The 68,118-nt window shown below is 40.0% G+C and overlaps 6 protein-coding genes across 7 annotated transcripts; 4 read left to right on the top strand and 2 right to left on the bottom strand.

Annotated features, from left to right (window-relative positions):
• Nucleotides 1-10,354: 10,354 nt before the first annotated feature.
• On the top strand, nt 10,355-22,492 carry LOC105449486. Its single transcript, XM_011688741.1, has 5 exons — nt 10,355-10,630; nt 14,037-15,509; nt 15,612-15,710; nt 15,854-16,618; nt 19,499-22,492. Exons 1-5 carry the CDS (start codon nt 10,355-10,357, stop codon nt 19,814-19,816), a joined length of 2,931 nt encoding a protein of 976 aa, XP_011687043.1. The 3' UTR covers nt 19,817-22,492.
• An 85-nt stretch (nt 22,493-22,577) lies between these two features.
• Nucleotides 22,578-29,985, top strand: LOC105449193 (proton-coupled amino acid transporter 1-like). The gene is made up of 8 exons (XM_011688199.1): nt 22,578-24,535; nt 24,612-24,719; nt 25,707-25,857; nt 26,149-26,355; nt 26,940-27,382; nt 28,921-29,099; nt 29,196-29,377; nt 29,706-29,985. Exons 1-8 carry the CDS (start codon nt 24,483-24,485, stop codon nt 29,775-29,777), a joined length of 1,395 nt encoding a protein of 464 aa, XP_011686501.1. The 5' UTR covers nt 22,578-24,482; the 3' UTR covers nt 29,778-29,985.
• A 586-nt stretch (nt 29,986-30,571) lies between these two features.
• On the top strand, nt 30,572-44,063 carry LOC105449191 (proton-coupled amino acid transporter 4). 2 transcript variants are annotated; one of them, XM_011688198.1, is made up of 9 exons: nt 30,572-30,965; nt 31,389-32,614; nt 37,199-37,261; nt 38,451-38,540; nt 39,077-39,434; nt 40,756-41,037; nt 41,279-41,457; nt 41,553-41,722; nt 43,590-44,063. In XM_011688198.1, the coding sequence occupies exons 3-9, from the start codon at nt 37,206-37,208 to the stop codon at nt 43,832-43,834; spliced, it is 1,380 nt and encodes a 459-aa protein (XP_011686500.1). In that variant the 5' UTR covers nt 30,572-30,965; nt 31,389-32,614; nt 37,199-37,205; the 3' UTR covers nt 43,835-44,063. The 2 variants fall into 2 exon arrangements, with proteins under 2 accessions (XP_011686500.1, XP_011686499.1); XM_011688197.1 differs by having other exon boundaries at nt 30,572-32,614.
• An 85-nt stretch (nt 44,064-44,148) lies between these two features.
• LOC105449190 lies at nt 44,149-45,927 on the bottom strand. Its single transcript, XM_011688196.1, has 2 exons — nt 45,886-45,927; nt 44,149-44,563 (listed from the first exon to the last, which is right to left on the bottom strand). The coding sequence occupies exons 1-2, from the start codon at nt 45,905-45,907 to the stop codon at nt 44,283-44,285; spliced, it is 303 nt and encodes a 100-aa protein (XP_011686498.1). The 5' UTR covers nt 45,908-45,927; the 3' UTR covers nt 44,149-44,282.
• A 150-nt stretch (nt 45,928-46,077) lies between these two features.
• On the top strand, nt 46,078-56,510 carry LOC105449189 (adult enhancer factor 1). Its single transcript, XM_011688195.1, has 6 exons — nt 46,078-46,871; nt 47,757-47,912; nt 53,581-53,822; nt 54,603-54,889; nt 55,012-55,285; nt 55,371-56,510. Exons 1-6 carry the CDS (start codon nt 46,731-46,733, stop codon nt 55,621-55,623), a joined length of 1,353 nt encoding a protein of 450 aa, XP_011686497.1. The 5' UTR covers nt 46,078-46,730; the 3' UTR covers nt 55,624-56,510.
• Nucleotides 56,511-61,041: 4,531 nt separating this feature from the next.
• On the bottom strand, nt 61,042-62,588 carry LOC105449188 (early nodulin-75-like). The gene is made up of 3 exons (XM_011688194.1): nt 62,529-62,588; nt 61,990-62,247; nt 61,042-61,640 (listed from the first exon to the last, which is right to left on the bottom strand). Exons 1-3 carry the CDS (start codon nt 62,541-62,543, stop codon nt 61,167-61,169), a joined length of 747 nt encoding a protein of 248 aa, XP_011686496.1. The 5' UTR covers nt 62,544-62,588; the 3' UTR covers nt 61,042-61,166.
• Nucleotides 62,589-68,118: the final 5,530 nt, after the last annotated feature.

The following is a 68,118-nucleotide window of genomic DNA, read 5'->3' as shown; positions in this document are numbered from 1 at the left end:
AAAATGGGGGGCTGATTAAAAAAATGGTTTTTTTGAATTAATTGACGCATTTTCCGCATTAGAGGTCTAATATTCTAGCACAATGTAGCACAAACCTAGCACAATTCAGCACAATTGTCGAAATTATTTAATTCTAAAAGTGGGGGGCTAACTTCGTGGAGACATACTTGCGTGTTAGACGGAGGAGCGGTTCCGTTCATCTCCATAACAACATGTACGTCTGTGCGTTCGGTATGACATTAAGCCTCGCGCGTGTACGAGCGTGAATGAAACATGCTCGAGTCGGGTGCAACATGCACGCTATAATCGTCCATTATACGATGGCATCGTGAAAGCGAAATTGTGGGAGTTGGAAAAAATTGCTCCTGCTCCACTTTTCCCGCTAATTGTCAAACTAACTCGAATGGTATAAGACTTTACTTGCACAAAACTCGCGAAAATCTCCATTGTCGCTTGTATACTGAAACATTGTTTCAAAGTTTACACGAAGAAGTCATATGTATAATGTATCTGTTCTCGTAATCGCGTGGTAACAATTTCTAAATTTAACGGTTTTTTTCTTACTGGAATTGCGACGTTACATATATGTATATGGCTTGTATCGAAAATGAAACGTTTGTGTGTATATATATACTTTTGATTTTTTTATACGAAGCATATGTACATATATATATATAACGTCACAATTTCAATAAAGAAAAAACCATGAAATAGATATAAAGATAAAATTGGTCGGGGACTCCTTAATAAGATGACAGCAAGCCATTCTATTTCGAGCGGTCAGCACTTAAATTATTTTAGCACGTGCCCGTTTACACGAGCTATCCGATATTTTAAGAATTATCTCACTGGTCATCGAGAATTATCGGACCGAAATAACCGTAGCATTATACAGGCATCTGAGATCTCTCGCCTGGAAGAAATTACTTCGTAATCGCTCCAAGAACGATATAACGTTAAACGTTGCTTCGATGTGACGTAAGGCAATATTAGATCGTTCATATAGTTGTAACACTACAAATCGTACAGTATCATAATCCTCCCTGACGTTTTGTCGTGCAATCGGCATTATGGAAATGTCGAAATTAAGAGCAATAAACGCTCGCGTTAATTTTGCATTCCTCGCCGCGATGATGACCAGTTCGCATTCGCAATTGAAGGAAATTGAAATGTATATATATAATATAGTATAAAGTTTTTTCTAGCTCTTGAGTGAAAGATCGGTGAGAGATGATAAACGAGCACGGGAAACGATGTTAAATTATACTGGAAACGAGCAGTTAAAAGATCCAGAGCAGAGAAATAATTTCATAGATGCATACTTTTTCTTGTTGCGCCATTAAAAACCTCTCTTGACTGTTCTCGAGGATGCGTACTCTACATACTCGCAGAATAATATTAGCGGCGAATTTTATAAGAGACGATCCACTTAAACGGGAGTGATTAAATTCATCCGGCATTATGGGATCTACAATTAGGTATTATCGCGATCCGCTATTACGTGCGCCGCTATAATTCGTTCGGATCCTTAAGCACGGGCGCAGAAACTGCACCGCGCTAACGATCTGTGATTTGCAACAACGTTTCTCGAGTGCGGGATCACGAGGGCGAGCGTCGCGGAATTATTGAATCGTGCACGGGGATTTAATTTATTTGAGCTCGGACGGGCCGCCGCGCCGCGGCGCGGGTTGCCCGAGTTATATGCGAGCCAGCTGTTGTGCCCCATAGGTACCCCCGCCGGTATAGGTATAGAGGCAGGCCAGATACAATTATTTTAAGAACGGCACACAATGTCCGCGGGCGACGCGCGCAGCGCTATGCACGAGAAGCCACTTTCACTGCGCAAACAATGAGAAATGATGATTGCTCCAATATGACCGCGGCGAGCGAACTACCGAAGCGTTACGTTTAATACATTTTTGCCGAGCGGCTCGCAGCTCGCTTGTTTTTCGCGGCGGATAGTAGTGCACATTTTACGTAGTAAACGATGCTCGTTTCATGTTAACCTTTCACTGCGTCTTTTGCTTTTTGCATATAGAAAGTGTCCCAAATATATATTTTTATTCTTATTTAGCGCGTTCTAAAATGTGTTCTTTTGAATCAATTTACCCGGAACTCGTTTCGATAAAATTTAAAATCGCTTTATAAATTTTTTTTATTAATTTAGTCTTTAAACATAGTCTTTAAACATAGACTTGATCATAAAACTGATAAATGCAAGCGGAAATAATCGGCAGCATACGGTAGTTCTTAATTCCGCTTAATTTCATTTAACGCTAATTATTTTATCAGTCATTTTTTTAGAAGTCATTGTTTATTTTAGAAGTCAGAAATCGTAATTAGAAATATTAAGTTAGAGAATACTTATAATTTTTTAGTATTGACCATTAGTTCTACTCTCTAAATCTTCTGGAGTGACTTTTCACTCTTTTGGAGTGAATCTCACTCCAAAAGAGTGAAAATACTGCCACTCAAGTATTTTCAGAAAATTTAGAGAGTAATGGGATATTACATTCGCACAGAAATTTGTAAGAGAAAGTATTGTAATTTAATCATATGCTGCGTTTTCAATTGAATTTAAATTTGGCGTATATCTTACATTCTTATGAGATCTACGTATAATTTATTCAGCATGTATTATACAATATACATATAACATTTATATACTTTTGCTACATACTTTTAATATATTTATTAAATTACTGTATAGATTTCGAAATACCCCTGCGATTGAGATTTACTCAAAAGACAGATAATACTTGAAGTTTAATTTTATGTAAGGGGGTTGAATTGGGCATGAGGCCAGTACGGGCACAGACAAGATGACAGTTGGCCGGCGTATGCCCTTATATCGATGTAACGATCGATAAATTCCATAACAGGACGTCGTGCGGTATTATGTAAATCCTCGGGGGACCGAATGGATGAGCCAATCGGGTCACCGATCGATCAATCGATCAAGTTTCCACTGCGATTCGCTTACGTTTGATCGATCGCGAACGTCACCGTTTAATCTTTTGCAATTTCAAATAGAAATTCAAAAAATCGGCCAAGAATTACATTTCCATTGTTTATACCATTCGATCGCAAAAGAGTTATTTCGATCGCTGACTTTTTCATCGAGTTTCTCTTTTGACATTTGCGTGTAAATTTTATTTAAATGACATTCCTGAGAGTAATGAACTTTTTGAAAGTGATTATAAATATATTTTATGTAATATAATAATAATAATTAATAGAAATTGTTTAAGCTATCAAAGAACATGTGCATCTTACCAAAATTTTTTTATAACGGTGAATGATGCTTCAATTTCTCATCAAATTTTAATGGTAAACGTGATTCGACTCCTCATTTGGTTTGTGAATGGTTATGACTGCTTGCATTGTAAAATTTCCGCCTAGCAACAGCCTTGCGCATAATCTTCTGATTTCATTTATTGACATTCGGCGCGAATTATTCAGGAAGTAATTTAAGATGCATTGAATGGGCGACGTTAAATAGAGTTGAAAATACGGACCGAGATTGATTGTCGCGAGCGTACGGAATCAATGGAGTGCGTAAACGTGTAATGGAAAATCGGCTGGAATGGAAAGTCGCGTCGTCGGCAGTCCTACTTCTCGCGGCATCGATATTGACCTTGCGGCGTGGTCGTCGGATCTCGCGATTCATACCTTCTTGTCGAATTTATCCAATTCGAGGAGGAAACATCGACCACTCACATGCAGGAGGAGAGCCGGGATCCTCAGCGTCGCACCCACACGTCTCGCACCCCGGGATATCCGCGGTACGAACCGGTCGTTTATCAGATTGCCTCGCGGATCTCCATTCGCGGATTTTCTAGCGTGATGTTTCACGCTTACTCGGTCGACGAGAACGAAAGTCGAATCGTACGTTTCGACCGTCGCGAGAACGCGATATTTCGTGCGATCTTCGCTATTCAGGACGGGGGTTTTTTCCCTGCACGACTCGCGTTTCGTGATTTCGTCGAGTTTGTTTTTGTGATTAATCATTTATATCTTTCCTCGCGAAATAACGACGGATATAATTCAGTGCCAGTGAGATGTACAGTATAGGATGCCGCTTATTGGGAACTTGATTAAGCACTCGCAGACGCGAGTGGCACGGGTCAAGGTCTGCTACAGAAGGATCATCGTCCTTCTGTGCGACGAGAGAATTCCGTTTAATGTCGAAGGTCGAGCGTTTTCGAGATGTAACCTAGTAGAGGTAGCATTGATCTACTTTGTCGACAGTGACGTTCCGCCGATCTATTTAACTATCGGAATTCATCGTATCCCCTTACATGTATAGATATATGCACGCTTAGGCACGCCGATTGCTCATTGATCAATAAACGTTTTATCGCTAATTAGTCACGCAATTTCAAATATTCCTCGGTAAGAATGAGTGTCATTGAGAGGGAGAGATAATCGCGCCTGCCTAAGTAATTACATTCCTGCATACGCTTATACGACACGTACGCGTGGGTTGTTGGAGCAGTCGCGCGTGTTTGTTAGAATTAATTGGGTGTGTTAGAGCCTATCTGTTATATTAATTTGCATTTTACGTGTATTAATTTTTTCAAATCTTCTCACGTTATTTTATATAAACAAACGATTTTATGTATGTTTCTATTATTGCGTTGCATCATGCGTTCACACGTCGACCCAGTTCTCCTGGCGGGTGGTGAACTGTCTATCTCGAAATCGAATCTGCCGCGAATCCCGTAAATTTTGCGCCGAAGAAGCGAGGCGTGCCGAAGAAAAGCAATTTACTCGGCGGCAGGTTGATTCTTTTGTGGGAATAAATTGCGTGGGAAAGTTCGTAGAAATTTTCACGGGTCGGGCCTATAGAAACTGCTTCCTAGTTACCAACGTCTCGCGTGTCACAAACCTCATTACTCATCGGCGTCTCTCCCTTGACCCGCATGCGCGTTCGCCACCGCTGCCGTCGTCGTCGCCGCCGCCGCCGCCGCCTTCGACGCACGCATCGATGAATTTTCAGCAATTAAGCACCCGATTCGACGGCACGCGATTCGTGTCAATGAGATCAAACGTTAGGAGAAAGGCCTCGCCTAACCGCGAGTGCTCGCTATCGGTTGAACTCCCTAGTCGAAGATTTCACGCAAGTTCTGTTGCGCGCGGCCTCGTTCAGAAATTACAGTAATTCACCTGGCAAGCTTGACATCGTGCCATTGCGATAGAATTAATCAGCGACATGTACACGTAGATGTACCGGGCAATCCATGACATCCGCGGAGTGAAACCGGAGTGAGGCTGGAAAATTAGCAGTTTGAGATTGCAGAGAGATTGCTCGTGTATACCTTAAGTATACTTTTTCTCATCCCGCGCGTATATACTCGTAAACGTAACGTCTCACCGGGCATTTTTACTAACGAGTTACTATACGTTCTTTCCGAGAACGCTCTCTCGGAAAAAGTGCATCTAGTATACTAATGTTACAAAATCACTTTCGACTCGGATTTTTAAACGCTCTCCCGAGGTACTTTCGAGGATTTCTAAGGGGTTTCTGCTAAGACAATTACTCGCCGCGTGCGTATAAGAACTGCAGGCGGCCTCGAATCCTTGAGGCTCGAATACTGGCCTTCCTGCGGCTTCATCACCCGTGCCGGCGCCCACATATCGTCGCTAACAGATATAGTCCCCCTGGCGAGTTCGTTACCAAGCGTGCCGTGAACTTGAAGCGCAACGAGTGTTCCCTCACGCGAGTTCTATAACGTGTCGATTCGCGCGAGATATTCGCGGAGCAACGAATAAACACCGAACGTCGTCGTGGAGGAGAGATAGGCAAGGGGGATCTCGGCGTAAAACGCAACTCGATCCCCTCGCCGATGTTCACCTTCACTCCTGGTTTAGCGCGCCATTGTGTGGCAACCGCACAATCGCCACCCACCTCTGTTTCTACCGAAATTAAGTAGATGCCCGTGCACGTACCTCGCCGTGTTAAACAGCGTCCTTGAGACACGACACCGCGGTGACTACCATACTTGATGTACTCCGCGCCAGTACCTTTTCCAAGTTTTTATCCTTTGACAGTTGCCGTCGCGTCGTCTACGACAACGGTCTCATTTATATGCGTTGGGATGCAAGCGAGATGGGGTAATGGCGCGGTTTAACGGATAAAAAAGTGTTCACGGACTTCCACCAGGGAGGCCCGGTCTCGATCTCGTAAGAAATTCTTCGCGAAAACCTTGAGTTTTGATATAAAATATGTTCTAGATTTGTTTCTAAATATATTAACCCGATGGACACTTTATCTTTTGGTAATCTTTTGTCTCCAGTTTGATCTAATAATCATTTTATACATTAAAAAATTTGGACTACAGAATAAATTTTTATTTCTGAAAATTAATCTTTGTTTCCGTCTCTTTCTAAATAAATAAAAGATTCGTCGCTATGTAATTGTCTGCTCAAATAATAACTTTACGTAATAATAAATTTACGTAGACGCGAGATAAGAGCACCATTGAATTTACAAGGTAATTTTCCAGAACGTAATGTAACCTCGGTTTATTTTCGGCGTAGTTATCTTGACTTGAATCGTGTTAGTGCCTTCCATGGTGTTGCTTGTGTAACTTTCGACTCTGTTATACTTTGGTTTCAATTACGGCAGATTAATTAGGCGCGAGTGAAAATCGTGTAGATTACGCGGGCGGTAATCTAGAGTTTCGTGATTAAACAACCGGCTCCGAATATAAGCGCGTGTTTCGGTTTCGGTAAAAATATTTAATGTTACGCTCCTCGTTTGGTGCGGTTCGCCGACACGTGGGAGTTATGCGGGCTTTTAACCGTTACAGTGCACAACACCCACGCTGATATCGGTTTAAAAAGATTCGATCGCTAATTGAGTAACAAATTAGAGAACATTTTGTATTGATCTTATACAAACTCTACTTTATTCGCGAGTTTGCGCTTGCACTATGCTTGCAATAAAATTAATAATATTCCAGGGGGAAAAGATGGATGTAAGTAAACAGCTGATCATCATTCAATTTTCTATATGAAGAAAAATAGGAAGAATTTCTTTTCTTTGTTTTTTTCTTGAAAATAAAATTTTAATGTCGACACAGTGTATAAAAAGTCATAGATCTATATCTTTGTATACTTATTATTAGTGTAGCAAAAAAAAATAAGTTTATAAAAATGATAATAAATAATAGTTATAATAAATTTATGAAAATTGTTACTGTTGTCCTTATATTGAAGAAAGAGAGACTTCGTTCCTATATTTTTCATTTTCTTAATCTGTAGAGCGAGAGCGTAAAACAAAGCTCATTATTAATCGTCTGCTCGTCGAGTAAAATTCAATTTGACACGTCAGGTTATTTATATCGCGATACAAATGTAGCAAGGCGCGTACGCTTAGGTGCGCGCTGCGACCTCGGGGCACGTCGGCGCAATCAACACGTGGGGCGTCTAAGAAAAAGAGAGAAAGAGAGAGAGAGGGGAAGAGAGAGATTCACGGGCCCTTTACATCAAGATCTTCACTTAGCGTAGTCGAAGGCGAGCGAATGTACATATACATGCGGAGCAAACGACGCGCGCCAACACGTGGAGGCGGACGGGATTTTCTCTCCCCCCCTCCTTTCTCTCTCTCTCTCTCTCTCTCTCTCTCTCTCTCTCAACGCCTGCATCACGCTTTACTCCCTTCCGTTCTGTGCTCTTCCTCGTAAAGTCGCGGACGCGGATAGACACGAATAGAGGAGGAAAAAAAGTAGCAGCGCGAACGCGTAGGCATCAGCTCGCTCCTTATAGGAGTGACACGCGCGTGCAACGACCGAGCCATTATTATACGGATGATTACCGCGTGCGGGGGCCCCACGTTGCACGTGGACGTGCCCGCTTGGATCCGCCCGTGGTGCTTATCCTGTAGGCTGGAAAGAAAGAAAAGCCGCGATATAAGCATCAGCTCCTCATGAGTCACGAGCTCACGAACAAGGATTTCCATTCCTTCTCGTTCAATTTCTCGATGCTTGATTATGATAGATGGCTCATACGGACAGCAATCTTCTAACAATTGAGCGGATTTTATAATAGAATTAATTTTAACTTAGAAATATTTTTGTGAAGATCTTTGCATCTTTAAACAAATTTTTTATATAAAATAAGTAAGCATATAGACAGAACGAATTGCTATTCACTGTCGAATGCAATGATTATAATTAATAAAGATGCATTGTCATCAATTGAATATCTGCATACAAATTTTAGATCGAGGTTTAGAATCTTAATTAATCATAGTTAATATTCAGAATTATGAATCAAGAATACATTTAACGTCACAGAATTCGCAATGTATCGGGGAAAATCATCGGGGCTGTAAATAAATTCGCAATTAGCGTCGATTCGACGCAGTGTCGATGTGCAGGCCCTTGCCCTTATCGGAAGCAATGTTTTTTCAGGGTGAAGTGGAGGCCTTGAGATTAGCATCGACGCGTCATAAATCACGCGAGCCCCTCGGGCGTGCAGGCGAACCTCCCTGCGCTTCTCCCTTTTTCTCTCTCTTTCGTTTCCGTAGCGCTGATTTGTAAAAGTTTGGCCCATCGACGTGGATTTACGCGTCGAATAAATTATCCGCGCTAATGATAATATTGCCTTGCTCGTCTTAAACAATCTCATAAACAACCTCACCCCTTTAGCCATTACCGCTTAACTCATGGCCGTGAATAACGATACGCAAATTAATTTCGCCACCGTATATCCTATCAAGAGATGCGAGCTTCTTGTGATATTTAATTGCAAGTAACATCATAAAATAGGCGACAAGTCAATTTTCGGTAATTCGACTTTTCTTAGCATTCCATTTTGAGAATTTTGATATATTTAATATAGAATTTTAGTTCTTCTAAAATAAGATTCTTATTACTTTCTATTTAAATTTAACGCTGATTTATACACACTTGTCTTTGTTATAGATTTTCTTACTTTTTTTATCTATAAGGTTTTTCTATTAAATAATTAAATGCTTCGGAAAATTAGATTTAGACTCCGTTATACTGACGTTATAACGGAGCTCTTTTCTTACGTGAGATGACATGCATTAGTTTCTTGACGAAAAGCGTGAACGGAATAAATTGTCTGATGACGATAATGCTTTATCGAGAGATCGTAAGGGGCCGATCATCGGGTGGAACATGCTTGTCATCTACGAGTCGCTCTCGTAAATCATTGCAAATCGATCCGATATCTCAATCGGTGCGGCTTCTTACAGGAGTGAGGGTGCTCGTCGGGGAAGTCGCCGTTGCTCATTTAAAAGTTTGTTTATTGCATTGTGCCACGACCTCGCATAAAGATCCGCTGTCGTGACGTTCTTGTCCCGAAGTCGCTTCTAACGATAAGCGTTTAAAAGGAGCGGCACGTTTAACGGGGGGAACAATGGCGAAAACGTGTGTGGGTGAATGTCGCGGAAAATGCGGAGGCCGTGCCCGAACAGCCTTCGAAAGTCGAAGGAGAGAATTGATTTGCCGAAACAGTCATTGACTGTTATATATATATATATATATATATGTCAGTATCCGTTATATATATATATATATATATATATATATATATATATATCTAAACCATTTTCGAAGGCGTTATGTAAAAAGGCGTCTTTTTGCAAAGAGGCTGATTATACAAAAAGGCTCCTATATATATATATATATATATACATATATATTTACTTAAAAAAAATTTACTCATATATATATATATACATACATATATTACTTTGAAGTAAATAATTTACTTCAAAGTAAAATTAAAAATTTGCAAGAAATGAAGACAAATTGAAGAAATCTTACGAAAAAGGGAAGAAAAATCTTCATTTCTTGCAAATTTTAATTTTACTTTGAAGTAAATTTGTTTAAAGTAAATGCTTTAAAACTAAAATTGTAAAGTCTATTTACGGTGTATGAAAGATTAAAGATATAAATATTAAAGTTTTGTTATATATTTTGCGATTCAGTTTCCTATTCAGAAACTGATTTAGAAGGAATTCGCTCTGAGCATTTTATACATTAATTGCAAGTGGTTCTGCAAGTTGTTCTCTGTAGAGTGTATCACAATTAAGATGTCAGTTGGTTTATTATTTATAAGTTATTGCAAAAATTATAGGCTCTATATGTTTGAGATTGTTGAAGTGATTTATAGACTGTATCACACCTTCTTGTGCGACAAGAGGTACTCGAAGGTAATTCATGTTGAGTCCTTGACTCGTCGAATAAAGCGATCGAACTTGTTTAAATACGGTTGATATATCGTGATTCGAATACGAATGGCCAACCGAATCACTAAGTTCCCCCAACGAACGAATATATTTGTCAGATATCTAATTGCAAGAGTGCTGTAAAATATGAATATTTATCTGCACGACTTCGAAGGACCTTTCGATTCCTCGAACGAGCGCACAAAGGTGAGTTCGCTTAAAGATGTCGGTGGCAAACGATCCCTGTTCCGGAGGTACGATACCGTCTGTCGAGCTCGGCGTGAATCATCCGTTCATGGACAAAGGTGGGATCCGTTTCCTCGCAGCCGGGGACGCCGCATTATGCCGCCAGTAACACGTTGCAACATCACACTGCTTAAAGCGCTAAGCGGAGGTGACCATACAGATAATCCGATTGTGCAAGTAATGAATAGAAGAAAAATTCCTCGTGCATTAACGGAGTCTGTAATTAGTACTGAAAGTTTTTTTTTTTAATATCGATTCTATATACAAGCACAGAATTGCAAATGAGAAAGTACAATTCTTAGCCATGTTAAATTAAGATAAGAGTGACGAGCTGCTCGCGCGTAGCTTTCACTGATCGTTCTCCAATTTAACCTCCCCAAATCCGTATACGCGATGATATATACACAGATCATCCCATTATATTTTCTTTAGCTTGTAAATCATCCGATTTGTTGAAAATTGAGTATCATGTCCTCCGCTCTTCGTCTCGCTCGACGTTTGTCGCTCGACGGAGAAATACCTCGAGAAAGACTTTGACACAAAAGCCCCGTTTTCTCTCGCACTTTCCTGCCGTCTTGCCGCTTGACTAATCAAACGCGTCACGCATCGTACGCTGCGTTGAGATGTGACGGTAGCGCGTATCGCGCATAGCCGCGCGGCGTCGGCGTCCTCGGTATCGTACATGCGAATTATACGAAGATAAAATAAAATAACGGGGCGTGAAACGTATATCCGCTACATGGGAGGTTTCCACTTTCTTTCCCAGCAGTGGACACCGTTGCGCGAGACAGCGTATGTTTGTACTTTGGCAATATATATCCCATAAGATAACAATTTAATAATTTCAACCGTGAATTTGGAAAAATTATTTTTGACTTCTCAACTATTTAACTCTTAGTTTTAGTTTTAGTAATTACGTAATCTAAATAATAACCAGTTAATTGTTTAATTTATATGTATATAATAACCATATAATAATTGTGTCTGTATATATAGACTTCGGATTTTTTACTTGAAACATTTAAAGTACTATCTGATGGACTCGACATCATAGATGTTGTGATGACTGTTCGTCATTATTTCAACATGTTCTCTAATTCTAAAGATTTAAGATGCCTTAATATTATCGCATTATTTATTACATATCGTTAGACGCCAGAATATATTACTACGGTTTATATAGTCATAATTGACACCGATTAATAATGATAACCTACTTAGAAATCTCTTATCCTTGGACGGATATAGTAATTATGTAGATATGCAAGCACGCCTAGCGAGATACATCATCTGATTTTCTCCAGATTAGAAGAAAAGTAACAGTGACACTTAGCTTTTCCCGGATGATATCATTATGGACTAATTGTCTCTGCGGACGCATATCCGCATTTCAGTACTCACTTTCGTATCTCGCTTTCGACTGCACAAGACGCGCACGTAGGTGTCCGTTTTACGAGGGAAAATGCGTGTTTCAATTTTTCGTCAATTCTGGCTGGGGATCGAATTATTTTGCTTATTAAAAAACATTGGATTCGCGCGCGTCGCGATATCCAACGCAGTCACCGGCCGTTAACGTGTAACGTAACGGCCGCATTCTTCTTCATCGGGTGTGCAACCGGTGAAAGTTGCGTATCGCGATAATTAGGAAGAAAATTACGCCGCGTTAGACACGACGGCCTGAATCGGAATTATCCGGCGAGGAGAATCGGGCCTTTATGATCGCCGCGTCGATGCGATCACCGGCTGATCGTTTTGCGATCTGCGTCGGTTGTGCCCGATCGTACGAATTTCTCATTATCGCCAGCGCGCGGTACGTGCCAGTGAAAGTAGGAACCACATTGTATGACGTTGCACGCCTCGTTAACATAATCAGTAATTATCGCTCCCAGAAATATCCTGGTATGCACTTTCGGCGCAAACGCGGTGTCCGTCCGGAAGCAGCTGCTCCTTCGTATCGCGAGAGAAACAAACGGATATTAGGCTCCAATAACCCGATTCTCATTGCCGGAAGTGCATCAGGAAAACGATAATCGCGGCATGTGGAAGGCTCTAAAAGCTAAGTGCCGTTTTATAATACAACAGACGTATCTGATTACCCGCGTTATGTGTTCGCTTATGCGAACGCAGGGATCTTTGTAATGTATGCGAAATTATCCGAATCTTTACGCTTCAAGAATTCGCAGTAATCTGGTAATCTCGGCCGTAAAGTGTTTCTCCGAAGGATAATTAAGGTTTGTTGCGCACGACAATAAAACTGCAGGCTATTCAAAACGTAGATTTGATCATTCGCAAATGCAAAGTCGTGGCTCTTCACGCGTAACATCCCAATAACTCCAATAAGAGGAGCAAAATTAAAACCAACTGTATGTATGTAATCCTTTTTCAGTTTAAACTAAATTAGTCGCGAATGAGCAAAAATTAATTCGTCCGTTTGTCGACTATAATCTCACGAATCAAAGAATTTTTATTATTTGGAGAACTTTTGGAAACATCAAAAATACAGTTTGCTGATTATAATCGCGCACAGATTTGAATGTCTAAAGAATTATTTATTTGATAGGCTACCGCAATGTATTATATGGAGTTCAATTCAATGTAGGACCATAAAGGGTTAAGTATATATTGAACTTATCGAGTACCAATAACTTACTCCATATTACGTAATACAGCACAAAATGCTGTGCAGAACTCCTAATATTGATTTCGATTGATTCTTCAATTAATTTCAAGAGATTCTCTGATTACCTTGGCATCAATCTAACGCAATATATTAAATAAATGACGTCCGTTTTGCTGAGAAGTACATCGTGAAAGCTTTTGCGGTATCTATTTGCCACGAGCGTGAGATATTGGATACGTCCCTCGAATAATGGAAGGACGCTCTCGGTCTCTCGCGGGAACGAGATAGAAATTACACTTTCCAATGTGATAAATTACGCCGATTATCGACGTAATTTCTGCTGTCACGGTTCGTTCCCGGGCGGGTGTGTCCGAAAGGAACGATGCGACGGCGCGGCGGCGAGACGGTGCATCAGAGAAGATGTACCTTGGCGAATTACTAGCACGTCCGGATAACAGTTAGTCTCACTTAGGATTAGCGAGTATGTTATTTTCGCGCAGGAAAGCGGTTTCACCGTCACGCATAGGGCTTCATTTCGAGACTTGTAGTACTAGAAAACGATCAGATGATGAGAAAGTGTCGTTTCAGCGTCGATTTCAACGATGAAAAGAAAGTTTGGCAATTGAATTATTTGCGATAGTGAACTCATAAATAAATTAGAAATTTTAATAGCTTTTATTAACACATTTTCTATTTATCATTTAATAGGTATTACGAGAGTCAGTTTTGTAAAATTAACGCCATATCTATTAGGAATTATTTTTAAATTTAGAAGAAGAAAGTACTCGTATAATTTTTTTGTCGTGAAAAACGAATAAAAAAATGATAATTTATTCTTTTTGTATGATGCACATAGCATTATTATATCCGCGAATTGTAAATTGTATAAAGTAGGTTTTCTGTAATTGTGCATTCCTCTATTTTAGACACATTACGAGACAGATTTCTTTTTGATTGTTGCAGCAGTGCGGCAGCAATAGCAGCGGCGGCGGTTCGACGGAGGGTGTCGTGGTGAACGTCGTCGGTGCCAGTAACGGCGTCGGCAGCGGCAGCAGCGGCGGCGGCGTCGGTGGCATGGACTGCATGCCCTTGCGCCCCGGTCCGTTCCACTACCTCATCAGCGAGCAAGCCAAGTCCCTGGTGGCCCTGCAGGAACTGCAGAATGAGGTCGGCGCCCTGCTCGAGTTCCGGGACCTCGTCATCGAGACGTTCCCAAACCTCCGGCACAAGATGGCCGCGACGGCGTCCGCGGGTGCGTCCGTGATGTCGTCCACCTGTACCCAGAGCTCGCACATCCCGCTGCCGCTGTCGAGCCCGTCCTCGCGGAGGATCAGCGAATGGGAGCCTGGCAAGATAAGGCGGCGCGTGACGCGCGAAAGTAGCGGCGGCGGCGGCAGCGGTGGTAGCGGCAGCGGGGGTGGTGGTGAATCCTCGTCCTCGTCGCTGCCTAGAAGCCGCAGCAACTCCCACAGCGGCGGCACCAAGAACAACTGCAGCGCGACGGTCCAGGACTCCGGTTTCAGCACGGAGACCTCGTCGAAGGACAGCGCCTCGACGGCGATCGCGCCGCGAGCGAGCAGTCCCCGGCCGAACGCGTTGGACGAAGCGGAGGACGAGCTCTGGAACCTGCTGGACGTGATCCACCGCAAGGGGATCCGGCTGCGGGAGGAGGTCGAGTGCCTTCAGGGTCGTCTAGAAAGCGTGGCGACGGACGAGCTGGTGTCGACGGATGTGCTCGAGGCTGTGAGGAATATCACCGGTCTCGGCGATGCCGACCGGACGATCGGCTGCAACGTCATTGACGACGGGAGTGTCGATCGACAGCAGCAGGACAGCAGGGACCCGCAAGTGATAGCTCTTAGGCGGGAGAAGGAACAGCTGTTAGACAAAGTGGCTGAGCTCGAGGCGGAGACGATATCGAGTCGTGTCCGGGCTCAAGAACTGCAGACGGAATTGGCCGCCCTGTCGGCGCTAAAGACTGGTCTGGAGGATCGGTTGCGGGCTGGACTGACCGAGAACGCCGCGGACATTTTGGCACCGGGTGTTCAAAGACTGCAACCTATCGCACCAGTGATTTCCTCGCCGAAGAACGCCAATGTTACTAGTATCAAGAGCAAGAGTTCGGCGTTTGCGACGGTCGCCGGTAGTCCCGGAAGCAAGGCTCACAAGAGCCGCTTTCGCACGAGGACCATCGACAAGAATGTATTGCTGGACGTCGTCGGGCGCAATGACGAGATGCGCAATGTCGACATCGACGTTGAGGCGAACGTGAATGAAAGGCGAGCCAGGTTGGGTGCGCTCGATTCCATCCTGGTCTCGCCCACCAGGGTGACTCACGTGAAAGACGTAGACTCAAGAAAGATTGCGGCCATTCTTCGCGAGCACTCGCCCCTTGAGCTTCAGCGGCACCTAATTACCACTACCGTCCATAATCAGGTAAAATTAGTTTCTATTCTAATGCATCCTTTATTTTAAAAAGTGAAAGGAATAAACTTGTGGTCATTATCTGTTAATCCCTCGACAATTTATCGTTCGCAGGTCCTACAAAAAAGGCTAGATGAAGTGAAAAAGAGCACAGAAACTCTCTCGGAGCGACTGGATAAAGCGCGCGAGGAGAATGACGATTTGCGTTTCCAGGTGAGTGGCGATCAAAAGTCGCTGGGTAGCAACTTTAATTAAAAGAATTTTTAAAAAAGTGTGTCATATTGCATTACATTTTTCTATAAAGAAATCACACCAATCGTTTATAATATCAAAATGACATGATATCTCTCTTTTAGTTGGAGGAACGAAATATCGAACTGGAAGGCACGCGGGCACGAGTGCGCGTGTTGGAGCGTCTTCAACAACGACCGCCAACGGAAACCGAGCCCGAGGCGGATCTGGAGCAGCCCAGATGCGAGCAAAGCGGCCTCGAGCCTGGCAGCAGCACGGAGTCCGCGCGGGACCATCATCAGCCGGTAGAGATCAAACCGTCGCCACGGCGGCGTCCTAGTCGTATACCTTTACCCGGCAACGCAAGCGGCAAGGCGACATCGACGACGCCTACAACGAGCGTGACTGCTGCAACGACGCCTGCGCGACCGTCCAGTCACGGCAGGAACGACAGCAGGGAATCGCTCAAGTCGCTAACAAGACCGCCGCGTGATTCTAGTCGCGACAGCCATGGCGGCGGCAAGTCGTTGTCGAAACCGCGCGACTCCAGCCGAGATTCGCTAGGCAATAGGAGTCTGTCCAGGGGCGGCGGTAACGGAAGCAGCAACAGTAGCGCCGGCGGCGGCGGCGGCGGCGGCAAGGAAACAAATCGGGAGTCGTCCTTGAACAACCGCTCCCTGCCGCGTAACAATTCCAGCCGAGACTCCTTAAATAAATCCTCCTCGCTGTCCCGCGCCCGTGACTCGTTGGAGTCTAACAACAATGTCGGCACGTCCTCGCCCAACACGGGAACGATTAACGCTCCCCCTCGAAGACCGCCCGCTCCCGCACGCCGTTCCCACAGCCTGGCGCGCGCAGCGACGTCCGTCGATGCGTCCGAGAACGGCAAGGTACGACCCGTAAAGCAATTCTTTTGGAGCAGCTGGCTGAAGTCACCGTTGTCCAACGGCCCGGTATAGTAGAGAGCTCTCGGCAAGCCTTCTCTTCCTCAGGACGACGGGCTGTAGTCGCGCTCTCTCTCTATCTTAGGGACAATCACCGCTCAACATCATTCCCTCTTCGGAGTCCACTCTCTTAACCCTTTGTAACGAAAATTAGAAAACCGCTACTTTCCTTTTTACTTCCCGTATAAGTATCTCGCCTCGACCCGCACTGACTTTGGTCACGTTGAAATTAAGATCGGCTAGACGGACTAAACGGCGTCGTTCTACCGTCGTCGCTTCCACTTGACGAATCCTTCTGTATCTATCTTGCTAACTGTCTCACTTCTGTACTTCTCGCCATTGTAACTACTACTACTACTACTATTACTGTCATTACTGTTACGTCACATCCTTACATAATAACCGTAACAGTGACTATATCAGCTGGCAATACCGAGAGTACGTACATTTATCGAGGATGTATCTGGTACGATTTCCTGCGATGATACAAATGCACGGACTTTCATAACGCTGTCATTTCCTCCCGTTTTTCCCGTGGAGTCTTTCCCCTCCCCCTACGCCCTCATCCTATTCTATTCCCTCCTCTATGATTTCCAACGCGGACTTCGACACGGTATCAACGATGTACGATCGTACAGGAACGGAACTTCCGTTTTCGCTGAGCCACTATCTTTGCCTGCATAAACCGAATGTTCCTGGAAAAAAAAAACACATCTCTAACAATAACGTGCAGAGACTCGAGCGAGCGAATCGACTGATTCTTGTTTTAAAACCAACCAATTGTCCGCCCGCCCGACCGTCCACCATACCGAAATCAGTCTGATCTGGAGGGCAGGCGAGCGTGCATTCGAGCCCGTCCCCAACGGCGGTCCAATAAAGAAAGAAAGTGGCCCCTTCTCGCGTGCCGCCGGTTTTTTCTCGTAAGTTATGCTTCTTTTATTATCATTTGCTTCGATGCTTCTTTCCTGGATGTGGTGAGCTGTAGTCTTTGTCTTTTTCAATCCACTCTCATCTCTCCCTTGCCCACACCGGTAGAATTATATACACCATAGTTTGAACGCTCTCTCACTTGGATTTTGGCATGCGCACGTAATAAAGTTTCTTCCAGATTGCGGATAGATCAGTAGTAAGAACGCTTGTCTCTGCAAACAAATATATTTGCAGAGCAAACTCTCGCGTAATAACATGAGAGTTTTTTTTTCAGCTTTCGGAATGTATAACGTAATTTTAATATGCTAACGTTTTGTCGGAATACTATGTAGAACTAATAGAGATTAGAACATTAATCGCTCGTGTTAGTCTGTTACAGTAAAATCGAACTTTTAAAATTATTTTAATTTTCACTTCGTGAACGAAATTATTTTTCTCTCTTTCTCGAGAGATAACTGCTAATTCTACACGTACATAAATTTTAGATCAGTAACAGAAACTAATACATTCTCAGTTCTAATTTCTAAGTCTTTAAAAGCATACATACATTCTTAGCTCTAATTTCTGAGTCTTTAAAAGCAGATTTCAACGATCCCACGCTAGTGTTAGAAAACACAGCCAGATAAACACACGATCTTTTACACTTCCTCAAAATCGCATTACGAAGGGATTCATTTCGCACGGATTTGGATTTTGCCGCTTTTCCTTCTCTTTTGCGATTGCGATTTATTTACGAGAACTCATTGATTCGTGCATGCGCGGCCGATCATGGAACATTTGATCAAAGTCTATGCATCCATCGTCGAAGTTTGGCTGAAGCAAGACCGACCGCTCGACAAAAACTTAGAGATGTCACAGCCAACGTTTTAGATAATTCCACATTCTTTCGCCCATGAAGACGCACACAAGCATTACACGCTCGATTCGTCGCATATCCATTTTACCTCAACACCCCCGTACATTTCACCGGTACATATTTTCAAACATCTTTTACTCTCATGACGTAGGTAGAGAGAAAGAGGAGAAAACATTTATTTTTGGCACGTACCTTTTTTTGATCATCAGCAGCATTTCAGCGCTATCGAGTGCCTTCCTTCCCGCTCTCAAATATATGTTGTATGTTATATATTAGTTTGCTCTTTTCGTTTGCTGACATTTGATCTTATTTGCTAACGTTGCTTGTATACGGAACATAAAAAAACCCGAGAGAGAGTCGTCGTAGTCACGATTTGTATTACAGTCATAATCACGATTTTGAGGGAAAATGAATCGACCACACGCTTACCTGCTTTTTTTTGGTCTTGCGGTTCATTGTCCATCTTATCCGGCAATATCGCGCGAGACGATGTTACATTTTACAGTGTGTTCCATTCGCTAATAAAATTCATGAGACGCTCTCTTTACTCAGTTACCACGATTTCTTACGTTTACATTTCTTATGATTTCGAATTCAAGTCATTACGTAGTAAATTCGCTTCGTATGAAAGTTTTACTTTTTGCCCACATATATACACATCATGTTATATAAATAGGAGGGATGACAGATCTTGATACCTCAGCATTAAAACAGCCAGTAATATCAGTGTCTCTACAAATTGTGTATACCGTCCTACATTTGACATGTAATTTTTTTCTCCCCGTCAACTCTCTCACTGTGCAAAATTGAATCGTAAAACCGGCTGTTCTAAATTCTTGGGTATTAATACAAAGTTAATCTCTTTGTCGCGCATCTCTTTAAGATGCATCTCCAAGACGATGCATCTCTAATGACGATGCTGTAGTTTCTCGGCAGGAGAATTCTCTCGCGCTTGTAATAGAACAGCGGCAGCAGGGCGCATTTTATTTGTCTCAACTGAGACCTGACAGTCTTAACTTACCTTTCTTTGTATCTTCCAGAGCTGCACCGAACCACCGAGTTCCTGGTGCTCGACCAACAGCAGTTTCCGGCACAGCGACTCGTCCCTCTACCCGGACTCCCTGAATCAAGAGACGTCGTCCGTCACCGGCTCCACGCGGGTAGAATTCATAATCGGCTCGCCCACCAGGCGCTTCCGCACGGGCTCGGCGGCGTGGCCTCACCGCTATTTCGACAGCATTGACTCGGCGGCTACGGTGCCGGAGAGCCTGCTAACCGACGAGTTCCCTCTGCGACGCGGCGAGGCCCTGGCCGAGTGCGACTCGCTCGAATGCCATCCGATCTCGAACGAGGATTGAATGAATCTGCGCCGATCGTCGATGTTACAATGCGAAGCTAGTAAAAAATGGCGAGTCGCGTAGAGTGAAAACTAACTTTGCTCTTGCTTCTTTCCATTGTTTCACACCGTACCACCGGCTCTGCTTCTACGCGGCCTTACTCGCTATCACGTGTCACGCGACGCGTACGCGAATGTATAAATAACAGAATTCTAGACACGTGAAACATATTTGTTTAGGAGATACGACGCGCTGGAGGAGTGACACACTCGCGTTCTCAATGACCCTTATTCTGTGCCTTTTCAATATTGAACGTCTTTTCGTTTTTATTTGTTCAGGAATCGCGTCTTGTGGTGATTCTAAAAAAAAAAAACGGACAGAAATCCAACGATTCTAAACTGAAGTGTAGCAATATCAATTTCCCTGCCGGACTCACTGTGTACTTCCCTCGAGTTGCATTTAAAAAGCATTTCATACACCTTTATATAACATGGACGGAGATTTTTTAGCAGTCAATTTTGCTATCTAATCAAAAGTAAAAATGATACATTGCCCTGCATCACGAAGGTACATTGATTTGTAACTAATGTAACTGATGATAGTAATCGCGCAGAAAAATGCTAAAAAGTTATCTAGTACTTTCATTGACGATATGAAAATAGAAAGTCAAATTTCACAAATTGATATAATAAATACATCATGTTTTTAATTGTGGTTAAATTTCAAATTCATCTACAATAAATATATTATGTTTATTTATAAAAGTAAAAAACATACACACATACCGAGATATAATCAAAATTCTTTTCGAATCTTTTAAGGAGAGCAGAAATATGTTTTTTTTTTTTATTTTTGTTCGGATTTCTCGTATATGTGTGTAAAACATATATCTAATTTATCAAGAGGTATATGTATAATTCTTATCAATTAAGAAACATTTTGAATTACTTTCTAGAGTCGCATATCAATAAATGCAACGGCAAGCGCTTATATTTTATTCATTTCGATATTATTTGATGTTATGTTTGGTATTGTTTTTTTTTTTAACATGTAAACGATATTTGGTTTACCTAACCAACATCAAGAATGAGTTTGTTAATCAAACTTTCGATTACTTGGTCCACGTTCGGTGACTTCGCAATTCTGTAAATTTTGTACATCTTGCGTACCGCTAATTTTTATGTATCTATCACGAATACATTTGCTATCTCTTTTATCCTTAAGCGAAAAGCTTTTGGTCTAGCAGAAGTGTCGTTAGCAGTCGGGTGTGTGGAAACATCCAATTGGATTTATTAACTCGCAACAGAGGATAGCAAGGCCGATATTTCACATTCCACAGCTGCAATTTCGTATTCCATTTAGCATTTCTATCTTCGATTTGAATCTACGTTGTGATCAATCGCTTTCTTATTTATTTGCGCGCGTTATAATTAATGCGGATTTTTTGTGTCAGAGCTTAGTCGAACGATACGAATAAGTATTGTGCTGCGATTGGGGCGAAAAATGCGTGACTGTTGAAAAATTCGAAAGACAAGGCAGACGCTGAAATTCTCATCGAACGCGGAAAATATTGAGTGCTTTCCACTCACACTTTCTCGAAAGATAACACATATCATTGTTTAATTATCGTGCGCTCGTCCGCTAGACGCAATAAGACGGGTATACATTGGTAGACGTACATCGAATGCATGAACAACGAACGGACAATGAATGCGAATAGAACGAATAGAGTGCAATATATATGTTTAAAAAAATAATTTTTTTTTTTTAACAAATTTGATTTCGTGTTCGCTGTTCATTCGTTCTTCGCTCGTACAATGTATATTTTAACTGTGGGTGATAAAAAAAGTGAGCGATGTTAACTCTCACTCGTTACAAGGAAGGCTCGTCGAATTCGTGGACGGATTCGCCGGAATCGCGTTTCAGTCCGCGATAAACTCACAATGCCCGCGACTCCGGAAAGAGCACTATGTACTACACAGTTCCTCGTTTCAAACAACCAATTTAATTATTTATATAACTAACAATGACGATTGTGAACACTGAATAATAATCACAGACGGAGCCTGTGATTCTAGGTATATAAAATAACCGCGACAACATGTGATTAACATATAGTTTAAGGTGTAAGCCACAGGACTGACGGACTCTACTTATTATTTTATTAGCGCCTAAATGTCTTTTTTACGCGCGGCGGAGACGAACGCGGGGGAACCGATGCGCATTCGGTGAATTTTGCTCTTTTCCTTGTCCATTTTTTCCCTTTTTTTTTGTACAATGGGGTTCGTGACGCCAGGCGAGAATGCTCAGATATTATTGTTATTCGTGTCAGCCGGTGGATCTTAGTGCCCGTATCATCGTGCGCGCTGCCGACTGGAGGCTATTATTTTTATACCTTTAATTAACGAGCGTAAATCGAGAAAGAGCGTGTTAAACGGGCTGCGGGGGCGCGGCATATCCTCCCGATACCGATGGTTATTGAAGCGCTGTCGCTGTATTATACTTTATCTAGTTTAGATATGTCTTATCATCATAGAATTATTAATTATTGTTTTACGATTACACACACCGACATATTTGTACATAGACGACATCGTGATTTATTTAAATAAATTAGCTCTAATGTAAATAAATATTATCTGTAACGAATCTGCGATAATGTGATCCTATTAATAAAATGAAATTACTTGAAGACATTCACTAGCGTACAGTTAATAAGTCCTCGTGTTAATCTGTATGACTTTGTTTGTGAAACGACTTGTATTCAGTAGCAAAACGCATATTACATTTCGTCATATTAAAAGAGATCACTTCGCAATGCATTATCTGTGTCGCCACGTGATCAATGATTATCTACTGTAGAATTAACGTTTAGATATGAATATCATTAAAATCTTTCAATGAGATGATGACATATAATAGAGATTTTCGATACGCTTTCAACAATATTGATATTAATTTCGACGATATTAATCAGAAATAATTGTTGCATCACTTTCATGAAAAATTCGCGACAAATATTGAAGGTTTACATTTTATTGGTGCATAAAATTTACCACTTATTTCCTATTAACTCATCAAGGACATATTGATCGAAGTAAATGTCAATTCCGGTAAAGAGAAACTGTCGATGAAGAAGCTTACTTTTCAGAGCCATTCTCTCACGTATTTTGAATTGCCAACGGAAACTTAAGACAATTTATCTTTTCAGTCGTATGATTAAGTATGAAAATGAAGAATAATGAGAATAAAGATAATGTCTTCTAGAATTCTCTAATAAAAAAAAATGCATTCCGATAATTAATTAAAACGCAGAAAACAAATTACTTTGCTTATACTAGAAGTGCCAAGCGGTCATTATTGATTGCTTCCATTTTTTAAATTAATATTATATTTTTTATGCAAAAAATAGAATTCTGAAATTTTTTGACTTTTTGAATTATGTCCTTGTATATAATTATATTAATATAATTATATTATGTCTTTATATCGAAGTATTTGACTTTTCATCACTTTTTTTGTTTTCGTAGTAATTTATTCATTCCTTTCATTAATGAATAGAAAACGTATTTCTAAGGCACAATTATCCGGAGAGGCTATCAGTACTGCGTTGGTATTTTTAAAGTACATATACGGGCAGACTATCAGCGCTGTTGCGATAATCATTCTATCCTTGTTTTATGTCTAGACATTACGTCTATCTAAAGATAGAATGTAATGCAGTAAGCGCCGACAGTGCATGCTTTCCCAATGCACCTTTGTTAAACGCTATTTTTGAGTGATGACTTTGTTCCTAAAATTTTCTACGCAATTGTAAATGAAATAAGAACATGATAGTGCATTCAGCTCCAATATCGCAAATATGTATTTTTCTTGGCCGAAGTGTTTCAAGTTCACCGCTAACTAAGAGAACAGTTATGCAACCTGTGCGAAAAAATTACTTCTTCGAACGCAACGTACGTTGTTATTTTTTTTGCAACAGTATTTCGCAGTGAAACAGTAGCATACACTCACATTGTCATGTTAAATGGTAAGCAATTATATGTTGATTAACATGTAGTTGACACATGATGTATATATGTCTCGTATTATTTCGCGTTGTTGTTGGACGTGTAATTTTGTGAGAATCGCAATTACTCTCGAAAGAGAATATACCGATCTTTTTATATTAAAAAATTTTTTATCTCTGAAAGTGATTTAAATTTAACTTGCTATAAACCCGATCGAGAGAGCACTTTGACATTTTCCTTTAAACAAGCATCAGCCTCTCGAGAGTCCTCGGTTTCTTTCTTTCCTTCCCAGTTTCGCAGAATACAGGCGATTTAAATCGAATAATTTCGAGACGACTTCGTACTCCTCGGATGTTAAATGTCAATCGAAGTTACGACGTAATTGTCCGTTCTGGCTTAATCGCGTTTTGAAACCGCTGCGTTTTGAAACCGCCGTCGCGTTTCCTTTGACGATCAAGATTGCGCCGTGAATGCTGATCCTCTCCTGTCGGATTAAATGCCGCATCTCTGCTAAACGGGTTTGCGGAGTGGCATTATAACGCCATTGAGCGCCGCGCGCAAGCGGGTTAATAGGTATAGTTTAATTTATCGGTTGTCATCGCTCGACGGGAGCGTCGTGGGGAATCCGCAAGAGCCGAGAAGATCCGGATGCCTCGCATTATCGAAGAGCTCCAGGGATGGCGGCGAGCCTCGTTCCAAAGTTCCAGGCAACGCGCGATATAATCGACAAGTAAGACGTCTCGTCTTAAGCATTTAAAAGATATTCACCGTTTCACCGTATCTACGTTCTTGATCGACGACAATAGATCCTACATCCCAATGAGGCGAAACGCAGAAGATGTTCAAGCCGAACGGCAAATCCAGGAGGGCGAGTACGATCCCTTCGCCGATCGCCCATCCGCACCTTTGACCTCGTACGTTTTGTATCTTTCCCTTGATTGTCAAAAGGTTTCTTAGATCATCTATGATTTGATACATAAAACTAATAAGCAAGCTAGCAATTTGCAGGGAATTAAATTTCTTGAAAAAGATCTTATTAAAATTTAAAGCGCTGGAACAAGTCATGAATTATTTATAATTTCTTCTGTACATATACTATATAATACATGACCAATTGTTCATAAACTGGCACTTATCGCAATTGACGTATCCAGAAAATGATCTCAGAATAAATTATGATAATATAATTTTTCGGTAAATATACGTAAGCTGATAAGAGGTATCAAAGCTAATATCATATTATTAACACGATCTTTTTAGCCAGGCACACATGATCTTAAATCATTGAAAAAAATGACTCTTAAAATCGTATAATAGCCTATTCATTTCTGAGTTCTATCTTGATTATTTCTGATTATAAGTCGATTGATTATTTCAAGAGATTGATAATTCGTGTTCGTGTAAACTTTTGAAGATCTAAAATGTTAAAAGCTTAAGTTGTCATCGTGACCAAATTATTGCAAAAAATTATTATGAAATGAGAATTAATTATGAAAAATTATTATAAAATTTTCGAAACGCTTATCGCTTAGAACCATGTCGTTCTCATTTTCAAAATTTTTCGTGAAATCCGTTATTTAAAAAAAAGTTGTATGTATCAAAATTTCAAGAATGCCAAGATAATTAACAAGTATAGTACAATTATATATATATATATATATATATATATATATATACATATATTCATAATATATATTATATAAAATATTTGCCAAATATATAAATTGCGCGGAATTGTACAAGAAGCGTTTGTACGCAATAAAATTCCACAAATTAATAAAGATTAACGGTTGGATTAACGATTAAATATTATCTTGTTTATTACAATCCGGTTATCCAAGATATCGGGACGTAAACAAACAGCAAGGCACTTACGTATATTCGCGATAAAACTGTTGCAGAGATTTCGCCGTGTTCATGCATCTGCTGAAGTGCGCGATCGGCACGGGCATACTCTTCCTGCCGCACGCCTTCAGGAGGACCGGCTACGGGTTCTCCATTGTCTGCGGCACCGTCATCGGCATGCTGTGCATTCACACGGCCGTTATCATCGTACGTGAGACACGGGCAATTTTTTCGATATCAAGTGTTATTGCTAGCGTTTAAAAGAAGAAAACGATAACAATTAGCGAGAAGCGAAAAAAAGGCGCCTCTCTTGTTTATGATATTTGCCCTTAGACCGTGATGACTCAATTGTTTGCGAATCGGCGTCACCGATGAGATAAGCCATTAAACATAGAGAGAAAGGAAAAGGAAGGTCCGGTCCCGCGCGGAGCGCATCCGAATACAGGCGGGCTCTCTCTTTCTCTCTTTCTCTTTCTCTCTCTTTCTCTCGGTGTGCAGGTGCAGTGCTCCCAGGCGTTATGCAGGCGTAATCGCGTGCCCATGCTGGATTTCGCCGAAACGGCGCAGTTCTCCTTCCAGGCGGGCCCGGAGAGGATTCGAAAGTACGCCAGGCTATTCGGCGTAGTTACCAACGTGATCATTTGCTTCGTGCACTTTCAGGCCTCCGTGATATACATCTTGTACGTGGCCACGTCGTTCCAACAGGTACGACACAGTAGCGCCGCGATATGCTATATGTTATACCCATGCCGGAAGTCGAAACGATAAAGCGGCATCGTGACGTCCGTTCGGCGATTCTTATACGAATGAAAATCCTTTTACGGAGGGTATCCCCGGAACAACCGCGACCTCAATTTTAACGACCGATTCTTTGACGAAACCGCAGTCGACTCTCTTTCTTACGGCAACAGAACCTTCGCATCCATCACCGGCTTGTATCCGGAAATTATACAGCTCGATGTTTCAGTTAACCAAAGACTGAAGATTATTATACTTATATATAGGAATTTTATTAAAACTTATAGATTGCATTCTCTATTATATCCGCGTTGGTCTTATACCACATATCTGTTTATTGCTGCAAAAAATGGCAGAGATTAAAACGTACAGATTGCAGAGAGATACGATAAGGCGAAATTTCAGGAAATCGGATATCGACGAGAATTGCGATTACTTGCATTTTTCACGAAGACGTTTTCACTCGTCTTGATAGACTCTCGAATATCTCGGATTCAGAGGTAGCAAATTACAAGAATTAGATAACTTCATGCTTTGGCGGCTTTTTCCAGGTGATAGAATTTTTCGCGGATCTCGAGATGGATCCGCGCGTCTACATCGTCATCTTCTTTCCCTTCACCTGCGTCCTGGGCTTCGTGCCGAATCTGAAGTATCTGGCGCCGTTCTCCGTCATCGGCACCTTCTTCCTGTTCCTCGGCGTCTGCACCGCGCTCTACTACTTCCTGGACGATGTCCCCGATCCCCGTAGGCTCGACGTCGTGACGCAGGTCCTGCCTGTGCCAATGTACTGCGCCATTTTCCTGTTCGCCCTGCACAATATGACCCTCTACCTGCCGCTGGAGAACACGATGAGGCATCCCGGTCATATGCCGCGCCTGATCGTCGCCAGCACCTCGCTCAACACCGTCATATACCTGACTTTCGGCTTCCTCGGCTACAACAAGTACCCGGACGCCTGCGACACCGTCATCAAGAACTTACCAATGGAGGAGACGTAGGTGGATTATTTTCTGCCTTGCGAAACACGCCACCGCCTGTCCAGATTTAATTAATACTTTAATGTTGAACATATTCGACATATTTCCTCTCTCTCCTTCCCTTTCTCTTTCGACCAATTATAGTTAATTAATAGTTACTTATATTTAGTTGAAAAACTGCTGGCTTTACGGATCAAACGAAATATTTGAAGAGAATTACATCAGTCTCTTTGTGCAAATAAAATTTGTTATTTGCCGGGGATTGCAAACAAATCGTTATCAAAGGCAATTAAACTGTTCATCAACTAGTTAATTGTATTAAGTTAAAAAGCCGTTAGCCTCACGGGGCATTCGCAAACGAAATATTTGAAGAAAGTTACATCAGTTTTTTTATGCAAATAAAATTTGTTACTTGCCAGGGATTGCAAACAAATCGTTATCAAAGGCAATTAAACTGTGCATTAACATGCGACAATCGGTAAATATGTCGGCTGTCTGTTATACATGACAGCTGTATAATTAACATCGCGTAATCGGTGATCGCAGAACAGGATGTGCTTAACATTTACGTTTTCTCTATACATGTCCAGTATCCTCGATTCGCTTTACATGTTCCGTGTACTTCTCGTAAGAATCGCAAGAATAGACGACGTATATATCCACACGGCGAGACCTTCGAATAACTTTAAATTTAACAAAAGCGAAACGAAGCAGCCAACCGTATAGTAAAGAAATATATACGTAACGTACGTATCGTGAGGGTCAGTTTGACCGCGCGTAAACGTGAAGGACTCAAGTCTGACTCTCAAACTAGTTTAACCTCACCGTTGAATTATCACAGTCATTGCATCTGGACAAAGCGAGTTGACGATTTCACGTATCGTTAAGCGCAATATATATATATATATATATATATATATATATATTGCCGCAATGTTCTAGGAATTGTCCGTTCGCAATTCATTAGGTTTACTTCACGAGAGATACCTTGATCGAGAGATACCTTGATCTCGCATGTACATATTATTATATATCGGTCATTTAATCTACACGTAATAGAGCAACGTTCTGCATAACTATTAACTAGACTGCTAGACGTAGCTTATCTGACAACTTTTGTTATGGAAGCTCTTCCATGATCATCGAGTTGCATACATCGATTATAGACAATAATAAAGTCATATTACATGCACAAGTTCCCATGACGCTGCTATTGCGATTTGAAATTTAAATTAATAATGACACAACATTTCCGGGTATAAGATAATCAATGTTTCTTCGCCGTAATTACAAACGTATGAAATTATACCGTAACATTTTAATTCTGATTATGAGCGTCAATCTAGATTTCCCTCCTTCGATATAATTGCGCTGTGAAGTGTAAAGAGAAAAGGAAGGAGAGAGAATATCACTACCGTATCTTAGATCAAAAAGATTTGTCGCCACGATAGAATCGTAGATTCGTATCGATCGCAGACGTCTAAAAAAAAATTGCAATTCACGCCTCCTAGCCGACCTGGCCGCCTTATGGCCCGTTTCACGCTACATTTTGCAGCCTGGCCCAAGTAGTCAAGATTGCCATTTCCTTGTCGGTCCTGTTTACCTTCGGTTTAGCGTACTACGTCCCGATGAGCGTGCTGTGGCCCTTGATCCGCTCGAGAATCGCCACGAAGAGCTCGCTGCATCAACGTCTTTACGAAAGCTCGCTCCGTTTAGGCGGCTTAATCGGCACCAGTAAGCGTACCGAGCGATTACGCGCATTACGACGGCACGAATGTCGAATGTAATTGCCAGGAAGTAACCCGTCCTTGTCCTTCTTTCCGGCTGTAGCGCTGCTGGCCATCGCCGTGCCCCAAATGGTACCCTTGCTGGGCCTGTTCTCCGCCTTGGGCATGTCGACGATCATGCTGCTGATACCCATACTAATCGAGACGACGACCAAGTGGGCGGAAGTCACGAGGACGATGCTCGCGAAGAACATCGCTATTTTCATCGTGTGGCTGCTGATCTTGGTGCGACTTTTCTTAGACACTGCACGAAGAAATTTATTTCCGATTGCATAAAAACTTGACAGAATTAGTCTCACTTGAAATTTTTCTGGTTCAAGACTAGCTTTTTCTCAAGTTTTTATAATAATTTGTTTAGATCGAATTCCCGCATGGAATTCTTTAATGAAATTCTCCGAAGGAAATACTAACATTGGCTTTAAGATTTAATCAGTCGTGAGGTCGTATCGGGTATACATAAACATTGTTATTATTTATCTGAGACAACAACTACGTTTTAATAAGAGCGCCGTAATCTTTAGGTGATGCAATGCTCGTTTGTGTTACTTTACAGATTTTTGGGACGATAGAGAGCACCTGGTCAATTGTTAGAGAATACAGAGGAACGAAGCAAGAAGAATGTTGATTGATAGCCTGTCAAACTTGAAAGACACTTTTAGCACAAAATTATGCTTCCTGCGATAATGTCATTCGCTACGCAAAACAGTCTGATGTCACCTGAGGAAGCGGAGAATCATGTAGTATAGCCACAAAAAGAACGAAGGACTCGCCGCGGAGCAGCGAAGCGAATAATGAAAGCGGAAAAATACACGAAAAATCTTTATGACAATTAATCCTCTTTGACCGCATTTGCTTCCCCCCTCCTCGCACTGTGTGTGTGTGATTCTGTGCAGCGGAAAGAAATGTGCCGCGCTGATCGCGTTACGAGATCATTTTCAGTTTGCCGCACAAACCGCGTATATAAGGGTGACGTTATCTCGGTCGTTCTTTTCCCGCGATTTTCTCGCCTCTGAATGTCCGAGATCAACGTCGACCGATGCTGACCGGTATAATACCCGAGGGCCCTTAATTTCCGTAAAGATTGGAATGTGGCACTTGCGACATTCCGGAGGGACACCTTCAATTTCCCTCGACCGCCGCCGGCGCGCGTTTACGTAACGCGCTCGGCGGCACGGCGAAGTTGCACGCCGCTCGCGATGTGGAACAAGAGCGACAGGCCTACAATGAGAAACTGCACCGCGGCGCAGCGACGGTCCAGAGAGAAGGTGGGAGACCCCGTCGAGAGGACCTCTCCTTGCAGGAGGACGAAGAGAGACGGCGAGAGTGCGGGCGACCTGCGGACGGAAGGAGACCGAGGATAAGGTGAAAGGGAACGCGACGCGGAGATGCGGAGGCGCGAATCGAGCTGATCGCACAGTCGAATAACCAACGTCCCTATGGATACGAAACGCACGAGCACGGCTACTCGGCATAGTATTATTCAGGAGTCGGAGGTGTCGACGATTTCTGATCCGAGCGGCTCGTCTCGCGTTCATTTTCTTTCTTTTTTTATTTTCTTTTTTTTTTTTTGTCGAACCTTCGGACTTTAAAGTGCCGTTAATCAATTAATTACGCGGTCGCCTGCGCTCGAGCGAGGATAAACGCGCAATGGGATAGAGAAGCGGAAGCGGTACCGCAAGGTGGAGGGAAAAACGTGAAAGCGGAAAGTAATTCGACGGTTACACGGTTGATATATAGCGCCGTCATATATAATTTCGGATGTTGCATTAGCGGCTGAAACGACTGTTCATTCACTGAACTCGCAAACCTTGAGGTATCTCATAAAGAATGTTATTTTGTAGATATAATTCACGTAAATATTTGTTTTCGAATATTTTCATGATTATTTTGCACGCGTCACGTTCTATATGTTCTGTATTTATCTGCACAATATTTCCAATTTTGTAGTTTCTAGCTTAGCTGCTAGACAATTTCTTTTTATATATTTGTGTTTATCTGTGAAATTTATACGACGATTCGTCAATTAAAAAGTAAAAAAATTAAACTACTCTCCGTCTGCTTTTTTGTACTGTGATTATAACTGATTAAATGTAAATCTAGAAAATTATTTTACTTAACTCTTCAAGCAGTGCTAACTTGTGATATTTAAATCGTTTTTGCAACATAAATCATCGTGCGAAGCAATTTTTGCCCATAATATTGAGAAGCGAATCCCATTGGCTTTAATTTCTGCCAGACCAGATTATCGTGCACGCTCCGAAGTAATGTCGAGTCGAGTACGTTACATGCTATCACTATCTACTCCCTCCCTTCCTGGTGTACTCGCACGAGTGAGGAAGCTCGTGCTCGCGGTAGTCACTCACGTGTATTGACTGTCCGTATATATATACCTGGCTAACGCCAAGGAACTTGCCCAGTCGTGTGCGGTCTGTCACCGTTTCACGTTTAATTTCGACTCGTTACTCCTCGCGTTATTGCCACCCCTTCGTTTCCCTCGGTGGCAGACAGTGGAAAAAAAAGGAGCCCAGCACCATCGACGACAAAATCGGGACGACCAATTATTTACTCATCGTCCCGCGTTCATCGACCACTCATCACAGACGGATAGAAGTCATCAATCTTCCGGATGATTACGAACACTGATAAATCCGTCGTCGTGAGAATAAACCCCGAGACCGCACGACTGCGGAAACGTCAGCGATAATTTCCGATGGAATCCAAGGACAGCATTCACAGATGAGTTACTAAGAGTTCAATTTACTCTCGAAAGCAATTTATTGCGCGAAATTCTCTTCATGGTGGAGCCACGCACGAGTTTCCATCGTCATCGAAGTGAAACCCATCTGATCGTCCCCTCGCAGCGCGAGCGCGCGATCCTCGAATTACTTTCAGTCTCGGCGAGAAATCCGCGCGATGTAGATTCGTGACAAGGCACAATGATCACCGTTTAATTGCCTTAGGAGATAATCGCTCGGTCATTGTCTCTTTGCGCAACTACAGATTGCAGGATCTGTCGGGATTTGTTTCGGATTTTTATCTGGGGGTTTGTGAATCACATCTGGATGGCTTTAATGATCCATCAATAAATCATTATCTCGTCGTATTATAAATGTAGCCTTTGTGAAAAAGAATAAGGCAGAAGAGTACGAGATCACGGATATAGAACTTACAGTTCCCGCTCTCGATCGGAATTTCACGTGAGCGCTTCGTGCTTCCATGAAAAGGGGGAAGCCAGAGAGAGACGGAGAGAACATAGAGACCAAATTGGGTATATAGACGGGAGTTTAAATCAAAATACAAAAGTAAAACGTCAAGTTGAACGAGAGAATCGATATTTCCATCCGAGCCGAGTGACAATGGTCCGAAGGATTCGGTGATAACTCCAACGTCGTACGAGAAAGAAATAAACGTCCTTCGTAAATCAAGCATCTGCATTTGTCCAAGTCTTCCATACGTATAAGAGTAAGTATGACTTTAACGTACACTTCGTAAGCACGTCTTCGCAAAAATTTATGAAAATATACGTTAATTATTTAAATTGTTCGCTCCGAAGGTTGTCGCGACGAATGTTCAAACTTACAAATGACTTATTTACGCGAGAATTGTCAACAAGAACAAAAAAAACAAAGTAGTTCTGCATCCTATAACATGCTAACACTCAAGATTTCCCCAACTATAAAGTCATAAAAACGAAAATAATTATTTTTATACAATAACTTTATACAATATATAAGTACCGCAACTTTTGTAATGTCGCATAATTGAATGCTATTTTGTCTCAATTTTCTAACTTTAATGATACTTTTTTTCTCGAATGGTTCTTTGTTGCGTGTACAACTGGTCATTAAATGTTGCAACCTCTTTTTTAAAAAAGTGCAACCTTTTATGACTGGCTGTGACTTTAAATGTGTTACGCGCCGCTGCTCGGTAAGTTATCAACATATAGGTAATGATTTAATAAATGATAGAAAATGACGTAAATACGTTTTGTTTTTCGTTTAAAAGATCGTTGATTAATTAATTTACTTGCGCGTGTCAGAAACAATTGGCTGTGTTCAGCGGAAAAAGTAACTTTGCAATTGTAAGATATTTTTAATATGATTTGGTTCTTGCCTTTATGGTTTCTCTTGGATGTAAATGTATAAATCATATTCAATTATATTATATTATAGAATCTTACAAGAGTTGCAAAGCTGCTTTTTCTGCTGAACGCAGCTATTACAGACATATTCTCTCAATGATTACATACATACATACAAACATACATACACAGATTTGTTTAAAATCTTTACGAGATTATTCCATTGAGTCTTTACGAGAAAATTTTAACGGCCGACTATATGCCAGAGTTGAAATTGCATTGCAAAATGTTTGTAAAGTGTTGTAAAATCTAGAAGATAATTTAAAAACAATTAGAATGCCTTACTATTTTTGTAAACGCAATTTCTAAGAATTCATAAAAATGTTTTATTGTCCCATTTTTTATAACATATTTTAACAATGCATAAAACACAAAACAAAACGTTTTTTTTCGATTGTTAAATACTGTACAGCTTAATGATTTTTCTGAAGTAATTAAATATTTCCGAGTAAAAATTATTTCTGGTAAAAACGGTTCTGGTTCGACTTTAAATTCATCGAAAAGTCTTTTATTCAAAATAACAACAATGACGCATGCATAATAAATCGTATTGCTGTGCTACATTTACGAATAATGGTAAGCATTTATGAATATAATACTATGCTAATATTTGCCAAGAATATTTGATAGAGCGACGCGCAGCAGTTACGTGCAATTAATCTTTTTGTAAATGAACATTTGTATCAGGGATAAAGAAGAGAGACTGTGAATTTAGCTGATGTGAGCTAAAGAGAGCGTTAACAATCTATATTGTATGCTCGACAAACGATGGATTTAAGGCACTGATTTTAAGTGATTCTGTTCGATGCGCATTTGCTCCGTCGTTAATATACGATGAATGACCGATCCGATAAAAATGATCCGAAGAACAATATTTACATATTTGTACTAAATATCATTGTAGATATTTACATTGTTATCAAATATCGGCTATCGCGCAATGGAAGTGACGTGACGAGACAATCGGACGCGAGACCTTTCAATGTGCAATAAGTTTTGAAAGATACGTTGAGATATAATACTTTACACACTGCATCAACTTACTGACTAGCTAAACAAAAAAAAAGTAATCGCGTCATCAATTAATTATTATATTTGCAATAAATTATTGAAATATAATGCAAACATTAGACCGTTCAATGCAAATAAATATATATTTAATATAAATGTAAATATATTTTACAAGATTTTTGTAATATTATCGACAGCTTTTTGTGTAAATAATCCTAACTTGTGAAAATTAAAACGTCTCAACTGTTATATTTTATTTTTTGCCGTGCAAGAGAAAAATAATAATAAAATGTGATAATTTCGAAATAATGGCTGCCCGTGTTATGTAAATTGAGTACTTCAAATTATTCTTTAAGTCGTTTTTAAATATCAAAAATAATTTGAGCTCGTAGAATGCAATAATTACACCTCGCTACAAAGTAAAATAAAAATTATAACGATAAAAAATAACGAACAGTGGATAGAATTCTTTCGAAATCGCGCTGGGAATAATAAGAGCTACGTGGCCACTTAATTTGATCCTTGATATATATTTATCTATAAGACTTCTGCGAAGTAATCTAGAACTAATTTACTGATTAATTTATAAAGAATTGTTACGTATGGCAAAATATATCGACAGATATCTTGCTATGTCATGTCTCTCGATGACGTATTAGTGTAAAAATAAAAATATTATCTAACACACTTCTTTTTGGAGAGAAATGCTTTCCCTCACGTTTTTTCGATATCATCAGAGTTATAGTACGCTAAGTATTATACACGTTATCAGAAAAATTAAAACCCTTTAATCAAAGCAGAACTCTAATCAAGTTACTCGTACACAATCTTACACAATCTTTTATAATCGAATTTAATTATTATAATTTCAAAATATTAATAAAAATCGTATAACAAATTTGAAGACATAATCAATTACAATATATATTCTTGTGGATATAATACATATAGACGTTCTTACAATCATTGTTATAATTACGATATTAAACCTTTCGTTATGACTTATGAAACGTTTGATATTCTTTCAAGGTTTCCACCTCCGCAAATTGCAACCACAGATTGTCCTTGCGTACCCTCTTGACATTATTCTTCGTGGAATATTTATGAGATGTATGTTTCAATTGCGCGAGTCCTTCCCGACGTTGAAGTCTCTCGTATATGCGTTACGTGTGTACCCGCTCAAACGATCAAGGATCTTCCGAGAATCCACGATCGTACATTCAGATCCGTTTGTTACCATCGAGTGAGATCATTCGGAGTGCGTACGTTGTTCGCGTAATGTCGAGTCATTTTCCTCGCCGCTTTTACGTAAAATGGCGAAAGCAGATCAATAATCGGTCGCTGCTATCGGCTGGCTGCAATCTTGAGAGCGCAGGGGGCCCTCTTACACAACGCCGCGCTTTTTTATCTCCCATTAATTTCCCACGCGAATCTCGGGTTGTCCGTCGGGTCGCAATCCACGAGGAATTTTCGTCATCGGCCGTCGAAACTGCGCGCATGGTTTTTACTGGCGAACAAACTTTGGAGAAACTTTTTAAGAAAATTGGTCAAGGTGAAGCATCATATGATGACGTCCATTTGTCAGATTTATATCGTACATATACGTGTTAGAACCGTATTTCTTTTTACGTAACTGACCACTTTTTGTCGATAGATCTCTAGAAATTCGCACCTCTTGTTGCTGCTCCGTTTTTCACGCTCAAATTTCTTTCGTCATTCTCGTTATATATTCGCCGTATCTCGATAAATCAAATCCGATAAAATTGATAATCGATAATAATTGAGCGCATGCTGCCTTGAACTAAATACTGCGATTCGCCGATAAACTTTCAACCAGTTTTTCACAGATCTTATTATTGCCTTGTCAAATTTTTGCAACTGATTAAATAATACGATATTCGATCTTTTTATGGATCGCGTTTCTTTATTTAAAGAATTATTTTAATTATAATGGGCAAATTAAAAGTGATATATATCCAAGACTTTTTTACAGCGTGTTATCATAAAAAATAACTTCGCGCAAAGAGAAATTCGCGGATTTCTCATTCAACAAGTATTTGTTAATATTGACTCATAGCTTTCAGGAGCAAAAAGAGTAATATATCAGTACTCACGGTGAAGTAAAACGTGACTTGGCTTTGACTTTAGTATTTCCTCTTATCAAAGAATGTCAATAATACCTACAGCTTTATCAGTCTTTTTTTTCCGTGACGCGTTACGCGGACGTAGACGCGAGTGTAAAGACTGGACCAACATAATATCATTGATAATATCGATATGAATTGAAAGATATCGAATTGAATACAGAAAGGAAGTTGCAAGCATGTTCATCCTTTCGAAAGCTTCGCAAATTGTTATACTGACTTAGCGTAAAAAAATCGCGGTCAGCGTTTGTTTGGCTGATCATTTTTCATATTTACAATATGATACGGCAATGAGGAAGCCTTCCGTTTCCTAACAGCATGCTTAATACGATAACACTTATCTCATTCAATGCGCCGGCAATTCTTTTTATTCCTAATTATAAATTAATCGCTTTTTCGACAGCTCAACGTACATTAACGAAAATTACAAGACGAAAATGATAAGAATGTTAATGTTGAAATGACGCACTTTTTGTTGTTATAAGGAATAATTTCTAAGTTTATTTCTATACTTATACAATTTTATCCAACAAATAAAATTGTATATAAAATTGTGAATGAATAATTAGAACATTATTTATTTATTTAATTCTGTAACAATTAATAAATAAATAATAACAATTTACTCTTTAATTATTATTAAATCATGACACAAAAGTGAATTAATATATGTATTTAATAATCAATTTTTCTCTGTCTTTCTTTTTCTCTCTCAAGAAATCTCATGTAATATTGTTACTCTTACGACAGGATCGCCATGGGTCGAGCGGAGAAAGAGCTGTCGGGCAATCCTATGACGGAATTTAGTAGCAGGTACTTTCGCCATATCATTAATATTCGATGCTGTATTATTTGTACAATGACCCAAACAAAAAAATATACAAACATTGATTATAATGTGAATGTTCGCTGATCGTGTCGTGAAGATCTCGCTGATATTGTTCATACGCGATAACAATGCCAAAATCTTATCGATAATAATTGAATTGTGCATGATCGAGGGCTTTCTTAATGAGCATAGTCATTCTTAAGCGATAAGCGTTAATCACCGATAACGCGGCTTCTGTATACGCAGTGTCTGCAAAAGTAATCGTTATTGATTAAGAATAATCGTTGTGGAATGCGATCGTATCGCGATTTTACGCGGAGATAGGAAGCGCATTGTATAGACTTGGTTTTCCTTGTAACACTTGATCGAGATAGTCTTAATTTTTGTTAACGTTGTCACACATGGTGGGGTCGCTAAGTGATAAATGATACTGCATAAATTTTTGCTCAAGATTCTAAAAAATGTTCTGTCCGAAATTAACACGATACCTAGTAGAGCACAATTCTAGAAATCTTAGAATTTAATACATTATGAACATTATGATATATAAAATTTGCAGTAAGAACAACATGACTTTTCAGCGAAACAAAATTTTTTTTTATGAGAGATAAAATATTGTTACATATTTTGATATTAATCTAAATGTTACATATTTTAAATATTACATATTTTATTAGCAAATGTTATTTTTTAATGTAGTTATAGAAATATAGAAAATAATAAATAGTATAGAAATGTTATTGAAAACACTAATTCCGAATATAATTTATATTTATATTATTAATATAATATATAATTATATATTAATATATTAATGTTTTGAGATAATAACAATATGAATATACGAGCACATAAAAAATATCATGAAAACAAAGAGAGCATCTTTCTTTTACAAATATATTTATTTTTAATGTCCCGTTAATTCCATCCCTAATAAAAAAGAACTACTAGTGCAGTAAAAACACTACTGAAATGTAGTAGTGGCACTGCTGGTATAGCAATTGTACCGGCAGTGCCACGACTACGTTTCAGTAGTATTATCATTACATTAGTAGTACACTACATTAGTTCTTTTTTACGAGGAATGTGCATATGTTATTACAGTCTTTCCTTATCTTGTATTCTGTATTTAATGCTTTGTATAATAATAATTTATTCTATTTTGCATTTCAGTACGAAGATAGCACCGAATATCGGCGAATATAAAGAAAAGGATGAATTATACGATCCTTTCGAGCATCGTGATAAGCGCAATGCGACCTCGTAAGTTTCATTCTAGAATTTAGAATCTTCATCGACACGTGTCAAGCAAGTTGACATATATTTTTCATATTCTGACGATAAAATACTGTGCATTGCAACATTTTGTCTTTAACATACATTAACATTATGTTATTCAAAAATATAAAAACGCAGTTGCTTATATAAATTGCGAAAAGCAGTCATTTAATTATCAAAATGCGCGTTAATGATTTTAATACATTAGATAATAACGACAATAAAATACATCTTTTCACAATAGAAATAAATTTATTTACATTATTTAAATAATAAAAACATAGGACATTATAAAATATTACATTGGAGAAATTAATTATCTTATGAGAACAATTAATTTTCTTGAGAACAATATAATTTTATGAACTCAAGGTTCGTCTATTCTCACACTAAATAAACACAATTCATTCTCGCTTAATTAAATTTAATTGGCAATATGCGTAACTTTCTACAACCGGTTGCATTTTGCACGTAGCAAAGGAACAAACATCAGTAACTTAACGTTTTACCATGCGTTTCAGGGATCTGGGCGCCTTGGCGCATCTCCTGAAATCCTCTCTGGGGACGGGAATTCTGGCTATGCCGCACGCGATAAAGAACGGCGGGTTAGTGTTCGGCGGAATCGGCACGATCATAATCGGCATGATTTGCTCCCATTGCGTACACATACTGGTGCGTACGTCTCACGTGCTCTGCCGGCGCACCAAGACGCCGCAGATGTCGTACGCCGACACAGCGTACGCGGCCTTCCTTTGTGGACCGAAGCCCGTCAGGCCTTGGGCCAACAGCAGCAAGATATTCGTGAACACGGCGTTATGCGCGACATACGTGGGCGGCTCGTGTGTTTACGTCGTGTTTGTTTCTAAGTCCCTGCAGCAGGTATGCATATCTTGCATAATTCATCACAAAGATCGTTTATCTATGCTAAGCCGTGCTTGGCACAGCTTATTAATATACATTTTTTGCCTTATTCCGTTATAACTTACATAGTTCCTAAGTTTAGTAAAATTATGCAATCTAATGTAAGTCTAATGAGTACAAAATTGTTTTACATACTTTTACATTATAACTACCATTTAGCATGTTTATTTTCTCATTATTTACCATTTAAATATTAGGCATTAAGCATTAACCAGGTTAATTACATGAGAACTAAGAGTTGACATTTTCAAATTAATAGCTGAAAGCCCTCGTAAAAAAAAACTACTAGTACAGTAAAAGCACTGCTACATTTCAGTAGTGTTATCACTAGTAGTTCTTTTTTACGAGGGAGTACTTTACAAAGTACAACTCAAGGTTATTTTAATGAATTGACCGATGCTCTGCAATTTTTACGATTTCGCGATATCGAATAAGTGTTTTTTTTCTATACACAATAGTTATTACACTTATTAATCAGCAGATAACTTTAGTTCAGTTATTGTTGGCGAAGCAATAACAAAAATATATTTGATAATGTAGTGATAATAATTGATAATTATCGAGTAGTTTATTGGATAGAGATTTTCCAATAAACTTGTAATTATTGTTAATGTGTGATTCTTATCGTTTATATATAATATAAAATTTTTCTTTCGCTAATTGCTCGTAATTACTGATTATATTGCAAACACATTCCAGAATCATTATCTTATATCTACGTTGATTAATTGATTGACACTCCACGATTTTTATAACTGTTCTTTAAGTTACGTAAATAAGTCTTGCTTTTGTTCTTGTCTTTGAAAATATATAAGAAAATTATATATTATAATTCAAGTTACATATAGTGCAATTGATTTCAATTAGAAGAATCTAAAACTAGAATTCGTAATAATTCTGACTTTTAAAACAGAAATGTGGATACGAAATTATGAAGAATATAAAGCATTAAATTTTATTATTTAATAATACTGTAATAAAAAGAAGGCGTCAAATTTCGACTTTTATTGCAGACATCACTTGAAGGTTTGTTTTTTTTCGAACGAGCAAGTGCCCCATCTCGCTCGTTTTTTCTTCGTGAAACTGTATCGCGATATCGTTTCTAACTTAAAGATCTAATCGGAAGACTAGATGTAAATACGTTAACTTTAACAGATTAAAGACACTCTTGAAATTGTGGAAAAATGTCAAAAAAACGATCACATCGCCATTCCATAATTAATTCGCGTGACCGAATCGATTTTTTGCATCACTGCAGTGCGTCTCGTTTTCTTTTCAGATCGCTGAATACAACAGCGGGAGGCCCATAAACATGCAATTATTCATTTTTTCGCTAATCCCGGCACTGGTGTTACTCGGTCAGGTGCGCGATTTGAAATACATGGTGCCGTTCTCGATGCTGGCGAACACCTTCATGATGACCGGCTTCGCGATCACGCTCTACTACATCTTCAGCAATAGCGACCTGCAATCGTTCAAGAACGACAAGCTGTTCGCCTCGGTGGAGCAGCTGCCCCGTTTCTTCGCGACTGTGATATTCGCCATCGAAGGTATCGGCGTTGTAAGTTCCAATTGTTACGATGACGATTAGTTAATATAAATATACGTATATAAATAGCTGATCGTCGCGGCTCTTCATTGGACCGGAAAAAGAATAGCATGGAATATGAGAAATAGTTTGACGTAGGAAAACAAAAAACTGTTGCATTTACAAGCAGATGAATTCGAAAAGTAATCGCGTCTCTTTCGCGCATTTTCCTCTTTCGAGCCCTACTCGAATCCGATACGATTGTGATTCGCAGGTGATGCCGGTGGCGAACAACATGAAGCAACCGCACCACTTCCTGGGGTGTCCTAGCGTACTCAACGTCACGATGACGATAGTCGTGAGCCTATACGCCATGATGGGGGTGTTTGGTTACCTCGCGTACGGCGAGGATTCAAAAGCCAGCATCACGTTGAATTTGCCAACAGAGCAAGTGTGAGTGCGGGAGCATCTCCCTTTTGCTAAATGCTACTTGCCGTTTTAACACATGCGTTGTAGACGTGATGAGAGTAATTAATGTAATGTTTTAGTCTGGCCCAAGTGGTGAAGGTCCTCATTGCCGCGGCCGTTCTCTTCACTTACGGCCTACAGCTCTTCGTGCCGCTCGATATTATATGGAATTCCATGAAGCACTTGTTTAGCCATAAGTACGCGGCCATTGGCGAGACGGTGATGAGGATATGCATCGTTATGCTAACAGGTATAAAGTGCTTTATATCATTCGGACGCGAAGTTAAGCGGCATCTACAATGAGACTTAAGACTTAAGATTTAAGAAAATTGACCAATCATATATAGTCGATTATTCATCTCATTGTAGACGATGCTTTAATCGCTACTTGTGTTAAATTCAGTTAAATTTGAGTAGCTTGTAAATAGAAACAAGTTCAATCTGGGCTGTACATACACAAGCAAACGATTAAAATGTACATCAGACGAGGAGAACGTCGATTGAATTTTAAGAATATAGATATGTAAAAATTTTTCGACGATAAAATATTTCGGCTAGAACACGAAGTGAGTGTTATTAAACGCGAATAACCGGTTGTCGCGGGCGTAGGTGATTTTTTTACCTGATTGGAAAGGATAACAGAGAATAGAAATAGTTTCGATACAGGAAAGCAACTGTTGCTTTTATAAGCGGATGATTCACAAGTCGTCTGCATCGTTCGGCGACTCGTGCCTTCTTTCGTACCCATAAATGGATCTCTGGAAAGGACGTTGTTTTTAGAAGGATTTACGGAGTAAACATAAATTTTTATTTCACAGATTTATCTTCTGGAATGTTGTATCTTACACACTATAAATTTTCTCTTTTTTTTTCTTTTTTTTCCGGACTTTAACAACTTTGAGGCGCAAATTATAGGCTTAAATTTAAATAGTAATGTGATGTAATATTGCGAAGAAATATTTTTCAACTTTTTGTCGAGGGATTTGTGTTACGTGAGATACTACTGATCTATCACGATTGCAATAACGAGTCCAGCGAAATGGTTAGATAGTCATCAAGTTATACTTAAAGAGACGGCGTGTTTTTCATACCAACGGGCCTCAAAGAGTTAACGCCGCTTTCCCGTAACCTTTTCCGGTTGTGTTTTTGCCGCGATATTCCAGCGATCGCGAGACGGAGAAACCACTATTAAGCCGCGATGAATCACGCGTTCCCGGTAGAGAGGAGGTCGGTCGCAGACCCGATCGGGGTGAGCCGTATGAATGATCGGTGTCACCCACTTACTCCAAGTGCGTGTACGCGTGACGCGCCTTTTTGTTATCATCGAGTGCACCGAGAAAGAAAGGAATTGCTCTGCCCGCGCGGTGTCTGCCTGCTTCGGCTCGGATCAGTTCTTTCGTTCGATGCGATAGAGATTCGGCCCACTTTTTTTGCGTCGCGTCCGATTCGATTTCTCATTGTTGCGGTAGATTTTTTCGCCCATTAGGAACTTTCGATTAATCACATAAACATGTCGTCTGCACGAATATCTAAATACTGCGAAAAAATGTGTAGTTTGTTTACAGCTTTCTCGCTTATTTTTCCTTTATTCGACATTTGTGTAAAGTATAATAAAAATGTCATGCTTATCGATGGCACGATAACTAAGATCATCACGGGATTAGAGTGCTCGAAAGGAGGAGAGTTGCCCCCCCCCCTGGCTTTTTTTTGAAATATAGATAAAATCGGACAATTATATATCACTCAAAAAAACGGGAAAGATATCAGCTGATATACTTTAATATTTTAAAATACATGAGATGAATATTATTACTATTGTTGAGAATTTTATTTTTTTTAATGTAACTTTTCGCGCTCAGACAAGGTTTCTTTTTAAATACGTGTGAGCATCTGTAAATGTAGGGTAAACATAAACATTAGACGTTAGCGATGGTCATAAGACTCATAAGATTATATATTGATGCCTTCTCCTTTTTCAAAAATTTCTTCGGGATTTGTGGTCATAATTAAAATATGTATTCTGTATACGTTTAATATGAATATGTGAGCTTCGATTCAGGAAGGTATAATGATTGATATACTTATATGGTACATTTCGATTCCTTTTTTTTTTACAGTGGTCATGGCGCTGTTAGTGCCCGAATTGGATCCATTCATTTCTCTAGTCGGTGCAATATTCTTTTCTATCCTCGGCATCAGCATCCCAGCCGTCATCGAGACGATCTCGTGCTGGGAAAGCCATTTGGGCGTCTTCAAGTGGCGGTTATGGAAGAACTCTTTGCTACTTATATTCTCGCTATTAGCGTTAGCATTCGGTTCATGGATCTCAGTGCTAGATATAATCGAGCTTTATAAAAAGTAAATGTAAATTTTAATATTTTATTTAGCGTTTTATTTCAATTTCTTATACAAATGGAACTCCAGTGTCGACAAGAAACGCAACGAGGTTTTTTTATAACGAAACAACTAATTAGCGCGATACGCTTTTACACATTCTCGTTATTTGCGTTTGTATTTGACTCGTGGATCTCAGTGTTAGATATAATGAATTATTATAGTTGATAATAAATTTTACTGAGTTTACTGTTTTATTAACGTCTTTATACACTTAATTTCCTTTAACACCTACTGTCAACTGCTTAAAGATGACATAAATCGAAGATTTTAGTATGAAAAAAAGTTCCATGCGGCTAACAATAAGACTTATTTGTTTGAATTACGATTTTTAAACTTTATGTATAATCGTCACGAATTATATATGGATCATATGTCATTCCTTCGATTTCAAAATCTTGCTTCATCGATACATGCTAATGGAGAAAGTAACATTCGTGAACATTCGCGAGCAAGTTTCGATGGCTTGTTGACTGACTTTCATGTCGAGTTATGCTCTCTTGTGATCTGTCATCAGCATTCCTATCGTCTCGTGCGTGATCGCATCCGAAGCGAGGTTTCTCGTCCGGATTCGATTCGCGTGATGCACATGATGCAATAAATAAGGATTGGCATGCAGAAAATGCGGCTCGGGAGAAGTAATTATACGTGTGCCATTCATTTGCGAGATATATTCGTTCGGTTATAAAATCCGCTGCTATTAACCGTTCAATTATTGCAAAATATTGAGTACTTTCGAAATGCGCGATTGTACTATATAAGGATAATTTAATTAATTGATCTTGATATCTTACAAACGAAGTATTTAATAAAAAATCAATTTTATTTAAATACTTTCGATCGTATATAGTTGGCAATACATTTCTTAATTTCTGAGATAAGCAATTGCGCTATCTTATTAATTAAGTGTTGGCCACGCAATGCTCTTGACGGGCTCGTGAATAATGCATGTTAATTGATAAGGAAATCACAATAATACTTAATGCGTCTCACAATATAGGTTTCGATGATCGTTACGTATACTTTTTGATATGTAAAATTTTTATCTAGAATTTGTAATAATGCGAAAAATATTGTTCGCAAGCGTAGGGTAGCGTTTGATAGAAATAATGATAGAGATAAAATTACTAAATCTTATAATTATAAATAAACGCACAATATTTTTATATTCTGATGTTAAAAATTAGCATTTGCGCAAATAAGATAGATAATTGTCGCACATAACATCAAAAGTAGTATAGCGCGCGAAGAAACTGACGACTCCGAGAGATATATGCAATTTCGATCTCATAATCAAGTTTTTCTAGAAAGTTTCAAAAATTCTGACAACCACGATCGACCAACGCTCGATACATATATATTTTAATGATTACAATATCATATCAACTGACTCGATTTTTTTTCATTATACTTATATATATATATATATATATATATATATATATGTATATATATATAAAAAGTTTTATATAAAGCTTTCTATAAAGAGAATGCCGAGAAAAAGGAAATCAAATAATCCGTTAATCTTATTTGAAAATATAGGCTATTAATCAACAATGAGCGATTAGCGCTGATAAAGCTGCGGAATTTTTATCAGAATTTTAATTAAGGACATTCAGATTCTGAATTATTTTTTTTTAATTTAAACTATTTACAGAATTTTTTAAATATTAGATTTCGTACTATTTGAATATAAAAATTCGAATAATTTTTTAAATAAATTAAAAAATTTTTACAATTTAACTTTATTTTGTTTTACAAAACGAAAAATTACTTTGCAAATTATACGTTCAAAAGAAATGAAACTTTGCAGATGCGTGGATATAGAATTAGATTATTCATTTTTATATACGATTATTATAAAATATATTGCGAATATACTCTTCACAAAATCGCAACGCATGCAATTCATATAGTAAGTTATATTTATTCTGATTTTAAATAAATTTTTAATTTCTCGAATCAAATGAATTTTAAAATTCTTCAGAAAGAGAAAGCTCCGCATTCCTGTAAACTTACCGATTTCTACCGTTGCGACCATTTTGATAAATTAATGCTCCGTTATATCAATTTTGGGAGGACATGCGGCTGCAGGCACGGGCTGCACACGGCTGCACATGCTGTCATCCGTTGCCGTCGCCAGATGGCGCTACGATGCCGCAATGACGCGTTTCTGGAGTCGCTTCATTCGTAGAGAGGAGTGCTCTTGTACCGAGCGCCATATTCTCGAACGATCGCGCTTGCCGACGAAGTGTAAATAGTTTGCAATCTGCGTGAATACATTGGCTCGGTGGTCCCCGTTTCGGAGGTGAAAATTTGACATTTAATACATCTGTCAAGAGTGGCGTCTCGAGTACGCCCTCGCGTCAATGAATCGCGGCAGGATCGCCAGCGTACGTTTACACTCGAGATCGAGAGCGCTAGAGGCTCCTTCGTAATACATATGTCGGATCCGTGGAGCAGCGCGGACGTCGAATCGCGGGGACTCTACGTGGAGCAGCAGGCGCACGGCGGCGTGTGTCGTAGCCGACAGTAGCGACAAAGAGGAGCGGAGTTGGCCGCCGCGCTGCTCGACTCGACTCGTCGTCGCGAGATACGGTTTTCTTCGCAGCTTTCTCGCGGCGGAGCCGGAGAAAAATCCCACCGCGCGTGGAGACTCGCGACAACACTCGAGCACAACCCGCGATCGTATTTTTTTTTACCACCCTCGCGTCCGCCGTCACCGGCGGCAAATTCGTGCGGCAGCAACGCGGCATAACCTAATCTCCCGGTGGTGATTCGGCCGTTGCGCGCGCGTGTGTGCGTAGTAGGTACGCGTGTTTCTCCCCTCGGCGGCCTGCATTCCGGTATCGCGCCAGGCGACAATGGCAATAAACGAGGACCTCGGTTTCTCCGAGCTCTGCAGGCTCTGCTCGCTCAAGAGCAATCATCAGCTGCAGATATTTGACAAGGAGAGCGAGCAGCGGCAGCTGCTGTTCAAAATACGCTCCTGCGTGCCCATCGTGGTGAGTATATGAGGGACGTGCGAGAGACCTGCACTAACGTGTGATCGGCCCGGAACAGCCGATTCGAGATCCTCGATTCGGGAGCCGAACTTTTCGCCACTCGAAACGTAAGCTTTCGTGTGGCGAAGTGATATCTAGAATTACGCGTACCGCGAGTGCTTGCGCCGAGATATTTTTATACGCGCACACCGTGGTTTCTTTGTGACGGGTAAAACCGCGAATTGAATAAAACTGTGTCATTCAAAGTGTTCCCAAAGCTGTTGAGAGAAAAAATATTTGTTAAGAGTATTGAGGTTTGATTAAAAAATTGCGTCGTTAATTGTGTAACATATGCAGAGCTATCTGCGTTGGCGTGATTTATGAATGGCTATTGTTTTACGCTCCAATGCTCCAGTATTGGAATAATTTATATATCACTTTACTGTTTCGTAATTAAGAATCACATAAAAAAATGTAAGCAGTAAGCAAATCGGCCAATTACGTTCGAGAATTATGTGCGAGAGAGAGAGAGAGAGAGAGAGAGAGAGAGGAGAAAGAAAGAGAAAATGCATTTCTAACATTTTAAAACTTGCCTGCGATTTGCTTATTGCTTAATTTTTATTACTTATATTTTTCTATGTGTGTTACTGGTTTAATACTGAGATAATGAATTTGTTCACTTGGTTATGTTAAAAATAACAATTGTACAATTTTCTTAAAACATATTGATTTTCTTGATTATTTCAAATATCTATTTCCTTTCATTTCAATATGTTTTCATAATATGAGACTTAAAAAAAGAAAGATCGTCAAACTGATTGCTGTAGAGAATCATAAAATCAAATTTACAATTTCGCCAGCTGTGGTTTTAATCAAAGAGTAACATGAAATTATTTTTTGTCGCAGATAGCGAAAGAGGATGGGCTGCCAAAAAATATCTGTCAGAGATGTATATACAAGTTAGACATGTTCTACGAATTTCGTCTCAGCTGCATATCCACGGAGACAATATTGAAAAATTACGCAGAATCCTTGAAGAATATTGTTGCACTTAATAATCAGGTGAGTAAAATTTTCCTTTTATACACAAGGATTATGTAAAATTGCACCGAACTTTTAATCATAGCACAAATTATATCACACCACAGTGCAATGCGCAATAAGTAGCAAGATTGCGATGTGTATTCAGATTTTGATTGTTCGAATTTTTGTGCTATGCACTTTCGATCTGTCTAACATCCAGCGATACGGCAATTTGTAATATTGCGAGAATGATGTACCATTTGGTCTCCATGATATTGGATACACGGATAAACTGTGGATACAGGAAATTTGGTAAAACGGTCACGAGACTCGCCTTTGCATGGACTGAACGAGCGTGTATAAATTACGAAATTTTCGATTTTCGCTCCAATTTTATCGCGGCTGTAACTGAGCTGTTTTTGTCGGCGCACGAAGCGTTGCCGGGTCTCTTTCGTGACTTCGTAAAAACGCGCCCGTAATATTCGCGACGCGAAGCGAAAGCTTTATGTCGACGTATAGCTGCGACGTTTCGTGCGTTGTAAAAGGCTCTTCATGCGACGCCTCGGCACTCGTTCCTTCTCTCCCTATCCCCTTCTCTTCCTTACATGACTCGGTAATCTATAGCGATACTCGGTATCTTTAAAAAAAAAAAAAAATATTGCAACGGAATGTTATATGAAGCTAAAAAAATCAACTCGAATCAATTGAGAATTAATCGAGGAACCGGATTACGAAGAAACTACTAATTGTGAGTGTATCATCAACGGCGCGTGGAGTATATATATATATATATACCGCTGCGTATAGCTCCCTTTTTTTCCTTCTTCTCATACTTTGGTAGCGGCAAGCAGGATAGGATCGGTCGGACGGCAGCCACGGGTCCTGTCGGATGAGGGGTCGCGAGGATGAGGTGGCGGCGGGGGGGGGGTGGAAAGAGGAAACGCGCGCAGGGGCGTCGCTGATCGGTAGCTAGAGGTGCTCGGGTCTCCCCGCTGACCCCTCTTTCCGTGTCTGCTGCACCCGGCGGCGCGCGATCTCAATAATTCCACCCTCGCGTACGCAACGGAGACGCCGGCGGGAGGGGTGAGGAGGGATAAATAGGAGGAGGAGAGAAAGAGGGAGAGAGCGCGAGAGAGAGCAAGAGAGTATGGTATATGTGTGAGTGTGTAGGTGTGTGCGTGCGCAAGGACCGACGTCGCGACGTCTATTGATCGGCGCGTTGCGACCGCGAGACGCGTCGCGCGCACAGAAAGCGAAAGTCGTAATGTACTCCTTTCTTCGCCGTCTCGACTGTCCCCCTTCCCCCCTCCCCCCCGATCCCATTCCCCTCCTATCTGCTTCTGCAACTTATTTCTCTTCCACCTGCCGTGTTTCCTCCTCCTCCTCTCGTCCTCGTCACGTAATAATCTCTACCTATTTGTTTCTTAATTTCTTCTGCTTTTCTTCCAATGCGTTTCTTCGCTGCATCTCATCCTTCTTCATGTGCCTCTTTTCTTGCTTGTATACTGTGTGCGTTCTTCTACCTTGTATAATTTATCTATTTATCTTTGTTTATACGATGTGATGATGCACGTTATAACGTCTTATCTCTTGTCGCTTGAATTTTTTTCTCCTACATAGATACGTTCTTTACAGACGTGTGTATAATTCATTCGTCGTTTACGCATCATGTCCCCAAAGGATCTATAAGTTATAGAACACGGCATAAATCCCTACTCTCTTCTCCATCGCCTTGCTTCCTCTTTCTCCTCCTTTCCTTAATCTCCTTTCTTCGCTTCTTCTCACTGTCTCGCGCTCTCTCTCTCTCTCTCTCTCTCTCTCTCTCTCTCTCTCCCCTCCCCCCCCTACCCTCTCTCTCTCTCTCTCTCCCTCAATCCCCGAATCGCTCTCCTCACCTCCTTCCAAGTTATCCGCTCTTCCCTGCCGATCCGGCGGTCCTAGGCGCACAGGTGCAACGTGAGTTGCCGAGGTCCGCGCGCGCACGTCCGAGAAACCTGTTTCGAAACCCGGGATACCCCGACGAGAGATCGACGCGACGCAGCCTCGTTACGTGGGTGACTCTTTCTTTCTCTTTCTTTCTTGTTGCCGGCGTTCCGGCGGCGGCGGCGGCGGCGGCGGCGGCGACGGCGAAGGGCAGCGCGACGAAGAGGGTCGCGAAACGACGTCCTCGTCGTCCCTGGCGTCTCTCCCATGAATCGCTCCCGTGTTGCGCGAACGTGTGTGCGCGAACACGCGCGCGCGCGCGCGCAAGTTCTGCCTCCCCTCCTTCTTTCTCCCTGCGCCTAGGGTATCGCCCTCTCTCTCTCGCTCTCTCAATGTCAGTGTCAAGGTCAGCGGGCCGACGCACCGGTCGCGCGGAGCGCCGCCGCCGTCGTCGCCGCCACCACTGTTGCACCACACACAACGGCGATGCTCCTCATGCATTCGATATTGCTCGCCGGTAGTACCGTACATCTACATTCTACATGTATGTACGCTGAACGCGAGAGAGAGAGAGAGAAAAGGGAGTCATAATAGAGGAGCGGACAGAATCGAGCCATCCAAACGAGATCGCGTATACCGCGCCGACACCCCCACGCGGCCGGCGGCACCCTCGACGTCGCCGCCGCGAGCGGCCGTTTGGCTCGTTCCTCGTCGTCTCGCTTCCTCCGACTCGGTCTCGACCGTTCGCATGCCGGGGATATCCGCCCCGGTACATCGTAACGCGCGTCGCGTTGGTGCGTCGTCGGTTATCCTCCAGCGCGCGCCTGCGGGCCCCCACCTCCCTTCGGAGTTTTTCTTTCCTCGCCCGCATTTTTTTCTTTCTCTCCGTCTCTTCCCTCTCTCTCTCTCTCTCTTTTTTTCTCGCTCTCGACGTATCCGCATCTCTGTCGGTCTCTGTTACATCTCCCAGCCTCCCGGCTCTCTCTTTCTCGTGCGATCCCTTTCGTATAGTAGCGCGGTACACGCCAGCGAGAGTGATACACACGAAATCATCTCTCCGCGCGCGCGCATATACATATAAACACACACCTTCCGTTCCTCCCTGGCCGATCGGTCGGCCAAGCGGGCCGGCCGGCCGGCTCCGTTTACGTCTCTCTCTCCGTCGCTTCCCGATCGTGTCTCCTCGTCGTATCGGCGTGCCCGCGCGCGCGTTCGCCTCTTCTCTCTCTCTCCCTCTCTCCGTTGCACCCTCGGGGCGCGCTACGCTACACGCCGGCCGGCCGCCGCGCGCGGCGCGGCGGCGGTGCATTCCGCGGGGAACCTCCGCTCGGCATCGTTTGTATCGCGCGTCGCTCCGTCCCGTGTGTGTCACCGGCTCTGCCTTACTTCTTTCTCGTCTTCCCTCCTTCCGCCTCCCCGTTTTGTCCTCACGCACACACACACACATACATCGCGCTGCCTCTTTCTCTCTGCCTCTCCCCCCTCTGAACCCACCCTCTCTCTCTCTCTCTCTTTCTCTCTTCCCCTCCCCTTCACCTGCGGTTCCGTCTTTCTTTCCTCTCTTTCTTCTTCTCTGCGAGTCCGACGGCGAGGGAAACGTCTCCCCGGCCGTCTCGCGCTTATCCCCTCCGCGCGCCGTCGCGGCTGCTTTTTTTTCGCCTCTTTGTCCTTGCCATCCTCCCGCGCCGGGAATCGGCGGCGGCTGCGGCGGCTGCCAGCGCGTCGCGGCTCTCTCTCGCCTCGTGAATACTCCCGCGGATGCTCCTTCGAAACGCACGGAAAGCGCGTGAAAGCCGAAAAAATTGCGCGCAGAGCTCGCGCATGTCAGTGCTAACGTTTGTATATCGAGTGAACTGTCTCGTCGAAGCGTGTCGGTTATCGTCTTGCTCTGACGCATCCGGAGTAGCCTAGTGTGCGTGTGTATGTATGTATGTGCGTGCGCGCGCGCGTGTGTGTGTATGTGTGTGTGGAACCTCGTCAACCCCTCCGACAATGAACACTAGATTTCCGTCGTCGCTGCCCCTTCGCCGTCGGTTTGTTCGTCGGTCGGTGCTGTGATTCACTGAAAATCTGGACCGTACGATCTATTTTGGAAAAAGTCTGTTTCCCTCCGATCGAAGGTGTTCTTGGAAGGTGCTCCGACCCTTTGATTCCGGAGTCCAACGGAGTCTTCCTTGGAGCGTGGGTTGGACTTAACTCCGTTTTAAACGCGGTAAGCGCATCCACAGGAAAAAAAAAGAAAACGAGTGGCCGTTTCTTTCGTGAGGACGATCGACTCGAGCGACGGCTTCTCTCTCCCTGTCTCTCTCCTTCCGGAACGTTCCTTGTTCCTCGACCTTTATTGCACGTTCTTACATATATATATATATATATATATATAGAGAAATTCTGCAAGAGATTTTAAATTCTACCAAGCAATATTTAAAATTATATATATATATATATATTTTTTTTAATATTGCTTGGTAGAATTTAAAATCTCTTGCAGAATTCCTCTTGCGGAATCCCTCTTGCGGAAACGCAGAAATGATTTTTGACCCTTTATTGCGTCAGTAGATTGACAATCTCAGTAGATTGTCAATCGATAGCGAGAGGGATTGAGCATAGAGAGAAAAATTGATCAGCGGATTACGATGACGATTATTTAGAGCACTCTCCATAGTTGCTTCCCTAACGCGCGCGCGTGTGTGATAGCTTTCCTCATTGTCCTTTCCTCTGAAGGACCTTGACGAGGCATTAGCGTACGCCTGCCTCGTCGTCGGGAGGGGAATGCTAAAATTTGCACTTGCACTGTGTTCTGTACAATTACACGAGAAAGAAAATTTGAAACATTTGAAACATGTCGCATTTGATATATCGTTGATAATACGTCAAATAAACATTTTACAATAAGAAGTGCAATAATGTAATAATGATATGAGCTGATTTCGGAGCACAGTTATTATCGTTAGTGGATTAAGAACAGCAAAAAATAATTAATTCTGTTGCAATTTTTGAACAATTTTATTGTGCACTCTCTATAGCTTACGACAAGAAATTATATTTTAATCGCTTTCGCGAGATTACCCGGCCTACGTAGTGTGTACACTGTATGCACGAATTTCCGGATCTTCGTAAAGCCATCTTTGATGCGCCGTTCTTGTGTCAGACGACGGTTTGACGCCATAGAGTACGATACATATTCGGGACACGCCGAATCTCCAGATTTCGCGTTTCTCCATTATAAGCTTGCATTCGTAATTATATTTTTTTAAATAAATTAACATTTTGAATAATTGTAACGTTGTAAAACGTCGACGAATTCACTTATTTGGAAAGTAAAGCTGTATTTTAACAAGTAACAATAAGTTATGTCGCATCGATGGAAAAAATTGCAAACGAGCTTAACAAAAGATACATTTGTTTTTCCGTCAGACTTTTACGAATGCCGCGTGACATTTCTCGCGTTGTTAACACTTTGATCGCCTAATTTCTAAAGCTAATTTCGGCTAATTAAACTTATTATGTATCTAGTGTGTTATTTTAATACTTTATTATTTTCTTAATGTCTTAATATAATTTATATTATTTCTTTAATCTGTGATATTTAATTTAAAATTTCTTTTTTCTTTCTTAATTGGATAAATAAATCCGTCACTCACAAACGAGTGATGGGTCCCTTGGAAATGTTACGCGTCATCCAAATATGGGCAGTTATTCCGACATGGCACTAAAAGTATTAAATAAATAAGAATTGATTAAATTGTTGCATTGACATGCATATTAAAATCAATCGACATTTTAGGGTACGGACAAGGACAAGATGTCAAACGGCGGGCAACAGCAGCAGCATGCGAGTTACGCAGAATCGCACTCTGTGGCACACGCGGCACTGGCTCAGCATATGGCTCAGCAGGCCGCTCAGGCGAGGCTGACTGGACCTGGGCCACACGCGGCCCCGCAGCCACCGAATCCTACGTTCACCGTGCCCGACGACGGGCTCGGCTACGACGATGGCATAAGAGTGCTGCGCTCCATTGGAACATGGTACGTAAAAGGGTACTTCGACGAAAATTTCTTCGTAGAATCTCGCTTTTCATAAGTGAGAGATCTTCCACAGACATTCTCGAGTCCATTGTTCGATTGCAATTTTTAAGATATGTACAGGGTGTCTCAGGATTTAACGGACAAACTGCGGGATATATTCTGCAAGTGGAGATAAGAGAAAAATGTTATATGAAGTTTGGTTAGAAGGGCTTCATATACAAAGTTCAATATAAATAAATATTGAAACGGAATATGAAATAGGAAACAACGGATTTTTCATTGCGCAGAATATTAAAGTATATACTTCGTATATGGAGTTTCGTGTATGGAAAGGTCGACCGTGTTTATCTCTCGTCTGCTTCATATTTACTATTTTTAAACAATTTACATCATTTATTATTTTTAAACGATTTACATCATTTATTATTTTTAAATGATTTAGCATCTTTTTTTAACTTTACAGAATATGCTTCCGCAGTTTGTCCGTTAAATCCTGAGACACACTATACATAACGTTTTTACGCGAAGTATCTAACGATCTACCTTCACAAATGTCAGAAATAACGGTTACGAAGGAGAGAAGTGCTTGCCAGAAACGCTTTCTATAAAATGTTCTTAATATTAAAATTCCATTTTACTACCTACTTTACCATTTTTATATCTAAATTTTAAAGCTGCGCGATCAATTGCTTTCCGCGTTGAATTCTACATAATCATATTTTAAATACTTTCCAGCAGATATTATCGCGGCATAGTAGTCATTTAGTTTTTATTTTGCAGGTCTTCGGATTATTCTGCAATGCGTCCCAGCATGATGCCGGCATTTCCTGGAGCGGATCAACAGTTCGAAAGTAGAGCGCCGGCGGTAAATCAACCATTACGGACGACGACGACAAACAGCGTGAATGTTCGTCCGGGATCTGTTTCGAAGGCGACTAACACGGGCGAGCCAACGACGAAAGCATTCGCCTGCACTGTATGCGGCAAGGGGCTCGCCCGTAAGGATAAACTCGTCATTCACATGCGTATACATACTGGAGAGAAGCCGTATTCCTGTGAGGTTTGCGGTACGTAAATTATGTTGCGTGTGGACACACTTTACTATTGGATAGAAATTATTTTTAAACCGCAAATCATCTTCGATCCATTCTAAAAGGAACCAATTGAATGAATCCAATGTGTGTTGCAGGTAAAGCATTTGCACGTCGAGATAAATTGGTCATCCATATGAACAAGCTCAGACACAGACCCGGTGTTTCACCTCTGTCGGCGCCTACCACACCAAGATCCGATCAGCATCAGCAGCAGCAGCAGCAACAGCAACAGCAGCAGCAACAGCAGCAAGCACAGCAGCCATCTCGCCAAGATAGCATTCACAAGCTGAAGGAGGAGCCCGTGAGCTGGGCCTGCGAACTGTGCGGACGATCGTTCAGCACCAGAGAGGAATGGACGCAACACGCTCGGTTAGTAATCTCTTTATACCTTTTCAATGTCTAATATATCTAAATTTTAATTTAATGTCTTCAACTTGACTTTCGTCGATCGCAGATCTCATTTGGAGGGAATGCCGCCGCAACACGCCGCTCCGTACTTCCCAGGATCTGCCCCGCCGCCGCAATCTTACGCCGCCGAGAGACATTTTTGCTTGATGTGCCGCGCCGACTTCACGGATAAGACCGAGTTCATGTTCCATATACGTACGCACGGGCAACCGTCGGGCGGTAAGCAGAGCAGCGGGGATGCCGCGACGGCTGAACTCATTGCCAGAGGGCTCGTCGATCCCTCCGGCTTATGCAGCTAGAATTACTCTTTTCCCTGTCACTACGTACCGTCGATTTGTGTCTTACCATAGTACAAGTTTTCTGCTCCATTTCGACCAGAAACTTTCGCATAGGGTGTTATGCATATTGTGATTGTAATGATATATACATATACCAACTTATCGATAATAGATACACAGTAGCATGTTCGATGACTAATAGCGAATAGCAATGTTAGTGCGATATTCATCGATAGTTTAGGTTGATAATTTCCGTGCAACTGTGATTATTTTTTAATTTTTTTTTTTTTGAGCCTTTTACACATGATCGAAGTGAGTCATTTATGATTGAGAATATAACATCAGCAAATTTCATATATTAAGTCTGATTATTCATATTTACAATAGTATAAAAATTATCGAGAAAATTCACCTAATATTTTTCAAGAAGATAACATAGTATTGGCAATTCATTTCACAACAGGTTATTAAAGAAGTAGCAATTTACGCACTTTGTAGCAGATACATATCATCAGAGCAGAGTTACGTAAAGGAATTATTTTCAAGAATACACTACTGTGTATCTTGATACAAGATAAGATTTACGTTATCAAAAAAAAATTTAGGAACTGACAGATAAAGAAATTTAAATACTGACACGATACTGCGTTGTAAGAATATGCACTATTGTGTCAATATTTAAAAGCTATTACTTAATAGTATACGTTCCTACATAGCTAGCTTACCGCTATTTGTAGGTACTAGTAGACCTATTCTGTAACTTTTTAACATATGACTTTTAACACATAACTTTTAACATATAAGCTTTATTCACGTTGTAGATACAGTAATTATTTAGTTACATTTATTTTAATTCTCGCAAAATTCAGCATTATTTGAAATATGTATGTTTTGTTTTATTAATGAATGCACTTCATGTAAGAAATATATATTTTTTCTCTTTGAACATCGAGTGTAAATAATTTCATCTGACAATTTTATTAAAGGATGGTCTTCACTAAAAATTTTTTACAAAATATTTTTTACAAAAAAATTTAGCGAAATTGAACCGATATATATTTATGTATACGTATATATACATAAATATAATTACATGTGTATGTAATATAAATATATAATGCAATTATATATTTATATAAATGCATATAAATATAATTATATAATTATATAATATAATATAAAAATATAATTATTTGTACATGTATACATGTAATGTCTATAGCGTGAATAAAGTTTAAAAAGACAGCCGTATGATTGCATACAACATACACATAAAAAGACCAATAGTGTATATAATAGAAACAATACAATATTGTTATATCATTTAAATTAGAATTAGATTGAAATAGTTATACTTAAAAAGTTACAAAATGGGCCTTTAGTAGTATGTACTCTCTGATGTACAAGTTTGTTCTCAATGCTATTATATTTTTTTATATGTATATGTATGTTTTCAACTGCAACGTGTTATAATTTAGAGAATTTATTATTTTGATAGCGTATCGTTCTCTTGATTTAGATTAAATTTAATTAAATATTAATTAAATTTAATTAAATATTAATTAAATTTAGTATCAATGAGAATGAATTGTGCTATCGTCTACAGATTTATCTGATTTGGAAAATTAATTAAGTTTTATGCAGAATAATTCATTTTATTTAATTAGCTTAAATTACCTTTTGAATTATTTCTTCAGACATCTTATATTTAATTCTTTCTATTTTATATGAGAATAAAATTTCATGGAAAGGAGCAAATTAGATAAAAAACATTATATAATGGTATATATTTTTGAAAATGAATTTAAAAATTTGTTTGCACTATTATTTAGGCGACATCGTCTACAAGTTGTCGAATTGAATGAATTATTTTGTGTAATTTTATTATACTTATCAATCACTCGTTAACTATTCGCTTACATGTGTTGAAACATTAAAACATAGTTATCTAACGATTTGTACTATGTTTGAAACTTTATGAACTTCTAAAGACAATAGATCAAACTCATTGTCACATTGTATACCAAACATGAATCGCTGTTGTGCGCAAATATCAGCGATTGATCATCGTATCTAAAAGCACCGCTTTCGCCATAAACAAATTTAAATCGACGAACTTTAACTTGAAGTGCTCTGCGCACATACATTTCTCTAATTTTTATTTAGATTTCTTTTTTGTGACAAGTATCTTTATATATACATTTTTTATATGACCTATTAGATGAAACAAACGCGAAGCATATATGTGTATGCTCAAAATCTTAATATCTATTGATAATCGGTTTTTAGCGCAAGTAGAATTTTTTTATTGATGTTTTTTTTTATTACGGTACGATTATTCTTTATTGTTACGATCATCCTTGGAATCTTAAGTATAACCAGCAAGTACTTACTCAAGGACGTTCGAGAGGTTTATACTTAGTTATTACGAATATTGAGAATTGCATGATTAAGAATTTCTCGTACACAGTTAATCGTGAATCATTTATCGATATCTTACGCGTATGCAGAAGAATATAAAGGAGGCTTATTTTTTAATCTCTCTCTTGTATTATATCTAAATTTTAGACAATGAAGATCGATTGATCGGACAATGAAGATATTTTCATTGTTTTATCAGGAAAGAGAAAATATGTACATACATGAATGTGTTTATTATTCGCAGCGGAAAATTAGCGACAATAATCGAGTTCCAGTTTTCGCGCTGGGAATCGAATGTGCGCATCAAGACTTATTGGCAGAGAGACTCTCAGGCGTTTTAATGTAAATTTGCATTGTGAACAAACTATATCTTCCAGAAGAAGCCGATAGGATTCGCTTGTTACAGCGCGCTTAAAGCTTCCTCTCGTCTCCCTAGAATAGTATCTCTATAAGATAAGCCAGTAAAATGCGCTAAGGACGCGAGACTGCCGTGCCTCCTGCCCCACGTACAAATCCGCTTCCGGGTTGTTTTCCATTCGACGGTCGTTTTATATGGGAACGACCGTGCCTCTGCGATGATATAAAAAAAAAAAATCAAAAAGTCGGAGCCTAACGCTGAGCGTATATTTTGTGTAACGTAACATTTACAACTATGTCACTAGAAGTATAATCACCGCGACAATAGCGACTATCTTTAGACTATCGTGTAACGCATGACAAGCAATTACGGGAACGCGTGCCGAGTCTTTACCCGAACCTTTTTATATTTCTAGCGTAGTGAGATTAGTGAATAGCCATGTCCGCTTCACGAGGCCAATTTTTTACTTTGTAATGCCCGTCTGCATCGCGCGTGTATGGTCTTACCGCGTAATTGAGACGAGAGTGCAATCAGATTTAAATCAATGCCTTTGGAGTCAGCCAACTTTGCAGTTTAGGAGAGAAATAATTAACGTTCGCCTATATAAAACTGGTCACGATTAAGACGGTAACGTTAGTAGCGCGTTCGATAGGGAACATTAGGAATACTCGAGCCGGCATAAAAGAAAGGCAGGCCGATTACAACGCTTCAATGTAAACCGTTCGATGTAAGCGTGAGAGTGTGTCTAAGCAGGCGTTATAAGCACTGAATTTCTTTACGGAGACTTTTTATACGAAAGAAAGAGAGAAAAAGTGAAAAAGGAAAGATGGAAAAACGCGCGACGCGTCCAAGCGGTAAAACGCGGTATACGTAACGTTCTCGGTGCGTTGAGGAATTTGGAAGAATATAGACGACGCATAGTGCCTTTTCTCTGGGACTTATTCACACCATCGTCATCATACTTGAAATTCACGTGTTTGGGAGGCACACCGGCATAAAGTAAAAAACATTGAAACATAAGTTAGTTACTTGTAGGTAAGACGGCGTTTATCCTTTATTTTCGTCCTTCTGTTACTGAGGAGAGTGAACACGTTTCGAATGCCACACTGCCTCTACAGCAGCTGTTTTAAGACTACTTTTATACTGTTGATGTCAAACGCGCAGCTAATCAGAGTCTGTATATTACTGCCATAATTATATACGAAACGAAATGTATACTCAATATACCTTTATAAATAAAACGCGATCGAAAAAGAGCCAAAGTTGCATTTTACTGTCGACAATGCGTTCCCCAGCGGGCGTCAATCGTCTCCCCCGCGTGCGAGGTACACGCATGACGCGAGGACGAACTGACGTGTTACGACGTCGTTAATCGGTAATATCGATGATGCAGAGGTCGATTCGTACGATGATGTTTATGACGCGTTTTCTCGGGGCGACAATGCCGCGGTGACGTGGAATATCTCATGCGGCGTGAATTTTTCTCTCTGCCCACCTAAGGTTGCCGAGTTCCTGCTCGGATGCAGGCGGTTCGCCTTGCCGGATCGCGCCGCGCCCGTGTTACGGCGAACAATAATAATGGCTAGCGAACCGGCTCGACTTCGTTGCATTTTTATTTCCTCGCCCTTGCCCGGCCCCGGCCTCCTCCTCGCCCCGCCACGATGGCGCGGCGTGCATTCGCATTATCACTCGCGAGCCTGGATAATAAGATAATCGCTCCTTTGTCCCTCCTTTCTTCCGTTTTCTGCCGGTAATTCGCTGTCTTTCATGGAACAAGATACAACGAACCGGTATTTTGATGGCATTTTTTATAGCGAATATTTGTACTTAAATATATATACGTATTGACGTCAAATTAATTTCAATAAAGAGGACATTTTTATTTAAATATTAGTAATATTTTACGTATTGTTTTTCTTTCCATACTAATATTGGTAATATTTTATGTTGCTCATAAAATGAAAGAGAAGAAAAATATGTCTTTTTAGTCAATTAATATGGAAAAATATATATATTTATTATTAAAGTCAAAATTATCCTGTTACAATACTTGTATTAAATAAATTTAATTACATTTGTGAGTTAAATCAAGATGTATGATAGAGAATAAATACTCTCTAATAGAGCGTTTCTCGTACAAATATATATATATATCGGGCGTATCCCACATTTTCTTCGGTATCGTGGGATTCTCAGTTGCAACACCATGGAGAACGCAAAGGTTACCGGATGAAAGTAAGCCGACCCCATGGAGCACGTGATTGTGCTCGCATTTGTACGGGAAATTGCTATGCAAAGTACATCGGGCAATGCACGAACGAGCGAGATCATTCGATTCTGTAGTTTCGACGTTTTTATTTTTCAGACATAAAGAACACTCGCTTCTTAAGCTCTTGCTTAAGGAAACCTTATGAGAATTTATACATTTTGTATTATTTTGACACAATGGATCATTAACAGTTAATATAAAAAAAGAAATTTAATAATTATTTTTACCGATCACACGTTAAGTTCAGAATTAAATAATTTAAAATATGAAATAAAAACAAACGAATGTCACGACTGTGATTGAAAAAGAAAATGATACTTTTTTTGGTAAATTCTCTTAATTATTAATTTTTTTTACACTCAAACATTTTTACTTTAAAACTTGAATTCTCTTTTTCAATTAATTGATGGATCTTGTTTTTTGAAGATCTAAAATTGCACGGTTTATCAAATAAACGAGCTTGTTAATCTCACCGCGGATTCGCCGCTTTTTACATCTCGCAAACTCGCGTGCCACTTAACTTTTGCTGAACGTATAGGAGAAGCCGTCGGGAGTCCGATTGAAGCTGAGCTTTCCCGGCGGATAGAAATTCCGGGGCGCCGCTTCCGGTGTCGTTATCGCATTGTACTGCGGCGCGGGGCGAAGTTGAGGCTGATAGCGCGGTCTCGGTGGCGCGTACGAGGGTATACTTTGTAACTCCGGGGGATAATGATAGCGAGGCGGCGCGGGCGGCTGCGGCCTGTACTGGTACTGCGGCTGAGGCTGCGGTTCGGGCTGCGGTTGAAACTGCGGCTGATAAACGACAAGTTGCGGTTCATAATCCGATTGATAGCGCCGCGGATGGGGTGAGGACCGCTGAGGGGGTGGCGGTGCGTAACTCGGAGGTTGGTATTGTTGGTAATCCGGCGGATTATACTGCGCCTGCAGCGGCACGTATTCCGGCTGCGGTGGCACTTGCGGGGGTGCGCTGGGAATGTGATCCCCGGTCGCCTGTGTGAGACAAGAAGAGGATTAATTTGAAATTCGATTAAAGCTAATGAGATTATATAGAATTGGGCGAACTCGAGCTTTATCTTATTGTATATAATTAATTTTGTATATAGTAAACTGATGAATTCGATGAGTCTTTTAAATTTTAAATCTAATCTCTTTTCTGAAACGTTTATGTAAAATATTTCACATAAAAATTTATGTAAAAAGTAATGAATTATAAAATAATATTCACAAATAAAATTATAAAACTCTAACGAAGATCAATTATAAAAAGTTATAAATTTAACGTAATTTCGTGTAATTAATGAGCGAAAGTAATTAGCAAGTAAATGTGCACTCCGCGTACTTGGAAACCGTTCTTTCCCGCCGTGTAAGTCACAGTGCGCCTTTGACCGTTTGGATCGATGTACGAGTATGATCCACGTCGATTACCCTCTACATCGCTCTCCTCCTTGAATTCCACTCCGTCTTCTTGAGAATAGGCGGCACCGAATGTACCATCACCCGCGAGATAACGCGCATCACTCAAAATCGCCGCCTGGCTCGGCGATTGATAATGAGATTCTTGGCAGGAGACACCAATGATGACACCCAACAGGATAATCTATGTATAGTATACGTAATAGAAATAAAATTTAAATACAGACGAATTTTTTAGTTCAACAAATTGAAAAATATCTGAAAAATATCTAACAATGAGAGTTACAAGATACAAAATATTTCAGAGTTTAATTTAAAATATACATTTTATGTCATAAAATTATATTTTGATAACTTTCATTAAATTTAACTATATATATTTTTATTGTACTTTATATAGAATTATATTGTTACGCTGTTAAATTAACGATTTGATGAGAACGCGGTTTCAGATTAGATACTTACGACTGTGGCAGTCATGTTGATGGAATAATGGATCCTTAGGCAGCGGGAAGCGCAATAGTGCTCCCAGAAGTCGATGAGAGGGGCGTTTTATACGGCGGGTTGGCTCAGGGCGATCCGGCGCGAAGAGGCCTTGATGGCAACCCGCGCGTCCCAGTCCCGGATCACACCGGTCGTCCACCACGCCCTGCGAACGATTTCTGTATGCAAGTTTCTAATACCTCATACTTTCCGTAATAACTTAAGCTGACATTTTGCTTGACTCGCGAGGAAACCAAGAGGTTTATACGGAATAATATTCAAAATCCTCGACGTTAATTTTAACTTCTTCGTCGAGAAAATCGGACTGTCCCAAAAGCGTCGTTTTTTAAATTATTTAATGCGTTTTTCTATTTGTAATAATTAAACCAACAAGTGTATTTCTGTAAAATATATTTGTGACTTATTTATGTTTCTTATTTGTGTATTTCAAGGAATATATATAATCTCTTCAATATGAAAACTATATATAAGTTATTTTTTAAACTGCTGAAAATCTCTGGCGCAAATCTTCTCTGCATTTTCTTCTGAAAGTAAAGTAATATAATTTAGTAAATTATGCTGTCATTTTTTGTTTTTTAAATAATGCAAACATAGATTAAGCGCTCTTAGCAAATTTATATATTTATAAAATGTGATGAAAAATCAACGTAAGTAAAAATTAAAACGTTGATATCATCAATATAGATAATATTTGTATTGTCTGTAATATCTAATTTGCTCTAATATTTGTATATTATCAGTAATCTGTTTATTTTATTAAATTTTCTAATAATCAGGAACGTTTGAGCATTCAAAAATTGTAGTCATTTTTATTATTATAATTATCTTTTACATTAGGTAATGTAATTTACAAAACAATAAATCGTTTAAATAATTAAAGAAATAGGAAAAAATACATAAAAAAAGAAATACTATCGTTTACAAATTCATAAAATACGAGATATTTCAACAAAAGGAATCATTGTTGGTTTAAACAGTTATATATCAAAATATATTGATTTTACAAATGCACTGAATGTGTTCTCGAAAACTTCGCAGAGAACTCGCAATGTGAGAACTCAATTCTGAGGCCTTTCGCCTGTGTTCGCCTATGAGTTAAAAGAATAAAGTTAACTTATTAGAATTATACAGTACTCTTTATTCAATGACCATTAGTTAACTTGACTTATATATATTATTTTATTCCCACATCTGGGACACTTAACTTCAATAACTATCTTTCAAAATCTTGTTGAAATTCTTTGAATATTAAATTTGTTCCACAAATATTACATATCAATATGCACCGAGGTCCGTCCATATTAACTTTTTCTATGCTGCAATTTTTTTTTCTTTATTTTTTCTTCAGGATCCGATGAATTTCAGTTGCAGTACCAGGGCCCAGCCTACAACTTGCATATCACATGACCAATATCAACAGTAAGTACATGTAATTTTAAAATTAGGAGAGTAATTAGTAGAAAATGCGTAATTAAACGGGAAAATTTGCAAAAAATCCGGTGAAATAATTGCCAGATTGGCAGGACATGAAAGGAAAATACGAAATATGAACAAATAAATAAATGCATGAAAAAAAAATTATTTTTAAATTAACTAAATAATATTAATTTAATAGAAAGAAGACAGACATGGTATAGGGAGAAACCCAGTCAGGATTCCTGTGCTGTATATTTTACAGTAGATTATATACCGACTTCACTGAACGCTGTTACCGACTTCCAATGGATTATCGGAGGTATAACACGTTGCACGGCAATCGTGTCGAAGCTTAGAGCATTCTTCGGGGTCGGCGTTCGCGCGCGATCCTTGAATTCACTTTTCTTTCCTGTCAGAATAGCTGAGCCTTCGTTGAAAAAAAAAAACAAGCCTGGCTGCCTCCACCTGCCGTGTAGTAATTAGATTTTCGATTTCACTCGCGAGCCGGCCGCGAGTATTACGATCGCGCGGTAATGAGTTCTTATGTCCATTACCGCATCGCCAAATTGAAATAGACGGCGTTCGAGAACTCCAGGAAAATTAAAGCGAGTACACTTTAATTGCCCTCGGCGCGCATATATTAATCGCAACGTAATACTTCGCCCGTTTGCGTTTCCGATTTCCTCAATAATTCAATAAGTATTTAAAGGCGAAAGTGTGCGGATCTCGTTGCGCCCCGGCCTCGAAGCTATCGGACACTTTTATCGTTTATGATTATTTCTGCATCTCGCAATCGCGCGGCGCGCAACGCAAACGTAACGTAAACGTACAGATTAATAAAACTTCCCTGGGGGTGGGGGAAGGACATTGAATATCCTGTTTCGCTTTTTTTTTATTTATCGGCGATTCCAAACGCGCGCCGCAATGTTCCCGTATATGTATGTACGCATACACGCGGACGTATGAATTACTCGTACGGATGTAGAATTACGCCGAGTATGTTTCTCGATTTTTTTTTAAGCCTCTTATCTTCACCATCATGCGTGACGTCTCTTGTCGAAAAATATCCACAACGACGTAACTTTCTATACATCAACCCGGGACATTTCGTGAAGGTAAAAACTGTGGCGAGTGTTAATTCATGCGTGGTATCCATCGAGCCCGATTTCAAAGTACATCGCGTCGGTCGAGATATCGCGCGCGTATCGCGAACATATGTACTTCGAACGGAAGGAAGTGCATTTCTACATTCGCCTGCGCGAAGTATTAAGTTCCCGACGGCGCGGCGGACCGCGATATCAGCGCGCCGCAGACACAAGATCTTCCCAGTCGATCGGCCAGGAATAATCGACTTTCTCCGCCCGCTTCCTCCTGTCAAATCCTTCTCTTTTCTCGTCTCTCGCTGATCGCACCTTTCGAATCTTATCTCTCGCGAGTTTTTTTCCATCGTTCTACATCCGCACGCGCGAACGCAGGTTGACGCCCGTTCCAAGTGCCGCACGTGTTGCAATTACGTTCGCCGTTTCGTTTGTAACTTTGGAAATCGTCGTCAATTTTGGCAGTTAGGAATTGTATAGGGAACGAAGAGAGAGATTCGGCGCTGCTTTTGTACGAGATTTTCATGATTTTTCATTCAATGCATGCGTTTCTTCGTCTAGTTGCCACTCAACGTTCTCCACGGTAATTTCATGCATGTACCCGGTATTCCTTTATCTAATCCGTTAATAAATTACTTCTCTAAACAGCTAAACGGCTTCGCGGAAAGATTGTTTGGCAATCGGAGATTTTGTTGTCGAATGAAAAAGAATTCTATTTCTAGAATGTTACGGAAGCCATATATCTTATTTCATCATTGAACTACTAAAGGATTAATGTAATACAACGTCCGCAATCCATTTCTCACGGGCTCGAGTAACGTAAACATAAAAATTTCACATTATCTAAGAACGAAAAACAGCGGGATATATATACTACAGGCACTTATAGAGCTTTAATTTACACGATTTAATACGTCAATGCGTTAAAGTTGGAAGATAATGATCGTTACTCACGAGCGCGATTGCGTTGCACTCTCATCGCATTAGAGGCTCGCGAGCGTCAAACGGCCGCGCAATTATCTCGCCGTGCGAGAGGTTTTCTTTTAGCGCGGCAATAAAGCCGGCGGGGTCCATTATCTCGCGGAATTTATAGATCTGAGCTAAATAGATCACTTTTTTTTCCTTCCACTGCTTTTCACCCCTTAATTTCGCCCAGCTTGGCCGGAATGAACTGTCGGTCTGGCGCAGATCGGTAGCGTTTAGCGCGCGGCAAACCGTTTGCACGTCGTAAATTTAATTATACGAAATGCAAAGAGACAGCGTAGTTGATTACAACATGCTGCTAGGAATGGGTTTTTGCATGCCTCGATCGTTTAACCAGGAAGATCCGCGTTGCTTCGAGCTTGATTCACGCTACCGGAAATTCTTATAGTCTATAAAATATCTTATTTAGTTTAACAAATGCGTAGAACTTTATATTATTAAGCGTATGCAAAAGTTTTAGTCTATTTTTCTCTCAACGCTCTGATATAATTATTTAAATGTATTTTGGTATTTCGATATAATTAAATAAATTCTCGCGTTTTTTAAAGAATTAAAAAAAAACAGAAAACCATTTATTGGACAAGTAAATTGGAAGGTTATTTTGCTACATGAGAAAGTTAGATTACATGTGCTTTTCATATCCAGCAAACCGTTTTTAATTTAGCCTGGAGAGTTTTCTGCACGCGGATTCACTAGACTTTACACCTTCGAATTATCACTTATTCCGATCGACGCAACATTCTTTAACTGAGAAGCGCTTTTGAAATGTAACTAAGATACAAAAATATTTTTTTCGTAAAGGAATTTAAAATTTACTTGAAAAATGACAGAAAATCACAGAAAACAAGGATAAATATTTTGATGACTAAATATTATTACATATATTATGGATTTGAAGCGAAATTATGCGAAAAAAGATTAAAATTCTTGCATATACCTAATAAATAAATTAAAGATTAATTAATAAAAAAAACTAATAAAGTAATAATAAGCATCTTGATATCAATCTTTTTTCTGGAAAAGTAATGAAACAGTATAATATTAAAGTTTGTAAAAACTACATTATACTCTGCATGGTGAATTTTTTGTGTGTGTGTGTTGACTGGTTGGAAATTTATTTTATTACAAATTCTTTTCCTTATAATTTACCCCTTTTATATTACCACAGAATTATATTAATTATCACTTCGCATCGTTAAATACATATAAGGAAATACCCGAATACACAAAGTGAGAGACTCTTTTTCGCTTCATGCAATCCTACGTAATCCTATACTTTGTTGTATCGCAATGAAAATTACTATGGGCATTTGCTGCCACATAGCGCGCTTTCCTTTCGTCTCTACCTCGTCGTTACTCCTCATTTGAGACAATTTAAGTGCATACGCGTACCTTAACGGCTCCGCTTTAACAGTTCTGAAACGCGGATTTAGCTAAAAGAACACCACATCGATGTTTCTTGTTACGTCATAGTAGTCTCGTTAAAATCCTCGGGATCGTGTGGAGAACCTAACGATTTCATCATTCCGATTTCTGACATTAAAAAAATCAATTAATTTAATTTCAGAGAACATGATATTAAACATGTTTAATCCTCCTTTATTTTAATCTAATTTAAACTTGCATGATCTCAGAGAAAAAAATCATTTAAACATTGCGTATTTTTATTTTCTTAAATTTAATCACTATTTAGTAATTAATTTCTATTTAGAATATACATATATTAAATTATCTACTAAAATTATATTATGTTTTAAAATCATGTTTCCATTTATTTAAATTTTTTGTCTAATTACTGTCTCATTTGTCTTTATATGCAAATGTTACTAAGATATGTAGGTAGTATTTCCGTATAAGCTTGACAGATACATTTTTGAGATGCGATAATTTTAGAGTAATCAAGAATTTAGCAGACAAAAAAATATATATCTTACGTCGTCTAATCGCAAGAAAAATAAAGTATTGCATGATCTCTTCGAAATTTTCGGATTTGCAAATATCCTGACTTCCTGCGGGATCACCAAGGATAATTTCATAATAGCGTTACGCCAGAG

Source organism: Wasmannia auropunctata, unplaced genomic scaffold (assembly GCF_000956235.1).
Source record: "Wasmannia auropunctata unplaced genomic scaffold, wasmannia.A_1.0 LD336076.1, whole genome shotgun sequence".
NCBI lineage: Eukaryota > Metazoa > Arthropoda > Insecta > Hymenoptera > Formicidae > Wasmannia > Wasmannia auropunctata.
This window is presented reverse-complemented; position numbering and strand designations above follow the sequence as displayed.

Bases quoted from the DNA above. Each gene is read 5' to 3' on its own strand.
- LOC105449486 (XM_011688741.1), top strand. From the start codon at position 10,355: ATGAATATTTATCTGCACGACTTCGAAGGACCTTTCGATTCCTCGAAC. The intron at 10,631-14,036 runs GTAATGAATAGA...TGATTGTTGCAG, and splicing joins CAGATAATCCGATTGTGCAA to CAGTGCGGCAGCAATAGCAG. The intron at 16,619-19,498 runs GTACGACCCGTA...TGTATCTTCCAG, and splicing joins ATGCGTCCGAGAACGGCAAG to AGCTGCACCGAACCACCGAG.
- LOC105449193 (XM_011688199.1), top strand. From the start codon at position 24,483: ATGGCGGCGAGCCTCGTTCCAAAGTTCCAGGCAACGCGCGATATAATC. The intron at 24,536-24,611 runs GTAAGACGTCTC...CGACGACAATAG, and splicing joins ACGCGCGATATAATCGACAA to ATCCTACATCCCAATGAGGC. The intron at 24,720-25,706 runs GTACGTTTTGTA...AAACTGTTGCAG, and splicing joins CCATCCGCACCTTTGACCTC to AGATTTCGCCGTGTTCATGC.
- LOC105449191 (XM_011688198.1), top strand. From the start codon at position 37,206: ATGGGTCGAGCGGAGAAAGAGCTGTCGGGCAATCCTATGACGGAATTT. The intron at 37,262-38,450 runs GTACTTTCGCCA...TTTGCATTTCAG, and splicing joins ATGACGGAATTTAGTAGCAG to TACGAAGATAGCACCGAATA. The intron at 39,435-40,755 runs GTATGCATATCT...TTTTCTTTTCAG, and splicing joins TTTCTAAGTCCCTGCAGCAG to ATCGCTGAATACAACAGCGG.
- LOC105449190 (XM_011688196.1), bottom strand. From the start codon at position 45,907: ATGGTCGCAACGGTAGAAATCG. The intron at 44,564-45,885 runs GTAAGTTTACAG...AACGGTTAATAG, and splicing joins GGTCGCAACGGTAGAAATCG to CAGCGGATTTTATAACCGAA.
- LOC105449189 (XM_011688195.1), top strand. From the start codon at position 46,731: ATGGCAATAAACGAGGACCTCGGTTTCTCCGAGCTCTGCAGGCTCTGC. The intron at 46,872-47,756 runs GTGAGTATATGA...TTTTTGTCGCAG, and splicing joins GCTCCTGCGTGCCCATCGTG to ATAGCGAAAGAGGATGGGCT. The intron at 47,913-53,580 runs GTGAGTAAAATT...TCGACATTTTAG, and splicing joins TTGTTGCACTTAATAATCAG to GGTACGGACAAGGACAAGAT.
- LOC105449188 (XM_011688194.1), bottom strand. The intron at 61,641-61,989 runs GTACGCGGAGTG...TGTCTCACACAG, and splicing joins CGGGAAAGAACGGTTTCCAA to GCGACCGGGGATCACATTCC.